Genomic DNA, 72,089 nt, shown 5'->3' with positions numbered 1-72,089 from the left:
TTGTATATCTCTGAATCTCGTATTGATATATGCATTTGTATGGTTAATATACATCTAATCCTATATTTTTGATGGTGATAGATCTCTATTCTTTGATGGTATTATGCTGCTTTGACTCTACAGGTGCTCTTTGAAGCGGGACAAGTAAGGAAGGAGTGGTGAGATTCTGTAAAGGGAAAAGGAAACAAGCAAGGAGCTAAGTGAAAGACTGAGGGTGGTACTCTCTACTTCTTTCTCATCTATCTCTCGTAAAGGAAAACACAAGTGACTTTAGTTTGTTTGTTTCTAAGATAGCTACCTGCCTTAGTGGGACTAGCAGCTCCGAATAGGCACTAGTTTTCATGATAACAAAATGGCGACTCCGCTGAGGAGAGAATAGTTTGATTGCTTGTCTCTATTTGTTTCCTTTATAAACTACAGGTGGATCCTGAAGTTAATTCAGCTAGCCTTCGAACTGCATTTGCTATGCAAGTGCAAAGTAGATCAACATTGCTTCAGTCAATCTCCGGGTTTGTTTATGAACTGAACAACTAACTTGCAAACATCCTAAGTTCCTAGAGGTAGCTCAAGTAACCTCATTAGATTAGCCCCTAACTTTGTATTTACTGACTATCATTAGCTCAGCCTAAATCCCTGAACTAAGCTGCAAACTGTGACCAAAAACCAAGTTAAAGTCTCGTCCCTGGACCATCGCACTGTCTCCTTTTGGAAGACTGGATGCATCGCACCTCCCATGTGTAGTAGGTGGGATGCATCCCTGTTTCCCTGTGTTACATGTGCGATGATCAGATAAGATTGTTTCTGCCTCCAAATTTTGGTTTTTTCTTCACTGCCTTCAGCTTTATTCAGGAGTTTTTCTGTTTGTGATTAGTATACCACTGTTGAAACTCACTTCCTTTGCATTATTCAGCCTCCATTGTACAAAGAATTGTGAATGTTTTTATGTATTTTTCACCATTTACAATTCTCCTTTACAAAATAGTAGCTTAATCGAACTGTCGTCTTTTGATTTGAAAGTGTCGAAAGTGTCATTTTTAGTCAAAGAAAAGAATCCTCCTCTTTTTGATAGTCGATTACACTGTTACTCTTGTATTTGATCTAAATTAATAGTATTTCAAGTGTCGAAAGTAGTTTTCAATTCAAAATAGCAAAGTGTCGTCTTGTCTTCCTTTCGTTTTTTGAAAAGAAAATCGTTAGTACTATCGCTTTGAGAAAAGAGATAATTCAGATTTATATTTAGCATTCTTTTTGTCATTCACAAATTAAGAAAGCGGAAAACAAATACATGCATGTGCATTTGCATTTAGACTGCTTGTTGATTTTGATTTAGGATAGTGCATCTAGTGTGTGCTCTCTGCCCTATGTTGAAAGGATTTCGCTTCTCTTTCCTTAGTAGCCAGGATTTTCATTGCAAAAGGAAGAGTAAACGATTGTTTATCATCTTAGATGGCATATTTAGGAGTTGTATATCTACATCACGTGGTGAACCTTAAAGGAAAACTTCTTAAGAAAGATCAACTATAAAATAAATTCAATGAACATAAAAATTCTTTGGAACTTAACGCACAACATCTAGAAGTCTAGGCTAGAGACGTATTCTGGCGTCGTAAAGCTTGGTAACTATTGCTTTCATCATAGGTTGGGTGATTCCTCCTCTTTGAGATGACAAGTGCCAGTACGGACTTGTGCTCCCACGTACTGTCGAGTATATATTAGGAGACCACAATAGGCTATATCCTTTATCCTTAGGAATCTGTGTCTGCTGCCCTATCAATCACAATGCACTAAACATAGCATTCAGGAAGATTGATTGTCGTACCATAAAAATTATTCTATAGTTTTGTGATTGGTTTGGTAATCCCTCTGTCTAGATTTCCATATTATTCTCTTTTGTTCCTTTTCATACTCCTTAAAGGAAAAGGTCCATCTGAGCACTTGTCACTTTAGGCTCATTAAAAATCGAAGGTGACTAGAGTCACCTTTAGCTTTTTCTCAACTCTTAAAAATTGAAAAAGCAAGTTGTTTCAAAGTGTCTAAAATTCATTTAATTCGGAATAACATTTTCCCCTCTTATTTTAAGTTGATCAAATAATCTGCAATAGTGGAAGAAAGTCAATGAAAACCCCACTGTTCGTGGAGACTGACGAGTCAGCCATCTTTGACTCTGGAAACGAAACCATTCCAGGCCAAGCGGACTCGTTTAACTGGGTCAAAGTCTCCTGGTTTGTTTGAAACTTGTGTTTCAACATCCTCTGAGATTCCAGTTACTTCAACCATTTCTGGTATCCCTACCTCTACAGAATAAGTTCCGCAATTACAAGAGGACATTATAACTGATCCTAGTGTAACAGTAAACACTTCTATTCCTATACCAGCTCCATCTAGGGTTGATTCGGAAGGTGTTACCCCTCCAGCATCTGTCACTGCAAAATCTATACCTTCTTCGGCACCATAAATATTTTACAGACCTGACGATCTACCTCTTCCACCTAGATTGATTGCTATAGAAGAGATTACAGAGGATCTTCCATCCAGTACTCCGTCGCATTTTGGAACTGAGATCCACCTATATCCTTCTACTTAAAAAGTTAGTACACCTTCATCGCAAGTGTCACACGGAATAAGTCGATCTTGCGGACAAGATAGACCTTCCTAGAATCTCAAGAAGACCTAATGACAAGCAAACCAACCACACACTATCTTTCTCTAAATATGATTTAATAAACAAAGGAAAACAAGTGTTTTTAGGGCCTACCTTAAGTCCAACGCAAGTTTGTGGATGCCCTCACTCCTTCGATCCAAATGAGCTCCTTTGTTGTGAATCTGCAAACACAAACAAGCAAACAAATTAAATAGCACCTGAAAAGCCAACATCATAAAACATATTTAACATGAAAGTCAAGGATTCCATGAAACAAATAACATGAGATACTTGTTGAGAAAAATGAGTTTGATTGTATTAAATCAAAAGAAGAAGAACTTTACAACTTGTGCCTTGACGCTGTACAAGCTCCTCCCAGGGTCCAGCAAGAAGTCTCCTCTACTTTGACAAGTTTCACTCACTTCCCAATGAAGCCAAAAGGGTATGTGATCTCTCCTCTTAAGCTCAACTAGGAAGTCTTAATTTCACCAGCATTTACCCTCAAAAATATTCAGCTTCTAACCTCCCCAGCAACCAGCCCAATGCCTGAATTTATAGTGCAATGGAGGCATGTTACTACGTCCTCCTTCAAAGTGATAAGGCCCTCCTTCAAAGGGATAGCTCCTCTCATCAAGGGATTAGCTCCTTCTCTTTTGGGATGCATGAACCACCTAAGAGCGGAAAATCCACGTCAAAATTCCTTCTAGAATCATCTAGAATTAACCCAAAGTGAGTTTTTTAGAATAAACTTGCGCCTTTTTTACTTTCATAGGGGTCCTCACCCACACCTATAGGGACAGAGCGGGCAGGTCCGCAGTTTTTGTAAACAGAAGGTGCGGGACCGCAAGTAATCGTGAGAGAAAGTGCGGAACCAGAGTTTCATTGATTTTTAATGTCTTTCTCTTATTTTCAAAGCTTGACTTGAAGAGCTGAGGTCTGAGACTTGCTTAGGAGGACAATATAAGTGATGATAGACCCATACTAACTACAAATAATCATGGTGACAATATTTTTGTGTAACAGATTGCCCCCTAAAGTGCGAAGTCTGTAGTAGATGAGGATTTCATTTATCATTTAGGAAGAGTGAAGTACTTTATCATTTCGAGGATCATCTTGTGGAGAGCCCGGTTGGAACCTGTAAAAACATTCAATGCAAGATATATATATGAGATCATATCATCACTGAGGTAGGCATTCCCATACTCAGATAAAAACTGACTTAGAAAACTAACTACTACTCTGATACAGGAATGATCTTGTAAAACATCACAAATATAGACTCATGTGGACACAGTATGGACGCAGCCATATGTTTATGAATAGTCCATTATATAATGAATATAAAATTCCTTGCAACCTGGATTGTAAAAACTAGATCTAGGGTCTTCATTTCTACTTCCTGAAACAGTACGATTCTATCCATGCGAATGAATGTGTTGATGTCGAACATGGTAGAAACCACTTGATTACCAGTCAATGATGTAAACTGTTAACAAGTGTGAGAGAAAACACCAGTGATGTCAATGGCTCTCAAAGTACCCAGTACAATCCATGAGATGCGAATAAATGTGGTGATGTCGAACATGTCACGGAATCCTTTGATCAAAGGTCAATGATGCAACTTGTCGTCAAAGGCGAGAAACCTGCCATTGAGGCATGCAGATCTCAAGGTACTGACGATTTCTAGATCATCTTTCTAGATAATGAGCTGAAGTGGATAGAAAGCGATCCGTCACAGGCAAGCCCACAACACGAAATCATAGATCAAGTTGAAGAAATTTAGTTGCAAGGAATGACTCAGGGATGGTCAAGATGGATGACAAATATTTTGTAGATGAATGGCTTATTGGTAGTGACCTCTTGAACACATAATGACACGACAGATGGCTTGGTGACAATTGACCCAAAGTTAATACCCAGAAACCAGCTGAAAACTTTCAATGTGGTTTGATCAACTGTTAGGCAAAGAATTCCCAACCCAGGTGAATAAAAGTGTCATGTTCAAGAGTGGTTACAAAGTATGACAAACAGGCTCATTTTTCTCTCTTTTCCCCCACCATTTCTGGCAAGTACCTCTTTATTTTTGACAAGCTTGAGGAGGATAACATTTGCTTGATTATAAGCTCATCCTTCGGATGAGTCCAACTTAGTTTAAATTCGAACCCTAAGAAGGATTGGTTCATTCCTGTTTGTAATTGAACAGGTCCTTTACTGTGAAATTTTAACGAGTCCAGTATAGGAGAAACTCGACGTTTTTCAATTTTAGAGAGTCTAAAAAAACTTAAGAAAACTCCAGGGTTACCCTTTTTCGTAAATTTGTGTCTCCCAAGCCCGAAAAATAATAAAATAATACTTGATAGAACCGCTTGATCTTTTACAACCAAGGAGTACTTTTCGTCATTAGTGCCCTCGATCCGAAAAAGTAAAAAAGTGATCAATGACACGTTGTTTTATAACCAATATCGAATTTGAAACGACAAAAATCCGGCAATCATTTCATGTTTTTATGGTCAGAAAAGAGTTGTAAGTGGACCGTCTTTTAATTCCGTTAAAAACGAGTTTAAAATAAAAACTCGACAACCTTTTCATGTTTCATGAGTCAAAAAAGAGCTTAAAGGTGACTCTAAATGTTTTTTTTTTCGTCGAAAATGATAGATTTCGCCTGAATAATCCATTATCCTGAACAAAACGCAAACGTTACTCATACCTGTTTGAAATGGATAAAAATGTCGCAAAAATACCTTTTCAAAGTGAAACATAAACAAATTTGTAATTTATTTACTCAAAAAACTTATAAAAAGGGCCTTTGTCAATTCATTTTTACCGTTTGAGTTTTGGGTGAGAAAATAGTGCTTTTGTTCAGAAAACTTCCCATGAAGATTGCAGAAAATCCAACCGTCAGAATCAAACGCCGTCTTCTCCAGGTAATCCACATCATCTTACTCTTCATTTTTAACCATTTCATTTTTTTTTTAGTCATTCATTTCATTTTTTGGGAGGGTTTTTAGGCTTAAAACCCGCGCGCGGGGGCCCGCAGGTTTACCACTGCTGGCCTGCGGACCCCGACTTTTTCTCCATTGGGAAAAAGTCAGGGGTCCGCACCTTCCATGTAGACAAGGTGCGGTCCCACACACTGTGTCTAACCCGGAGGGTGCGGTCCCCGCCGCAAGGGTTTTAACCCAAAAATTCTCAAAATTGGACCAAACAAAATAATTTCTAGCATTTTAATTTATCTTTATACTTGATGCAGAGAGTACATCATGCTAGATTGGTGTGAACGAGAGCATGAGGACGTGGACGCTGCCGCATGGAACCATCAACCTTCACTTGATGCTTTTAGGGCATGTGGCTTGTACAAATTCTGGGCCATTCCTAGCATGAGGGTTCAGGTGGATTTCTTACAGTGTCTGGTTGACAGATGGAGCATACAGGACCAGTGCTTCTTCATTGTTGGCCACCAGCTCGAAATCGAGCTGGCGGACATATATTTCTTGACTGTTTTTCCTAAGAGAGGCGAAGACTTGACTCTGTTTGGGGCTAGGCCAGGTGGCCAGTCTGTCGATAGCCTCCGGCTAGAGTTCTGAAACAGCCAAGCTAGAGACAAAGGGATAGACATAAAGACCATATCCCGTCCTGAACTCATGGTGATTGCGTTTACTGTCACCAGACTTTGCGGGCCTTCCGCATTACATATTGCCAACGGATCCTAGATGCGTATGACAGTTGATTGCTTTCGAGGCACCATCTTCAACTGGTGCGATGCTGTGTTGGCCAATCTAAAAGGCCAACTGACCAGGGCCAAAAACGGACAACTAAAGACCTTTGGTTATGGGGCTTTGGTTGTGAGTTTTGGCCTGGAGATGGTCCCCATGTTGATCCCGCAGCACCTTACTGTTGGAGTTGGGCTTCCTTGAGAGCCCAAACTGATGCGATGGGTTGGAGTTATGGCCCATCACCCGGACGAGAGGACAGAGGTTGCTCGATTCAAACCTGAGTATTTTCAATGGTTGGAAAACCAGGTCTTTTCTATTCAGGACTTCCCTTACGCTGGGGTAGATTTTCGTGGTGACCCAGCCATGGCTCTTCCACCAGGAGAGTAGTGGGATGACTCAGGTAAAATCATTTTCAACATTTTTCATATTTTAATTTTTTTATTATTTTTCCATCGTCTCAAAACTGATAGCAAAAGTTTCAAATGCAGATGTGGGTCCACAGCAACTAGCCGCTCTCCGGCCTTATCAGAGGAAACAACCAGTTGCAGCCACGCCAGCCCCACAGGATGAATCAACAAAGGTTTTGGCCGAGTTGGAGGGTCATCTGGAGCGCTTGACAAGAGATATTCTGGAGACCACTATAGATGACATTCCTCGTCGACTTCAGTGCTATGTGATTGCGGTCCTAGGACCTTTTAGGAGGTTCCTTTGCAAGGCGGCTCGTGTAGTGGTTTCTTATCGAGATCATCACCAGTGATAGGATGATCGCCTATTGTGGGCACATATGACATTTTTGTTTTTTGTACTTATCATTTTTTCCGATCATAAGGTGTTTTTCAAACCTATGATTGAGGACGATGTATTTTTTGACACACTCCTATATATATATATATATATATATATATATATATATATATATATATATATATATATATATATATATATATATATATATATATATATATATATATCACTATTACCGGCTTATCTTGTAAATCATGTTATGGAATGGTTTTAAATTTACATGTACGATTATTGCAAATGTCTATTTAACATTCGAGAAGCAATTGCATCTGCTAATGTATTTAAAGATCTTGGAATATGCTGATATTCAATATAATCAAATTCACGTTCCAAGAGACGCACTCTCAAAAATAATCTTAATAACACTAGATTTCTAATGGCATTCACTCTATTAAGCTGTAATACAACGAGTTCAAAATATAACCTCACTATCAAATTCTGAATCCCAAATGAAATAGATTCAGATAATAACTCAATCACTGCACTATACTCGAAAATGTTGTTCGTTGTTTGACCAAGGCTTACCCCATGCATAGATACTAACTCATCAGAGGGCGAATAGATAACCCAAGTTACAGAAGAAATGTCATGTGTCTTACGACAAGCACCATCAGCGAAACCAATGTATGTTTGGAGAGGCATCGACATCTGCAATATCAAGAGTAAAACCAAGATAAGCAGGAATAATGACGAAAAAACACTCTCTAAGCTAAGCACACTGTTTAAACTAAAACACACCAACTAGAAAGAGAAACTATCCTAACTAAAAATCTCCATACCCATTCTTTAAGCATAATACCTCTTCAAGTAAAGACCATTTCTGGGTTTACCCAAAGAGTCGCCGTCAAAGTCTACTAATTCATAGGCCCCTTTTGCTAGCTTTCGCTTGACAACATAGGGACCATGCCACATAGGAACGAATTTTCCAGCACCTAATTTATCATTAGCTTGATCGTAAACTAAGACTAGATCTCCTTCCGAAAAATTTTGAGGGGTCACATTTCGATCATACTGAGCTTTCATGCGTTTTGCATGAGTCTCGATCGCCAATGCAGCATAACGTCGATTCTCATCTAATTGAGCCAAGTATAACAAACGATTTTCCTCTTCAGAAGTGGCTGGAAGTAACTCGATGGCCATTTGCAGTGACGGGAGTTCGCATTCAATGGGTAACACAGATTCCAGACCATAGACTACTTGGAAAGGAGTGAACCCTGTTGATGTTTTTACTGAAGTTCGGTACACCCAAAGCGCTGAAAATAGCATGTTATTCCAATTCGACCGATGAATTCCAATGATTCGTTGGATCATGATGACTAAAACTTTGTTGATGGATTCAACCAGACCATTATCTTGTGGATAATAAGGAGTTGAACTATCGTGACGCAAACCAAGCTGGCCTATAAGTTCGGTCATCATAACGTTTCTAAAATGATGCCCATGACCAGTGATTATCGCTTTCGGGACACCAAACCTAGCAATTGTATGATTGAACACGAAAATTGCAGCTATCTTGACGTCTGCCTCAAATGTAGGCATCGCCTCAGCCCACTTGGTAAAATAATCTTCCGCAAGGATGATATACGCATGCCCCCCGACCGAGTGAGGGTTACATGTAATAAAATCGATACCCCATTTGGCAAAAGGACCAACGACAATTATAGGGTGGAGAGGAGCAGGTGGAGTGCGCGTCTTTCGATCAAAAAACTGGTAGTTGTGGCATTTTCGGACCACCGTAATACAATCTTTAAATAAAGATGGCCAGAAGTAGCCAACGCGCAATATCTTTTGGGCTATGGCATACCCAGATATATGACCGCCACATGCTCCAGAGTGACAGTCATTTAGAACCCTTTCAGATTCTTCGTGAGTTAAGCAACATCGAAAAACAGAGTCCGCCCCACGGCGATAAAGGGTATCTCCAATAATCCTGTATTGTTGGGACTGGAATCGTATTTTCCGACGTTCTGACCTTGAAATTTCTAGCTGAAAGGATTGGGTCTGGAGATAAAAAATGATATCCCCATACCACGGATCTAAAGTACTGATTAGAAACAAGGATTCATCCGCAATGGGCTCCTCTGCCACAATTTCCGTGTCAGCACGCGGGAAATCACACATTAACTCCGCAAAGACTAAAGATTTCTTAGACTTAGATTTCTCAAATTCCAACTCGAACTCCTGCAGGATAACAATCCATTTAGAGTACTTGCCCCCTAGCAATTGCTTGGTCAAAATGTAGATCATAAGGCTGCAATCCGAAATTACTATAGTTTTACGTAGTAAAATGTAGTGACGAAAACGTTGGACAACTTGAACAGCTGCCAATGCCAATTTCTCCACATGTGGGTATTTTAGCTCAGTTGGATTTAAAGTTCGACTAAGGTAATATATCACATGCTCAGTTCCAAATTCATCTTCCTAAACTAAGACCATTCCAATGGTGGAATGAGAGGTGGCGAGATATAAGAAGTAATCTTGGTTGTAGTTGGGAGGATGCAATAACGGTGCATGGGTCAACGTGTGTTTGAGTGCATCAAAAGATTTCTGAGTTATCTCATCCCAATAGAATGGAGTATTATGTTTCAACAACCAGGTAAAACCCTTTGTAACCTCGACGTAGTTAGGAATGAATCGTCGTAAAATGTTTGCTTTCCCTTGCAAAATTTGGAGTTGGTGAAGACTCGAAGGAGGAGGTAATTTTATGATAGCTTCGACCTTCGAGGGATCGACATGAATGCTGGCTTTCGAAACTACAAACCCCAGCAATCGACCCGTTTCTATACAGAAGACACATTTGTGTGGATTCAACCGAATCCGATAATGCCTACACCTCATAAAGATTGCTCATAAATGGATGAGGTGATCAGCTCGATGTAATGAATGAGCAGGCAAGTCATCGAGATAAGGTTGCACAATGTGCTTGATGTCATGAAATGCATAAGACATGGCCCTTTGAAAAGTTGCTCCGGCATTCTTGAGCCAAAAAGGTAACTTGCAATAAGCAAATGTCCCCCATGGAGAAATGAAAGCCTTTTTTTGTTGATCGGCAGGTAGAATATTGATTTGATTGTATCCGGAAAAACCATCCATGAAGGAGAATATTTCGCTGCCGGCACAATCATCAATGATTTGATCGATATAGGGAGTTGGGTAATTGTCCTTTGGACAGGCTCGATTAATGTCCCTATAATCGATGCATATTCTTATTGTTCCCTGCTTTTTATTAATCGGAACAATATTCGATACCCAATCCGTTAATGGGATCGGATAAATGAAACCTGCTTTGAGTAATTTTTCAACTTCTGCTTTAATTGTAGCAGCTTTTCTTGGGTGAATCTGACGCAAACGTTGCCGGACGGGTTTAGCGTCCGGGTAAGTCTTGATCTCATGAACAACAATCACAGGATCAATTTCTGGCATTTCCTCATAGGATCAGGCAAACATGTCGCAGAATTCTTGAAATAGGGCCTTATATATTTGAATTTCGTCATCTGTACACGAGGCACCTATATGAATGTTCTCAACAATTCCGAGCTTAACCGAAATGTCAATAGGAATAGTTCGAGAGATGTTTCCCAAATTTAACTCTGAATTGGGATGTTTCATTGGATTATGAGGTTCCTTGACATATTCAGTCGTAAAAATTGATGAGAAATCGTTTTTAAAATGATCATTCTAGGGTAAAAACGAAGATCTGTGATGGAGATCTTCCTAGGGTAAATCATCTACGCATAGGATTTCACGAATTTGCTCATCAGAGTGAACAAGTTCAAAAAACGTGATTAAATCCGAGCTTGATGTGAAAAGTGATTCCTCACGGACCACATTCATGAAGTCATTTTCGGTTGAAAATGGGTCGGTAAACGATTGCACGGCCTCATACCGAATTTCATATGGACTCAAAGGCATGACATTACCAAATGAGTCTATCTCATATTCAAAAGGAATGATCCAAGGATCATCATAAACAATGGTGTCTGATGTAATCATATGAATGGTTGAAAATGAAGACGATGCGTTGATCGAAGGAAAAGGAAAAGATCCCAGTAAACCAGCATCTTTAACTAGTCCTACTCCAACATCCTTATACGGGATAGTCGTTTTACCGACATGCTGAATACTTTCCGAAGAGGCTGGGTCGGATGAAAAGTAAGCCAGCTGGTCTATTGTTACGATCTTTCTATTATGAGGAAACTTTATAACCCGAAAGACCGATGAAACGACCACTGTCATAGCGTAAGACCAACTTCAACCCAAGAGAAGGTTGTAATCTAGAGGGGCATCAACCACCTCCACATCTAGATTAACGGTTTTTCCTTCAACCCCTATAGGCAAATCCTATAGAATTCCAAAAGGATGAAACCCACAGCCATCAAAGGCCTTTAGAATCGTCGGGGATTGATTTAGCGAAGGAGAACCAAGCGATCTCCAACACTTTATCGACATAATACACGTTGAGGCTCCCTCATCAATCACAGTCCGATGAATAGCTCTGTTTTTTACTATCACTGGGATCTGGAAAGCCATTTGATGAGGCAAACGTGGTGTACTATTTTCTAGATCGAAAATTATTAGGTTCAAGTCCTGAACATCAACAGCTCCTATAGCTGACAAAAGTAATTTGCATTGTGCTGGACATCATTGCAGCACTTCCAAAGCTGACATTGTTGAGGGTGAAACAGCTAAATCCTCAACAATGTTATAGTTATGAGCAACTCTCGCATGTGGATTGAAAGCTGACTTTCGAAGTATACACTTGGCGGGCGGTTTGATTACCAAGTATGGATTAGGTTTCTCAATCTGTAGTGGATCGAAACCGGGAGCTGAGGTTGATGGATTAGAATGAGAAGATTCTGCTTCTTTACCATCAACAAGATTTTTACTACCATAATCTTGTGATCGAGTTGTAATCCTAACATGGGACATCATCAGTATGGGTTCTTCATTGGCACTCGAGGAAGAACCTATCATCTTACTGTCTTGAGCTGGAAAAGGATCCTTCAAAACAGTAGGAGTTTGGGAACCTTTGACAATCTTCGCAACCTTTGCACGATGAGGGCAGTCTCTTGTAAAATGTTCATCATCACAAATGAGACAAGGATAACGAGGTTTGCGCTTTTCATCATTGTATTCCGATTTTTCATGTTTCTCCTTTGAATTTTTGTCCGTTTTATTCTTCTTCTTTCCTTTCTTCTTCCCACCGGATTTTGATTTGGCTGTAGATGACTCTACAACGTGAATATCGGTGGAAATCTCTGCAGAAGAATCTCCTATTGGGGAATGAGGCAAGGTTATGATAGGAGAAGAATTCTTGGAAGGTTTCTTCTTACTTTTAGTGTTAACCGTACCAATCATACCATCGGTGGCATGAGATCCCAAAGGAGCTGCAGCGATTTGATTTTGCTTGGGAAGATCGGGGATTTTCTCGTGTAACGTATCTGATTGAGTATAGACCAAGTCAAGGAACTGTGCTTGAGCAATTACTTACTCCTCAGTAACAACTCCAGCTTTAACTACATCTTCAGTGATCTTTGGCAACAAAGATTTTACAAACCACTCAGCCAAGATCTGATCCGGAATAAAAACCTTCAGTAAACACCATCGACATCTCCACTCATGAATATGATCTGAAATGTAAGTGGATGTCAATTGTTTTAACGAAGTTAACAATTCCGTGCCATTGTCATATCAGACTAGCAACTGAAAATGAGTTAAAAACGAGGTAGCTAACTGACTAAAATTATAAAAAGTGCCTCGCGGTAACTCAATGTACCACTTGGTCGCGAGACCAATTAGAGTGCGCTGGAAAAGTCTAAGACGGATACAATCATCTGAAATGGAGTTAGATGCACACCAGAGGTGGTAAGTCATCACATGGTTCGACGGGTCCTCCCCTGATTTACCTTCGAACTTAGGAATGTCACTAGGCAACTTATTCGGCATTGGCGGCCAAAACAGAAGATAATTAATGGGATCGTTTGTTAGGCGCGACAAGTCAGGTAAGTCCAAAGTTGCGATAAACGGTAACTGACGATTAGGGTCCCTAAAACTCTGGGTCATGAGACCAGCCCCAGGAGGAGGATATCCAGGATAACTAGGAATAGGAATTTCATTTGGGATATTGTATCCTCCCGGAAAACCAGGATTAACCGGACTGTACTGGGGTTGTTGAGGTTGTTGATAAGTGTACCCAGCGTACGGTTGATACTGATAGACTGGCTGTTGCACAGCAGGACCGAATTGGTACTGTCCCTGGTAAGGTTGATAAGTAAATTGTGGTTGACTTGTAACAACCGTACTTGAACCAGGTTGTCCTACAGCTATCTGAACCGAAGTTTGAATCGTGGATCCAGATGGTGGTAAAGATGTCTGAGGAGTAGATACAGGAACAGTAGAAACCGGAGCTGTCGATACTCCAGATGTAGGTGGGGTAGATTGAACAGATGTTGCGGCAATTGTAGCAGTCGTTTGAGGTGGAGTACAAGGCATACTAGGCCTAGGCTGAGAAACTACTGAAGGTACAGAAGTTTTAATGTTAGACTGGACTGGTTGCTGGGGTGTACCAGAAACTAAGGGTTGTCCAGTTTGAGATGACAACTGTACATTTGGCTACAACACCAGTTGAGTTTGCGATGGATCCCACACTATATTCATTCCGGGATACTGACCCATAACAGGTTGAGAATATTGAGGACCATAACCGGGTTGAGGGTAGGATTGATAATTTAAAGGTACATTTCCCATTCCTTGAACATATGTTTGACCGGAGGGTAGTTGGAAACCTTGGTTCGAGTACTGACCTTGGGATTGATACCCTTGAGGCATGTACTGATACTGGGGTTGACCTTGAGGTATAAATTGATACTGGGGTTGACCTTGGGGTACATATTGAGTCTGGGGTTGACCTTGAGGAACGTACTGTCCCGTAGGTATGTACTGTCCTTGAGGTTACCCCCCAGATGCAAATTGGGTACCTTGAGGTTGCCCCCCAGGTGATAATTGAGGCTGCCCCCCAGGCGGTAACTGGCCACCTTGAGGTTGAGGATTGGGAATAGAACTTGACATCATGAGAATGTCTTCTACGCTCAACGGCTTAGTACCATTGCTTCCAGTTAATAACCCTTGCTCAATGGGTTGAGGAGATGCTCCCGAAAAAGTACTAAAAAGTGACTGATACCCAGAGGGAACAGAAGGACCGTCGTACAATAAAAATTCGGGCGATTGAGTAAACATGGATGACTGCCTTGACATATTTAACGGTGGATAATAACCTCTAGGTGTTGGGTGATAAGGAACGCGAGGTGGTGAAAAACTTAACCCTGGGTTTTCTAAGAAATTAGTCAAAGAAAGATACCAAGTACTGCTCCTATGTGGACTGTAAAAAATTGATTCACGCTCCCTTAGTTCAATAACAGGTTGATTTTCAGGGATAGGGATGCCTACTTCTTCTTCCGGAGTAGCAAGTTCTTCAATAGCTATAAGTCCAGAAGGAAGATCTTGGGTGATTACTCTTTCTACCCTAGGTGAACCAGGACCACTAGAAGCTGGAGAAGCAAACCTCGATGTCAGAGTAGCAGCAAATTCACTTTCAGGCTCAGATATTTCAGGTTCCTCACCTATATCACTAGTAGATGAAAAGCTACCAGTAACTTCGGAAACAGACACTGACTGTGGATTATAATCTGCTACTAATGCTTGAAAATCAGGATGTACTATCAAAGAAGATTCTCCTTCTTCAGGTGACCCAACTCTACTATCTCTAGGAGTTACGAGGAATTTCAAGCTGGCTCGGTGAATACTCAGGAGGTTGGCCCCGAAGTCTATGGGACTTCCTCGGTAACTCAGCCACGGTTAAAAACTTTTAACTACTTCACACGAAAATAAAGTAAAATCTCAATGAAAACCACCTAAAGCCTTTAAAGAACCAAACAAATTTGAATCACACGCCTAAAGAATCTAGGAGATCAAACACACACAAACAGTAAATTTCTGTACTGAAAACACTAGTTGGTGATGAAATCCAACGTCACAGAGTTAAATACAGAAATGGCGGTTGGAACAGTTACCCTGGCAACCTGCTTAATGAATATACTGGCACAAGTTCTTCCACTTAACCGTCTCAAGTGAAGAGAACCCCCCAGAAAATCCAAGTGAGTCTAGCCGACGTCTGCTCCAGGTACAGTGGGATCTTCCCACCACTGTCACCTTAGGAAGAATCCTAAAGAATATGGCCACTAAGGTTACCAACTGAAACAAATATACCTGGGGGAACAGTCTACGATCTGATACGCACGCAAGGGCAGAGTAGCAAGCTCAATCCCCTTGAAGGCTCCTTGACATAATCCAAGGTTTACCAACAAGTGACCCCAGGTTCCTCGACAATGGTTAATCTGAGGTTTACCATTTTTTATACGTGAATATCTGGCGTTGTTCCCAATGAGGAAGGATTGATTCCCACACTGGTTTGGACATGATCTCGTGCTTCTCCTTTAAGAGGAGATTTCCCAGAGCATAAATGCAACAATTGGATTTCTTCCCTACCACAAGATACAACTACTTGTTTGTTTTCACTGTCTTGGAGAGTTAATTACTGTTATGAAACTAGCTCAAGAAAAGATAGAAAAGAGAGATCAACGCCTTAGAATTCAGCCTCTTCGAGGGGGCAACCTCCTTTACATTACATAAATGAACAATTCTTGGATGATACAAATGACAAAACCTCCTTTCTATATATAGGAGTCTAAGGAGTCACAATATAATCCAGCCGACCTAACAATAATAATATAAAGCCACAAAAATAACAATAGAGGGATTCTATGGGGCACAGAAATAACAATATGGGGGTAATAGGAGCACAACAATATAAATAAGGGGTATAACTACAATAGTAATGGGGTAATCACTAGTATTATAGGGACCCAACATGCCCCTCTCCTTCAAAAAAGTGTTGTCCTCAACGCTTGAGCAGTTCTGGATACTTCTGCATAAAATTCTCATCCTCCCATGTGGAATCTTCAACGGATAAGTTCTTCCACTTGATAAGATACTCTGAAATTGATCGATTTCGTAGCTGTCGAGTTCTTGTTTCTGTGACTGCTTCCGGTTCCAATATAATTTTTCCTTCCTCGTCAAGTTCTGGCAATATTGTTTGAACTGGGAGCTTGTTGCCTATAACCTTCTTTAAACATGAAACATGGAAAACTGGGTGCAATCGAGAAGCTGCAGGAAGCTCCAATTTGTATGCCATAGTACCAATCTTTTCCAACACCTTGTACGGACCATAATACTTTGGTGATAATTTATTATCCTTCTTAGCTTGCTTTAGGGACATTTGCTTATATGGTTGTAGCCGTAGGAATACCCAATCACCTACATCAAAACTTCTTTCACTGCGATGTTGATCTGCCTGTTGTTTCATTCTATTTTGTGCCAAAACGAGGTTATCCTTTAAGAGTTGGAGGACTTGTTGTTGATGTTCGATGTGATGTTCCACTGCCTGAACCTTAGAATTTTCTCTTAAATATGATGTGATTGATGGTGGTTGGTACCCATAAAGTGCCATAAATGGGGTCATTTTTGTTGCTGTATGGAAGGAAGTGTTATACCACCATTCAGCCAGAGGCAACCATTTGATCCATTGTGTCTGTTTATCAGATACAAAGCAACGAAGATATCCTTCCAAACATTTGTTTACTATCTCAGTTTGCCCATCAGATTGAGGATGATAAGATGAGCTATGAGCTAACTGAGTACCAAGACAAGAAAATAATTCTGTCCAAAAATTTCCAGTGAAAATGGGATCTCTGTCACTTACAATAATCTTTGGGTTTCCATGTAGCTTTTGAACTGTTTCCATAAATGCAGTAGAAACTGTACTGGCTTTAAATGGATGTGATAATGCACAAAAGTGTGCATACTTGGTAAGTCTGTCAACTACCACCATGATGACACTCTTTCCCTCAGACTTGGGTAAACCTGTGATAAAATCCATTGAAACCTCCTCCCAACGTTGGCTTGGAATGGATAAAGGTTGTAATAGACCCGGTGTCTTAATTGTTTCAACTTTATTTTGTTGGCAAACCAAACATTCCACCACAAAATTTTGAATATCTGATTTAAGGCCATCCCAAAAAAATTCCTTCTTAACCCTGTGGTAAGTTTCTAAAAATCCTGAGTGCCCTCCTAAGGGAGAAGTGTGCAATTCCATAAGAATCTTTTGTTTTAGCTGGGAATTCTTACAGAGGTATAAGCGATCTTTGTACCATAACGAATCATTTTTCCAGCTAAATGTATCAGAAGTACTGGAATCTTGTTGTAGCTTTCGAATAAGTGCCCACACTTCTTCGTCATTCTTCCATTCCTCCTTTGCTTCGTTTATCCAATCTGGTTGGATAATAGAAATGGCACACAACAATGCTTCCATATCCTCATCCTTTCTTGAGAGTGCATCTGCCACCACATTTTGCTTCCCTTTTTTGTAGATGATTTCAAAGTCATAACCCAACATCTTTGTGACCCACTTTTGTTGCTCTTCAGAGGATAATCTTTGTTCTAAAAAGTATTTAAGGCTATCATGATCCGTTTTTACCTTGAAGTGTCTTCCCATTAGGTAGGGTCGCCATTTCTTAAGTGCATGGAGTATTGCCAACATTTCCTTCTCATAAATAGCTTTGCTTAAAAACTTTCCTTTGATTGGACGACTTTCAAAAGCAATGGGTCTTTCATCTTGCATTAGAACAGCACCAATTCCATTTCCTGAAGCATCACATTCCACAATAAAGGTTTTTGTGAAGTCCGGTGTAGCTAAGACCGGTGCTTGGCACATTTCCTCTTTAAGATGTTTAAAGGCCTTTGTTGCTTCCGGAGTCCATGAAAATGAATCTTTCTTCAATAATGTTGTTAGAGGTGCTGCTATTCTCCCATAATTCTTAACGAACTTGCGATAATACCCTGTCAACCCAAGAAATCCACGCAGATGCTTTATGGATGTGGGGATTTTCCATTCCTTAATGGCTTTAATTTTGCTAGGGTCTACCTTAACTCCTTCATGAGATACAATATGACCCAAATATTCCACCTCTTGGACTCCAAAGAAACATTTGGATCTTTTTGCATATAATTGTTTCTCCTCCAATAGTTGTAGCACCTTTCAACATGTTCAACATGATCCTTCCAAGACTTGCTGTAGATTAGTATATCATCAAAAAATACCAACACAAATTTTCTAAGGAATGGTTTGAAAATTGAATTCATCAAACCTTGAAATGTTGAAGGTGCATTGGTAAGGCCAAAAGGCATGACCAAAAATTCATAATGACCCTCATGAGTTCTAAATGCCATTTTCGGAATGTCTTCAATCTTCATTCTGATTTGATGATATCCCGAACGAAGATCCAACTTGGTGAAGTAAATTGATCCATGCAATTCATCCAGTAATTCATCAATGACAGGAATGGGGAACTTATCTTTAATAGTGAGCTTGTTGAGCTCCCTATAATCTGGACACATGCGCCATGATCCATCCTTCTTGTGCACCAATACTACTGGAGCTGAGAAAGAACTTTGACTCGGTTGAATTATACCAGCCTCTAGCATTTCTGCAACCATATGTTCAATTTCACTTTTTTGGACATATGGATATCTGTACGGCCTGATGTTTGGAGGAACACTTCCTGGAATCAGATGAATAGCATGATCATGATCACGCATAGGTGGGAGAACTTTGGGAGTCTCAAATACCTTGGAATGATTGTCCAGGACTTTTTGGAGATCTGGAGAAATAGATGATTCCAATGTGGAAACATCTAGCGAACATAATTGTGCAATTACACCTCTTTGCTCCTTTTTTAGAAGCTTTGTCATGCCATTAGAGCTGATTATCTTTCCTGGTTTCCCTGCAATACCCCTTAATTCAACTTTCTTTCCTTCCATAGAAAATTTCATGAAAAGTTCTTGAAAATTAAAAGCTATTGTACCCAAGGATTGTAGCCATTGGACTCCTAGTACAACATCAGCACCTCCCATTGGAATGGAAAGCATTGGGCTAGTCAATACATATTCTCCCATGGATAGCTTGATATTATGGCACCTTCCAGAACAATTTATTGTTCCTCCATTTGCAATCATCACTTGACACTCTGGTGCTGGATATAGGAAGCAATTCAATTCTTTTGCTACCCTACAATGAATAAAATTGTGGGTGCTTCCTGAATCAATCAACATTATTACCTTTTTCTTCTTGATTTGTCCTTCTATCTTGATGGTTTGAGGAGTGGTAATTCCTGCCAATGCATTACAAGATATGGTCGGATTTATTTTTTCTTCATCTAGGCTTTGTTCCTGGAATATATCCTCTTCTTTTGACCTTTCTTGCTCCTTTTCTTCTTCCTCTTCACAATCTATGTAGAATAATTTCTTCTCAGCACACTTATGACCTTTTGTGTATTTGCTATCACAATTGTAACAAAGCCCTTTTGCTCTTTTTTCTTCCAATTGTTGTGGTGTCAACCTTGTAGGTTGTGGAAGACTATGGGCAACAACACTTCCTTCTTTATAGTTGTGAATGGTATGCTTCCTAGTTGCCATAATTTTGCTTTCCATTTTTCTTGCTAACCTGAATGCCTTCTCTAATGAATCAGGTTCCCAAAGGCGCACATCATGTTGGATATTATCCTTTAAAGACCCTATGAACACATCAATCCTATGCTCCTCTGGAATATCTTTTACCCTTATGTTCAATTTTTGGAACTCCTCAATGTGCTCCATTATTGAACCCTTTTGTTTGAGACTTATCAATTGGCTAAAAAAAGTGTTGCTTTTTGTATCCTCATAATGTGCTATCAATTCTTCCGTAAAAATTGCCCAAGTGATAAATTGTTTACGAGAAAAAAGCCATTGATACCATACAAACTGATTTGGTTCCAAATATAAAGTTTCCATACGTACCTTTTGTGTGTTTTGCACATTATTGAGATCGAAGAATTGCTCCATCTGTAATATCCATGTGGCGGGATCCTTGCCATCAAACTTCCTCATATCGATTTTTGGAATGTGGTGATTCTTTGATCCAACATTAGTGTCTATGGAATCATGATTAACATTTCTTTTGTTCTCATCATGAGTTTCCTTTACTACCTTTTCACCATTAATAAGTATTTCTTGTAGAAAATTAGTCAAATCTGTCTTCAAATCAGCCATGCCTGTCTTCAAATTTGTGTTCAAATCTATCTTCAAATTGTCCATCTTAGCTTCCATGTCATTCATCTTTGCTTCCACGCCATTTATCTTAGATTCCACGCCATTTATCTTAGATTCCACGCCACTTATCTTAGCTTCTGTTAGCTTTTGTGAGCGTGACATTTATTGCACTTGTTCTTGTAATTTTGATATATCATGCAACATTTCTTCCTCTTCTTCATGGTTCATGCTAGAGCTTTCAGGTTCCTTACTAGGTGTTTGCATTTTCTTTCCTCGGGGCATCAGTTACCGATAATAATGATTTACTATGCCCTTTGAATTTCGTTAAACCAAGCTTACACAAAAATTAAAAAAAACACTACACACATTTTTTCAGTTTATAGAAGCCTGATATTGAATCTGATGTATCTCTGTAATTTTGAATCATCCAATTCTGAAATTGCTACCTGTAGTAGCCTTCTGCGTCCTCTTTCCAATGCCACAAGTCTGAGCCAAATTGGATTCTCCAAGGAAGAGTTATGTGAAATCTCCCACAGTGACCTGTGTTTAGACTGGTTCAGTAGAGCGAACTTGTACGACGTGCCACGAGTCACTGTTTCAACCTTTGAATCTGAAACACACACACAAGAAACTGCAGTCTGTCCTCTTTCTGTAACTTCTTAAAAAATTTCAATCCGATCCCCAGAGAGAAAGTTATGACAATTTTCCCCAGGTCACCTGTTTTGAATGTAATTTAGGAGTCTGCAAAAAGACCAACTTCCTCAGATCATATCTCCGCAAATATCGTGCGAAAAGCTCTGAAATTCGGACCCATGGTTCAGGGAAAATTTCTTCGCAAATGGGTTTTTTTGCGACTTCTGAAACGTCACAGAAAAAAAGTTATAGCGAAAATTCCACGATGACCTGATTGGAGCAGCGAAACCCTAGAATCCAAAGCTCTGATACCAAATGTTATGAAACCAGCTCAAGAAAAGATAGAAAAGAGAGATCAACGCCTTAGAATTCAGCCTCTTCGAGGGGGCAACCTCCTTTACATTACATAAATGAACAATTTGTTGGAAATAACACTGAGAGGGGGGGGGGGGGGGTGAATCAGTATTATCATATCAGATAAAACTTTTCAATTTCATACTCAGATTCATACACGCAGCTTCAGTTAAGGATATCAGCGTATATACGCGACTTCGTTAAGAGCAACTAGCGTACATGCAGTAATCTTATGGTTCAGTTAGCTTATCTTCAGTAAATGCATCAGAACATTATTAACCATATTAACAGTAAACAGGTGCAGTATAACAGAATAGATCATCACACATAAGGCACACACATGAACACCATGATATAAGGTGGAAACCCAATGTGGGTGAAAACCACCTGCTGCAATTTGTTTCTATCTTCCTTTAATAAGAAACTTCTTTTACAATGTACTGGTCCAGTCCTTTACCAGCACGCAGGCTACAACCTGCAGAGGGCTACAACCCTCTTAGCTCTTGTACTAGCTGATCCATTTACTAGTACGTAGGTGCCTGCCTACAGAATGCTCCAACCTTTACTTGTTCTCCAGCTGCTCCTGGAAGGGAGCTACAACCCCTTGGCTCTTGTACTGACTGATATGTTTACCAGTACGTAGGCGCCAGCCTACTGAACTCTACGATCTTTCCGGTACCACGTTTCATACATTTTCATACTGGATCCATAAAACAACCTGCATCATCAATCTCTGAATCACACAATACTGAATCACTGAAACCCTGTCAACAACATAGACAACATAACAATAACCAGATCCAACTTCATCTTCAAATATCATACTTCACATTGTATACGCTACTTGGACAAACCCAACCTGTGTGTATACGCTCTTTTGCTAAAGACAACCTGCGTACAGATCTGCAAATCCTAACTTATAATTCCGCAGCTATATCAGACATCAAAACATACCCAGATCATAACAATAAACATGCATCAATAGATCTAGTCTGTCCACAGTCAAACCATATGAAGATAATCATTCCAAGCCTTGAGATCTCGTTCCATAGTTCATCATCCTCCACATGAGTGAAACCATGGTTCAGATCACCAACCCATAACCAGCATTTGGGTCTCACACTTCATCAGATATTCATTACTCACTCACCCCTTTGGCCTAATGATCTTCTCCTTATATAGGTTTAGGCCTTTCATAATACCACGGTCCAAAACCATAGTAAAACAATACCATCAACTCAATACTAGGGATCAACACGTCTGTCGAGATACTTTGGTCCAAAAACATAGGCTCAAGTACCGAGGACTAACTACCACGGACCAAAAGTAAGCTTTCTGACACGTACGCTCTTTTCCATTCATGAACTTGCGTGTATACGCTACTTGGTATATAGCGAACCTGCGTATACGCGACTTGGTATATAGCGAACCAGTGTGTATACGCGACTTGAGCTTAATGAACCTGCGTATATGAATTTTCTCTTCTTCTTATAGTCTGATCATCAATTCCTTGCTGCTGACCTTCTGCACTATGATTTGTCATCAGTATGGTTTGCCATCAAGGACAACACTTGTCTCATAATGCCAACAATCTCTCCCTTTGGACTTGATGGCAAAGCTAACTTGTCACACTTAGAACTTGATCTTCTTGTTCCTTTGAGTTGTCCTACATCCCATGCATTTAGTCACATCTGTAGATTGATCTAGTTATATGTAATTGAGATTTTCTTCTAATGAGAGGGTTGCCATCAAGTACAACACATGCATCGTAATGCCAACAATCTCCCCCTTTGGACTTGATGGCAACAACACCAAATCACTCTCCCCCTTTGAAATCAACGGCAAAGGGTGGACCAAGATGTTCTCTTCCTTTGCTGAACATTTCGCTGTCCATACTCCTCCTGAGTATCTGTTAAAATCTCTGAATGCTCTCCCCCTTTGTATATGCCAAAGTGTACCAATCTGTCAATGCTCCCCCTGAGTACATGCCGAGTCTCTGTACTGCTGAAGTGTGTTGTTCATGCTCTTCCTGACTGTAGGCAAGATCTGCAAAAGATGTTCTTCAAGAAGAACATGACTCTATACATCATAAAAGACCTTCCTATCACCAAAGACTCATACATACATCCATCTCTCAACTAAGTGAGGATATACAAAAATTGACTCATCCACCCAACCAAGTGGGGATACATCAAAAGTTTACATATGACAACCAATCACATTGCATCAATCATCCCAGGCATAGTGGGGAAACCAAAATAGGCCGTTACATGACCTTGACACCATGAAATAGGTACCACCAAAAGAGATATATGACATAGAGACGAAATATCTAGAGTAAGACTTATGAATGTCACCAATAACTGATATTGGCAGCATCTGTCAATCATCATTCAGATCAGCAACCAAGAGATCCTTTTGTTCTCCTTTCGCCTTTGTTCCACCTGAAACCAACAACGAATTTGAACTAGAACCAAAAGCTTCTAAGATAATGCCAACAATGCATCATTGGAAGATTATCTTCTCCCCCTGAACCTGTGCCAGATGGTCTCTGTCAGACCCATATCAGACTCTCTGCAACCAACATCTGTCCCTGCTGATTTCCTTCAAAACTCCATATACGCGTCTGCATCCACATAAACAAGCGTATATACGCGGATAGGCCTTATGAAGCTCGCGTACAACCATTTCCATATTAGAAACCTGTAAATGTCCTGCAACAAGGTATGTCTGGACATAGATGTCAACTCCTCCTTCTTTTAAACATCATCCTGAAATCATTCACATTATGTGTGAAACCACCATAGCCATTACATCAACGTCAAGATCTACATGATCCAAGTATCATTACTTGGGAACATCTGCATCAATCAACATATGTAAGTATCAACCTATCATCATATAGATAAGAACTCATCACCATGTCTCCAACAAAGCAACTTTGAGTAGTCATCCATGTATCATCATTATGTATCTTGAGCTCAAGCTCATTTGACAAAACTTCTTGATATCATCAACAGCAACAATCCTTATCCACAAGAGTGCCTGCATCATAACTGTATGATCTTTATGCATATGACGACAGCAGCATATGAGTGACTCATCATCAAGTGAGGAAGATGTGTATTCAAGCTTTGTACTTCTCCTTATCCGTATGAAGATCACCATGTAAGCACCATATATGCATCATCAAAGAATCAACCATAAATCTGATATGAACATCAACTAAGAATCATACGAGATTTTATCATGGACAACTCATAACCACATCATAGCAAGATATATCATTTAGCCATATAAGCATCATCACCAAGGACTAATAACCATAATGCCAACAATGAATTATTAAAGGCATATGCTCCCCCTCAACTTGTGCCATCTATTAGATCTGATCATGCATATATCAACAATTAGCATCAAGACATCATCAAGTCAGGATGAAAACGCTTCTAGACATCTTACAAGTATCAAAACATTTCCACACATCCTCAGCAGACTGTAACTATTAATCAATAGAGCAGATAATAGACTGAATCATATCAGGTCCTTTTTCTGAACCTGTCCCCACTGCTTTTCCTCAGAATGACATATACGCGACTTTGCAGTGTCTAACCCGCGTATATACGTGACTTTCCTTTATGGAACTTGTGTATGAGATTCAGGATACTGAATTTTTACACTTTCAGCTCCCTCTGAGTCTGTTATGTCTGTGCATTGTGCTGTGCCACTTTTTTCTGACTATACTTCCTTTTTCATCCATATCTTCAAGTGTGATGATGACATTTTCTCCTTTTGATATGGTGCCCACACTTTGTTCCTGCATTCCTTAGCTATATGTCCAAGCTTGTTACATGCATAACATCTTACATGTTTCATATTCCTCCTGTAACAATCAGCAGCTTTGTGACCAAACATATTGCAAGCAAAGCAATATCCATTGAAGTACCTTGAATGTGATGATCTTTCTGCATGATGGTCTTGAACTCTTCTTCTTCCACATCTGGCTGCAACATGTCCAAGATTATGACATACATAACATTCAACATTATTCATAGGAGGAGTAAAAGATTTTCTTTGAAGAATTTCTTTCCTTGGTTGATGATGAGATTGACCTTTCATCTCCTTGTTGATCATTTTGGATTTCTCTTTATAGTTCCTTGCCTCACCTTGTGAACTAGATTCACCTTCAACAGATTCATGAAAACCAAGACCAGTCTTGATAGCAGGAGACCTTTGACTACTAAGAATATCATCCAGGGCTTTAGCACTATCTTGAAATCTCAACAGTTTATCCTTTTCTTCTAGTTTACCTTTCAAGATATTTACCTCAACTTGAAGTTGTTCCTCCTTTTCTAGACATTTCTTCTTCAGCTTTCCTTCCTTCTTCCAACTGATGCCTTAGTTTGAGAATCTCCTTTTCTTGTTCTTCATTCATATCCTGTTGCATTTGACGAATTCTGAAGGCACATTCCAGTTGAGATTTTAAGCTGATATCTTCGTTTACCTGTTTTTCAATAGCTTGGAGTAGATCTTTATTCTGCTTCTTTGATTATTCAAGATCTTCCTTTAGCGAGCGGATCGTGGCTTCAAGACTTTCATAGTAACTAGATCTATCTCTGAGTTTCTTGATGGTTGTGCTTCTTTCATTGACTTCATCTCTTAATGATGTCACTTCACCCTGCAACTTTTGACATTGATTTTCCTTGTCCTTGAGTAACTTTCTTACCTTGTTTCCTTCCTCTGATTGAGCTTTTAGTTTGGTAACTTCTTCTTTGAAAGCAAATTCCCTTTTGTTCAATAGATCTTGTTGATCTTTAATTTTGTCTGTAAGCCTTCTAAATACTGCCTCTATTTGATATATTTCTTGTTCTCCCATAAGAGCAAGTTCAGTAGTTTCACTATCACTTCCATCTCTTTCACACGGAAAAATAGTTGGAACATCAGAGGATAACACATTCATACCTGATAATGATTCTGAATCTGAAGAGCTTCTTATACCTAATCCCCAATCGATTCTCCCACTGTCATATTCCTTCTGAGATGTCTTCTTCTTCTTATGAGCTTTCTTCTTAAGCTTCTTTCCCATTGTTCCACGGATCTCCTTCAAGCGATCAAGCTTCTATCAAAGGACCTGCTCTGATACCACTTTTTGGAAATAATACTGAGAGGGGGGTGAATCAGTATTATCAGATCAGATAAAACTTTTCAATTTCATACTCAGATTCATACACGCAGCTTCAGTTAAGGATATCAGCGTATATACGCAACTTCGTTAAGAGCAACTAGCGTACATGCAGTAATCTTATGGTTCAGTTAGCTTATCTTCAGTAAATGCATCAGAACATTATTAACCATATTAACAGTAAACAGGTGCAGTATAACAGAACAGATCATCACACATAAGGCACACACATGAACACCATGATATAAGGTGGAAACCCAATGTGGGTGAAAACCACCTGCTGCAAATTGTTTCTATCTTCCTTTAATAAGAAAATTCTTTTACAATGTACTGGTGCAGTCCTTTACCAGCACGCAGGCTACAACCTGCAGAGGGATAAAACCCTCTTAGCTCTTGTACTAGCCGATCCATTTACTAGTACGTAGGTGCCTGCCTACAAAATGCTCCAACCTTTACTTGTTCTCCAGCTGCTCCTGGAAGGGAGCTACAACCCCTTGGCTCTTGTACTGGCTGATATGTTTACCAGTACGTAGGCGCCAGCCTACTGAACTCTACAATCTTCCCGTTACCAGGTTTCATACATTTTCATACTGGATCCATAAAACAACCTGCATCATCAATCTCTGAATCACCCAATACTGAATCACTGAAACCCTGTCAACAACATAGACAACATAACAATAACTAGATCCAACTTCATCTTCAAATATCATACTTCACATTGTATACGCTACTTGGACAAACCCAACCTGCGTGTATACGCTCTTTTGCCAAAGACAACCTGCGTACAGATCTGCAAATCCTAACTTATAATTCCGCAGCTATATCAGACATCAAAACATACCCAGATCATAACAATAAACATGCATCAATAGATCTAGTCTGTCCACAGTCAAACCATATGAAGATAATCATTCCAAGCCTTGAGATCCCGTTCCATAGTTCATCATCCTCCACATGAATGAAACCATGGTTCAGGTCACCAACCCATAACCAGCATTTGGGTCTCACACTTCATCAGATATTCATTACTCACTCACCCCTTTGGCCTAATGATCTTCTCCTTATATAGGTTTAGGCCTTTCATAATACCACAGTCCAAAACCATAGTAAAACAATACCATCAACTCAATACTAGGGATCAACACGTCTGTCGAGATACTTTGGTCCAAAAACATAGGCTCAAGTACCGAGGACTAACTACCACAGACCAAAAGTAAGCTTTCCGACACGTACGCTCTTTTCCGTTCATGAACCTGCGTGTATACGCTACTTGGTTTATAGCGAACCTGCGTATACGTGACTTGGTATATAGCGAACCAGTGTGTAGAAGCAACTTGAGCTTAATGAACCTATGTATATGAATTTTCTCTTCTTCTTATAGTCTGATCATCAATTCCTTGTTGCTGACCTTCTGCACTATGATTTATCATCAGTGTGGTTTGCCATCAAGGACAACACTTGTCTCATAATGCCAACAATCTCCCCCTTTGGACTTGATGGCAAAGCTAACTTGTCACACTTAGAACTTGATCTTCTTGTTCCTTTGAGCTGTCCTACATCCCATACATTTAGTCACATCTGTAGATTGATCTAGTTATATGTAATTGAGATGTTCTTCTAATGAGAGGGTTGCCATCAAGTACAACACATGCATCATAATGCCAACACAATTCTTGTATGATACAAATGACAAAACCTCCTTTCTATATATAGGAGTCTAAGGAGTCACAATATAATCCAGCCGACCTAACAATAATAATATAAAGCCACAAAAATAACAATAGAGGGATTCTATGGGGCACAGAAATAACAATATGGGGGTAATAGGAGCACAACAATATAAATAAGGGGTATAACTACAATAGTAATGGGGTAATCACTAGTATTATAGGGACCCAACAATTACTCTCCTACTCCAAGACACTAGCCTAAACTAAGTTGGTGTATCAGAGCCCTAGAAATAAAAATGTTACTAGATGAATTTTACTTTAAGCGTTATTTTTTATTGGTTTTTGTTTAAGTCAAAAGGTGCGGAGATGAAACTCGTGGTATGAAGACTTGACTCAAAATCACTAAAAATGCACCTAAGATGATTTAAACAATCTTTTTCTCTTAAATGAACTTCTAAACTAAGAAAGAGTTTGAGAATGCAAATACTTTTGTAAACACAAATCTTTCTTAATCAAACAACTTAAAAGAAGAGCTTTTGTCCTTTCTAATGCACTCAAAACGAGACAACTAGTTATTTCATAAAAATTTCCCTTTTCCATTTCAAAGCACTCAATCACTACAAAAAACAAACTTTTTTCCAAAAGAGATTTTTTATTTTTTATAAAACACTCAAAACTATGGAAATGACTAACTTTGAGATCTATAAACTATAAAAACCTATTTGAAGTCAAAGCCTACAAGATGTCTTTTTTAAGGATGTTTTACTTAGCTAAATGTAAGCTAAGGACCAATTTATGCAGAATCACAAATCTGTCAAGAACAACCAATTTTGTTTTCTTTTTGAAAATGAAAATCCAAACTTTTAAACACAAGCTTTTCGAAGTTTTGTAAAGAGAAAACTCAAAGCGGATTCCTCAACGAGGGGAGATTTCATAAATGGTCAGACTCATAAGAAGGCTAGTAGACACCAAGGTGATCTGAAGTCCCTATAGCTTCTAAGCTCAGAGCCACTACACAACCAAAATGAAAAACAAGCCCAACAAGCAAAACTCCTAGGAATTTCACCTAAAACCCTAACACTAATGAAATCAACCTAAGGAAAGCTTCTGACAAGTTATATGCAGGTCTGGGTAGTGGATAACAATTTCTAAACAAAAACTAAGCTGACTAACAGAGGAAATATTAGGTTTTTCAAAATTTTGACAGGGTCCGCAGGCCCACAGTTAACACAGGTGCGGTCCTACTCTGTGCTAAAATCAAAGGTGCGGATAGGTACGCACTGTGTCAAAAGGTTAGGGTGCGGTCCTCTCCCAAAGCTATGAAAAACGAAAAATAACCCTGGATCTACAAACTTTACCCAATTTTACACACAATAAGCCAAAAACAGAAACAAAAACACTGTTTCTCAGGTCAAAGTAAAAACAAGGAAAACAATCAAGTCCCCAGTGGAGTCGCCATTTTGTAACACGGAATAAGTCGATCTTGCGGACAAGATAGACCTTCCTAGAATCTCAAGAAGACCTAATGACAAGCAAACCAACCAGACACTATCTTTCTCTAAATATGCTTTAATAAACGAAGGCAAACAAGTGTTTTTAGGGCCTACCTTAGGTCCAACGCAAGTTTGTGGATTCCCTCACTCCTTCGATCCAAATGAGCTCCTTTGTCGCGAATCTGCAAACACAAACAAGCAAACAAATTAAATAGCACCTGAAAAGCCAACATCATAAAACATATTTAACATGAAAGTCAAGGAGTCCATGAAACAAATAACATGAGATACTTGTTGAGAAAAATGAGTTTGATTGTATTAATTCAAAAGAAGAAGAACTTTACAACCTGTGCCTTGACACTGTACAAGCTCCTCCCAGGGTCCAGCAAGAAGTCTCCTCTACTTTGACAAGTTTCACTCACTTCCCATTGAAGCCAAAAAGGTATGTGATCTCTCCTCTTAAGCTCAACTAGGAAGTCTTAATTTCACCAGCATTTACCCTCAAAAATATCCAGCTTCTAACCTCCCCAGCAACCAGCCCAATGCCTGAATTTATAGTGCAATGGAGGGAGGTTACTAGGTCCTCCTTCAAAGGGATAAGGCCCTCCTTCAAAGGGATAGCTCCTCTCATCAAGGGATTAGCTCCTTCTCTTTTGGGATGCATGAACCACCTAAGAGCGGCAAATCCACGTCAAAATTCCTTCTAGAATCATCTAGAATTAACCCAAAGTGAGTTTTTTAGAATAATCTTGCGCTTTTTTGACTTTCATAGGGGTCCGCACCCACACCTTTAGGGACAGAGCAGGCAGGTCCACAGGTTTTGTAAACAGAAGGTGCGGGACCTCAGGTAACTGTGAGAGAAAGTGCGGAACCAGAGTTTCATTGATTTTTAATGTCTTTCTCTTATTTTCAAAGCTTGACTTGAAGAGCTGAGGTCTGAGACTTGCTTAGGAGGACAGTACAAGTGATGATAGACCCATACTGACTGCAAATAATCATGGTGACGATATTTTTGTGTAACAGCAAGTTCCTATAGAATCGCTAGGAAGTCTTTTGGATAGACTTGATATGTCTGGACAACCATCGACATCTAGGACTGTGTCATCCGATACAGCGGTAGCAGAACCTCCTGTCGTCACTCCGACGATGTTCGCTAGTATACCATCTATCCCAACTAGCTCTCAACAATTAGAGGGAATCCACCCAGGGACTGTTTCGACAGTATGGTATGTTCCCGTTTGTTCGTCTGGAATAGTATCTGGAATTTCTTATGTTGAATCTCAGCAAATTGATCCTTCACAACAGTATCAATTTGGGCAGTCTGGTCTCCAAAGGCCAATCTTTCCTTTGAGCACTGGATTGCCACCATATGGGGGGCAGTATGCCCTTTCATTGTTCCCTCCGGGAGAACAACCATATGAGAGTTCACAACCATATGAGAGTTCAAACCAAATTCGGGTCAAATTGGAATCACATCTAGTGGTTGGGTGCCAATACTACCTCAACAACCAAGAGTTGTATACCCAATGCAACCGAGTCTACCTATGTTGAATATCCCCACTACATTAGTTATTGTGACAGTGTCGCAAGTACAAGTGTTGCCTTTTGTATGCCAGCCTCGAGTTTCTCAGGTCGTAATACAAAAACCTCTTGTCTCCATACGCAACCACAATCGTCGATTGGTGGCTCCTTAACTCAAGCGAATCAGGTTCAAACGGGTACTATTACCCCTCATCTTGGTCAAACATCTAGTATTGGGCAACAGTAAGTGGTTTCACAACCGTGGCTAGTGCAACATCAACAACCGCAATTCCAGCAAGCTTACCAAGGACCTGAGCAGCAAAACTTTGTCAGTAATGGGCAGCCGTATATTCAAAACGGTTATCATCAATCATCTCAAAATGGTTATGCCCAGCAACCTTATCAAAGTTATCAGCATCAAATACATTATGCTGGTATGCAAAGACCCACTGCTCAGGTGATCCCATCTTATCCTGGGTATGCTTTGCCGAACCTGAATCAACAGTTGCCCTTCATGGCAACTTTAGAGTTACTAGATCTAAATCAGCTAACAAACGATCCAATTGCTTATGCCCCTTGGTGGCTGGCGATTCCTCATAAAATTCTGTCAGATATTCCTAAATTCAATGGAAATCCGGGTGAAGATCCATCGAATCATGTGATGACCTTTCATCAATGGTGTTCCTCCAACACTCTACATGATGATTTGATTAGGCTTCACCTTTTTCAGTGAATGTTAATTGGTCCGGCAGCAAAATGGTACATCGAATTGCCTAGAGCTTCATTTGATAACTTTGGCACCCTTGCCACCACCTTTTTAACCCATTTTCAGTTACCAATAAGGTGCGAAACATGAATAGAGCTTCTTTCCAATTTCAAGCAGACGACAGCCACTCACATATCGGATCATATTCATGAGTGACAACATCATCGTAGAATGGTAAAAACATATGTTCCTGATCAACTACTAGTTGAATGGTTTATTAAGTCATTGTTACCTTCTATTACAGAAGATGTGGCAAAGGGAGGAGTCATCACTGAAGAGCAATTCATTGCTCGTGTGCAATATCTAGACTTGATCTATACTCAATCTGGCACGCTCTATGACGAAATCCCTAATGCTCCCAGACCAGAGTTTTCCATTCCTCCTCCTAAATCAAGCAAATATTGTCATGCTGGCAATGGCGTGATAGGTACGACCAACATGAAATCCACAAAGGCTACATCTAAGAAAGCCCGTAAGGTTTCTGTTCAAAATGCAAATGAAGAACTTCTAGCCTCAGAGGTTAATGTTGTGTCGATCTACAAAGGCAAAGAACCGAAGCAACCAAGGGGCAAGAAGAAAGGGAAGAGAAAAAAGAAGAAATAGGATGATTCATCTCCTGAAAAATCTTCTGCAAACCCTTCTGGGCAAAAGAAACCTAGTCAGCCATGCCTCATATGTGATGAGGATCATTGGACGAGAGATTGTCCATATAAAGCTAAAGTTAAGAAAATCTTTAAGAATTCAAGAACTTCAGTAGTATTGACTGACCCATTTCCGAACCCAGGAATCAATCTGGTTGCTAGCGACAATGCTTCCCCATCCCAAGTGCTTATGTTGTCCATTTCGAAACAGAAAAATGATGCTTTGATATTGACAAGGAATAGATATTACGGGAATCCACAGCTGTCGAACAATAAGGCTACTGATCAACCTAGTAGTTCGACAACAACTTCGACCAAAGTTGTGCCACCCATCATTCATGAGCTAACGATAAATCCGCCAAAGGGAGTAGTACACAAATCGACATTTAATCCTCATGCCAGAGTGGCACAGAATTATAATATAGTAGAGGACCTGGCCCAATCGTCGTCTGCTATGTTGACACTTGAAGTACTACAAAATTGCCCCTCCCAAACGTAGGCTCTATTATCAACAATAGGTGGGATTGACCCAGCGGATTCCAATCTTGTGGCCTTTAATCATAAAGGATATGAACCTCAGTTACCATCTCAACTCGCTTTCCTCATTCAAGTGAAAGCCCTCAAAAAAAATGTTCATTGAACAATTATTGATGAGGGGGAATCTACATGTATTATGTCAATGAGTTGTTGGAAAAATTTAGGATCACCACCCTTGTCATGATCATCAACAATGTTAAAAGCATTCGATGGACGAACATACACTCCATACAGGATTTTGGGTAACTTACAAGTTGAACAGGGGGGAAAATCAGTAGAAATTGATGTTGAAGTTATCGATGGAAATCTCGATTATAACATCCTACTGGGAAGGCCTTGGATTTATGCTATGGCCGTTGTTGTGTCAACGTACTTTAGAAAGATTGCATTTCCCTTTCAAGGAGGAATTACAATCGTTGACCAACAAACCTTTCTCCCCAACATTTCACAAGTTACGGGAAGCATCCCGATGATCCACAGAAGCTCTCAGTTGTTTCAAAATATCGGAGTAGGCCTGCTAAAAGACCCTACATTGATGGGTACTTTTTCCCTACCGCCTCCAAACAACCTGGCGGAAGTGGCCACGGTGGGAACTTGCAATATGGTATCTTCCATTCAGAAGATGTTCGAACACGATGTTAGCATGGATCATCACCACGTATTGCCTCCAAGCCCAATAGAAATATTGTAGCAATCAATATTCTCGGCATGGGAGGCAAACCCAAATGAACGTTCATCGAGCATTTGGGTAGATAGGTCTAAGGAGTATGGTACATCTTCAGATCCTTGGTTGCATGTACATTCTACAGATGAAGGAATTGTTCAGTCAATGATCATAGAGGGGGCACCATGGGAATATCACCACCATCACTCCCATATTTTAGATTACAACGAAGATTGCTCCAGCGGCCTTAATCATCCTTCAGTTTTTTATTTTCTATCAAATACTATAAATACGGTGGATTCCAAGCGAAATCTGTCCAATATTGAAGAAACTATCACCATAAATATCTCGACCAAACTAGATGTTGTAGAGAATATTCATGTCGGAAAATCTTGTTCTTCTTCAGAACTGGAAGTATATTACACTCTCTTTCGCGAGTTCATGTCTTTGCATGGTCATATGAAGAAATGCCAAACATTGACTCGAGCATAGTTGAACATGAAATTAAGATGTATCCAAATGTCAAACCAGTAAGACAATGGCTTCGGCAGGTGCACCCAAAGAAAGTCACTGCCATCAAGGCAGAAGTTGAAAAACTTCTCCATTCTGGTTTCATTTACCCGGTTCCTCTAACTAATTGGGTATCAAACATTGTTCTTGTGATGAAAAAGCAAGGAACGATTAGAGTGTGCGTCAATTACAGGGATGTAAATCAAGCGTGTCCAAAGGACAACTACCCTACACCCTTCATCGACCAGATAATTGATGAATGCGTCGGATGTGAAATCTTTTCGTTTATGGATGGATTTTCCGGGTATAATCAAATAAATATCCGCCCATAGGACCAGTCAAAGACTGCATTTATTTATCCGTGGGGCACATTCGTGTACTGTAAGCTACCTTTTGGTTTAAAGAATGCAGGGGCAAATTTTCAGAGGGCAATGAATTATGCCTTCCATGACATCAATAAAATCGTTCAACCATACCTCAACGATCTTCTGGCTCATTCAAGAAAGCGGACCGATCATCCGTAGCATTTGAGAGCAATATTTCTACATTGCCGACACTACAAAATAATACTCAATCCATACAAGTGTGTGTTTTGTGTCGGTTTTGGTCATTTACTTGGCTTGTAGTTTCAAAGGACATAATTCGCCTCGACCTGTTCAAGGTTTAGGCAATCATCAATTTTCCTCCACCTTCAAATTTGCTTCAGATTCAGAAACTCCAAGGGAAAGAATACTTTTTGAGGAGGTCCATTCCAAATTACGCCAAACTTGCTAAAGGTTATACACATCTGTTGAAAAAAGAAGTACCCTTTAATTGGGATAAGGTTGCACAAGCTTCCTTTGATGCTCTAAAGGAATCCCTAATAAAAGCATCATTAATGTATGCTCCTGATTATCAAAAGGACTTTAACCTGTATCTGGCTGCAGTAGATACGACCATCGCAATGGTTTTAGTTCAAGAAGACCATGGAATTGAACATCCTTTTATTATTTAAGTCGAAACTTAAATGGTACAGAAAGCAAGTACTCCTATGTTGAAAAGCTGGCTCTCGCAACTGTTTAAGCAATACAGAGATTTTGACACTATGTTCTCTTTCAAAAAACTACCGTTTATCATATTGCAACCCCATGACTTACATCTTGTCGCGACGGTTGCTTGGGGGAAAATATTCGAAGTGGATAGAAATTTTGCAAGAGTTTGATCTGGAATTCGTAAAATCCAAATCAAATAAAGCTCTGGTTTTCGCGGAGTTACTATGTGATTTCCCATCGTCGTCCAACAATTCAACATCCAAAGCAACAATCGTGGATGGATCTTTGTTTCTGATATCTTCAAGCGATCTCTGGTATGGAGATATAATCATTTATCTCCAAACCCAAATGTATAGGTATAATACCTCTCACTCATAACAGTGATGTACTCGATACCAAGAAAAAGACTACATAATCATCGGTCATACACTTTACCGTCGTGGTGTCGATATAGTTCCATGAAGGTGCCTCACCAATGAGGAGGCCGAAAAAGTATTGAATGATTGTCATTCAGGTGCATGTGGGGGGAACTAATCTAGTTATGCTACGGCACAAAAGATTTTACAAGCAGGATACTTCTGGCCAACAATGTTCAAAGATTGCATAACCACAGTCAGAAGTTGCCAGGCTTGTCAAATCTTTGACTACAAAACCAGAATACCACCTCCACCTCTGCAGCCAGTAGTTGCTATTGGGCCATTCGCCAAATGGGGCATAAATTTCATGACATGTAACCCCACCTCGGTCGGGGGGCATGGGTATATCATAGTTGCAGTTGACTATTTTACAAAATTGGCCGAGGCGATGCCTACATTAAACAACAGTGGCGAAACAGGCGCTATTTTCTTTTTCAATCATGTAGTCTTCAGATTCGGTGTTCCACAAGCTATAGTAACATATCATGGATCGCATTTCCGCAATCACATGATGGTTGAATTGGCTGCCAAATTAGGACTATCCCACGATAGCTCTACTCTGTATTATCTGCAAGCTAATGGGCAAGTTGAGGAAATCAACAAAGTCCCGAAGCACATGTTGCAAAGGATGATTGGAGTCCATAAACGGAGTTGGCACCTAATCCTATACTCGGCTTTGTGGGCATATCGGACATCGGTGAGAAATGCGAGCGGGTTTACGCCCTTTTAGCTGGTGTATGGCCTGGAAGCAATCTTACCAGTTCAGTGCGAAATTTCGTCTCTCAAGCTCGTAGTTGACCTCCCCCCTAGAAATTCAGAGGAAGAGGCTCGTTTCTTAGAATTAATCCAACTGGATGAAACCCGTCGTGATGCCGCCTTGGCTAACGAAACACATAAGAAACGAATCAAAACATAATTTGACAAGAATGTCAAACCCCGCATTTTCTCAAAAGGTGACATGGTCTTGCTTTACGATTAGGAATCCGATAAATTTGGAGTAGGTAAGTTCCAGTCTTTTTGGATGGGTCCCTACATTGTTAAGCATGTATTAGCAAAAGGAGCCTACAAGCTAGTAGATTACGACAGGATTCCACTATCGCAACCCCAAAACGAGTTGTACCTTAAGCGTTACTATGCTTGACTCAATGTAGTAACCTCTTCATATGCTTTTGTTAAATTTTTGTTTTCGTTAAGAGTGATCATTTTGGTTAGGTAATCCACTTTTGCATTTTGTTGCAGATGTCGAACCTATTGGAATCATTTGTTGGATACGCCGACGGAGCAAGTCATAGTACGCGGAACCTATCTTTTGCAGCTTGGGCCATCTTTGATCCAAGCGGCGAGTTAGTGAGTTTCAGAGGGGTGTGTATTGGTCGATCAACAAACAACATCGCTGAATACAGCACGTTGATAGAGCTCCTCTCTGATGCCATCGCGCATGGCATACGTTGACTTATCGTTAGGCTAGACTCACAACTCATCATTCTACAGCTTACCAGCATCTATTCCATTCAGAATCCAACTATCTATTGTATGTTCCTAAGGGTCAAGATTTTAGAAAGGTTGGTTGATTCTATTCAATATCAACATATTCCCAGAAACTTAAACACATTAACTGATTCATTAGAAAATTATGTGTTAGATAGACATTTGAAACATTCGTAAAAGAAAAGCATTTCATCAATATCTGCATTTGGATCATATAACTTAACCAAAATAAAGCTCCGAAAATCAAAAGTATATATAACTATTTATAATTTGTACATAGTGTTCTATGTCCAAGACAAAATCGGTCATATGACCCAAAAACTCAAAATGCAAGGGGGCACCCTAGTCTAATGGTGCTAGTGATAACAAGTCACTACCTGTGCAATCATGCGTAAGAGCCTAGTCCATCGGCTCAGCGCACCAGTGGTATGCGTTGTAATCTCAGAGGCAGCTCATTGGTCCTCACATCTAGAATATTGAGGGTGAGACCCTCGATATAATCCTGCAACACTGCAAGGGTCTCCGCTACATCCAAATCACGAAGTACGGCCCTCCCTACAGCCTCTCCTGCTGGAACGATCGCTGCTGCTCTCAGGCGCACTACTGGTCGTACTGGCCTGATATCTGCATGAGCACATGGGTTTTGATTATTCTTGATAAACATTTGAAAAACACAACATTATAAAAACAATAAACAGAGATATGTCAGATATTTTTACCTATGACACCCCACTACTCGCCAGCTCACAGCACCAAATCTAGGTCACCCCCGAAGTCCATCCCAGCATACGGACACTCGGCATAAACCATCTGCTAATGGTTGAACCACTCGAAGAAAGAATCATAGAATGAAACCTGCGATTGACCAACATGTTTGGCCATAAGGTAAACCCATCTCTACATCCGTGGCTCAGTCAGTGGTGGTAGGCCAAGTGAAATGTATTGTGGTTGCATCAGTGGAATCTTCTCCAACGCGAAAGTGGTCAGAATAGAACCACTGCCAAAGTTCTTCGATCTTCCATTTTTCACCTTGGTAAGTTGTTCTTTTATCACTGGAAGTACTGCATCACACCAGTTGAATACCTTTGGTTCGAGGCATCCCAAGGCATACTGCATATAGGACCTGTTGGCCAATTGAAGGGCCACGCTACCAGCCAATCTAGCGTAGGTGAATAAAATAGTCCTCAAGGACCGGTAGGTGACATCTTGGATACTGATCTTGCTGTCCCTGCTCGGCTGAGATCCTTCTCTACAATATCGGCGAATATAATCCCTCACGGATTCGTCCCCACAGGCAGAACTTGATAGTGAGAGAGGGGCACCACACCTGGATAAACCGGTCAAGAAGTAGATGTCCTTAACAGTCAAGGGCATGGATTTGCCTCTAATATGGAACACTTGGTTGGTAGGATCCCATGCATCGAGGAAATATTGCAACAAGTTGATTTGTTGCCTCATGCTAGATATGCGGAAGAACTTGAGCAAGCCACAGTTCCGCAATGCAGTTACCGTACACAGATCATGTAAGGCAACCATTTCCTCTTCTTCATGCTGGCGTTCACACCATGTAATGACCATTTTGCTCTGATGAATCTCTGAAAAATAGACAAGAGAAGAATTAGGATCCTGATTTGGCAAAAAATAGGCAAAATTTCCATGAAAAATCAGTGCAAAAGTTTTCCTCCTTGCGCCCATCGCACCCTAGATGTGTACTGGGTGGGATGCATACTGACTGGCCAATGGCCAGCCTAGGATGCATTGCACCTTTCGATGTATACTAGGTGCGATGGGGGCAGAACGAAATGTTCAAACCCCAGAGGCCCAGAAAAACAGGAAAACATGCTCAGAGTTCATAAAGGAAAGAATGCAATTGAAGAGCTCATGTTTAGCTCTTACCTGGTCCAGACGACATCAAAAATCGTCCATAGAATCTCCCAGAATCAGCTGATGAAAATCAAGGGGAAAAACACCTCCAGAGCTCCAACAATCACAAATCCAAATGAAATGGTAAAATGAGGAGTAAAAACTACATTTAAATTACTTTTCACGTAATTTAAGCAGGGTATTAGTTTTTAACTCATTTTTCAAGCATGTATTCTCATTTCTAATCAGTGTGATGGAGAAATTGAACAGGTAGTACGACCGTCAAAATAACATAGTGTTAACAGTGAGTCGAATATCAATGGCCATTATCACGAGCAGTTTTACGCGAAGTTCAAGCTCGTTAAAAAATAAACCTAGCAATGAGCATATGTTCCACCAGAGTTCAAGCTCGTTAAAAAATGAACCCACCTCCGGTAAATAACCATTGCAATCGCATTATTATTAGCTTTTGAGCCTTGGTCATGTTCTTACCATCGCCTCCACTCTTTTTTAGCCGATCATATGCCTCCATTTGATTGTTTACCCCTTTTGAGGAACAACTGCAACGAGTGATCCTATTAGCCACCTTCTTTACACTATCATGATTGAAAAGTTCCAAACATTACCTGGAACCAGCTGTTATCCGAAAACATCACTCATTCCTCGAAAAACGAGTCTCCTTTAATCTCCTTTCATATGACTCGTAAAATATAAAAAGATTGTCAAGCAATTGGCCTCTCTAGCTCGTTAAAGTGATTGGAAGTGCCATCCCTCCTCTAGATTTCAATCTTTTTGGAACTGAGGGATTATTACACAAAAAGATCGAGTGTTTGTCTTGTTTGGCTCATTAAAACTATCGAAAATTCATCCCTTTCGCATTGTTTTATACTTTTTCAGACATAAGGGACTATATTACGAAAAAGGAATATTGGAGTTTCCTTTCCGTCTCTTTTCAGACTCTCTAAAATTGAAAAGAACCGAGTTATCCTTGTCGTTAAACTCGTTAAAACAATAGCGACAAACTTGTCCATTCAGACAAGAGCGATTCTCACAGTCGCTAGGCTCATTAAAACATAGCGATGGGTTTGCCTGAAGGGAAAATTATAGAACAAGCATATGTTATCCTCCTCAATCTTGAAAAAAATAAAGAGGTACTGGTCAGAAATGACTGGGGAAAATTGGGAAGAAAACTTGAAGAAACTTTATTGGTAGCAGGTCGCTCTTGAACATGACACTTTAACTCCATCACCATGATTGAGTCAGGTTGGATTATTCCGTTCACCGGTCATATCACCATTGGTCCACCATACCATCGACTTTTGGGATTAACACTACCAATCCATTTCATTGTCGCCGATATGTTCAAGAGAAGTCACTCAGAGAATTCACCTACCCAGCTTGTGTCTCATCCGCTACAATACCTTCACGCTTCATTATTTCATGATGCCACCCTGAACCTTGTATCATCAGATAATTTTCACCTCCACAAAATCATTTTCTCCATTCTGTGTCATAGATGTGGGATTCATTAATTCCCTCCTACGACGGGTCACTTCTTGTCAACATCAACTCATTATCCAAGAATTCAACCTAGGAACAACCCTTTCAGTACTTTGAAGCTTGCATGCCTCAATGGTAAGTTTCTCACTTCTGGCAACAGGTTTACATTAATGGCCTTCGACCGAAAGATTTTGTGTGGTGTTGGACATCGACTCATGTATTCACACCACATGAATTGTACTGCATTACCTTGAGGGTCATCATCATCATCAATGATTCCTCTCGCGCCTGTTAACAACTTTCATCATTGGCTGGTAATCAGGTGATGTATTTCCATGTTCGACATCAGAACATCTTTTCACGTGGACCTACTTGTACTTCGGGCGAAGATTGAACGAGCTTTGAAGACCTTGGATCTAGTTTCATCCATCCAAGCTGTGATATATTCAGGAAAATAAAGACATCAAATGTACATCATTGCTGCACAGATAATCATCCAAACCAAAGGATGATGGCTCTACCAGAATCATCTGTCTGCTACACAGATGGTTGTCTGTCCTATGTACATGAAAATGAATTTATAAAGTTGATCATGGGAATGCCCACCTCAGCTAGATCATGAAAATATTATGAAGTTAATGTATTGTGTTGTATCTTATTACAGGTCACCTTCCAGTTCGAAAAACCTCGGATCCTCATGATAAAGCATCTCACCCGGCATAAAAAATATTTACAACCTCATGCTTTAGGGGGCAACTGTTGTAGACATATTTGGGCACTACAACCCCAATCACATATGTCCATAAACCAAGGGCTTCTAAGTCCCTAAAAGTGTTGTTTCATACCCTAAAAGAGCAAGGTCAGCTAATTACATCATCTCCCAGAAGTTCTCCATGAAAAACTACTCAAAACTGGTCAAATCAGGACCATACAGACTGCCCAGTGCTAAGGGTGCGATGCATCTCACCTACCACATGAAAAATGTGCGATGCGTACTAGAAAACCCTTCTGTAGGGTGCGATGAGTGAGAGCAAACAAATGGCACAAGCAGTTTGCTAGGTGGAGACCCTAAGAATCTTCTAGAAGCTGCTCATTTGACACTTGCCTCTCTGAATTTACCCAAGGATGAGTAAGATATCATGAAATCTCCAAGTGGAACCAAGATCTATCAGAGATATGACACTAATCAAAATCCCAGAAGCTGACTCACCCCCCTGCAAACATCTATATATGGATCCCTCATCCCAGAGATCCAAAGGCTGGAATTTTGTAATTTGCAAGGAAGTGTTGTTGGTTTCTCTTTGAATACATTGTTGGGTGATCTTGCTTTGTATGAGGTGAAGAGGGATTTCATGCTGGGAGGATGGTGCTGGGTCAGGCCAATGGGTTGTAATCCTCTCTTCTATTACTTCTATCAATAAAGCTATTAGGGTTTTCCTCCATATTCTTGTATATCTCTTAATCTCATATTGATATATGCATTTGTATGGTAATATACATCTAATCCTATATTGTTTATGGTGATAGATCTCTATGCTTTGATGGTATTATGCTGCTTTGACTCTACAGGTGCTCTTTGAAGCGGGACAAGTAAGGAAGGAGTGGTGAGATTCTATCAAAGGGGAAAGGAACAAGCAAGGAGCCAATCGAAAGACTGAGGTTGGTACTCTCTGCTTCTTTCTCATTTATCTCTCATAAAGGAAAACACAAGTGACTTTATTTTGTTTGTTTCTAAGATAGCTACCCATCTCAGTGGGACTAGAAGCTCTGAATAGACACTAGTTTTCTCGATAACACTCCGCGACATCCTTTGTATTGTGCGCTCCACAAAATTCAGAATCCTTGCCCAAAATCTAGCCAAGTTAGGCTTCTTGGAATAGGGATTTATCGATTCTATGGTGCCTATATTACTTCTACCATATCATCTTCTTTTGACCATATATGGCAATGCATGTAATTCCTTCTTCTTGTCTCTATGCACTTGTATGTACAATTTATGAAAATATTCCTTGAACCTCGCCAAAGGGTTTCACTATTTGTTCAAACTTGACAAAATGCACAGATGCTAGTTTACTAACATGTGTAGATCCATTTGATATAATATGAAAAATATCCTATTCTCCTTCGCTCACAATGCTTTAGTGGCATGTCACAATGAAGTATACCTCACAGCCTCACATGCATCTCCTTCTATTGAAAGAAACTACATATTCCTCATCTCCTTCCATGCCAACATAGAAATGATCAAGATTAACCAGGCATAATCAAAGATGTACCTTTCTCTTGGAACTCACAATAGTCATCCAGGAATTCCTTGCATAAATATCTAGCCAAGTTATACTAGACTCCATTTACACACTGTGTGGCTAAAGACACCACCGATGCAGGAACTTCGTTTGCGCAACACTTCCTCGTGATTTTTCTGGCCAAAATATGTGTGGATAAGTGGAATTCTTGGTCAATATTTGAGTTTATGTCCTAGCCCTATTGCCTTTTACCATCCCATACTTCTTCTTCATATTCTCTGCCACAACACAATCTTGATTCTTTCCCACAAAATCCTTCGCGGGGTTCTACCCTTGGTAAGGTAATCTAGTGATCCTCCAGATCACCATTTGGTCTATGGGGATCTTATTCCCCATCCACAAGTGTCCATCATTTATCAATACCAACAATTGGCACACACACATTGTGTTTATTGAACTTCTGCCGAAATGCGACACTTTCAAAATATTGAGCAGTATTGACTGTGCAAGCCCATTCTCGCACTATTGTGGTTCCAATATTGTCACTTCATTATCTAGGTAGTGAACCTACTTCAAGTACCTATCTGATGCAAACTAAGGGTACTTCTTCCAGTCATGAAAACCATAGTTTGTAAAATTTAGCTGTGGAATTTTCCCTAAAATATCTCCTAAAAATGGCACGACTTTCGGCAATAGTGGTGTGAATGTCCCATACTTCGCGTCTATGGAATCCTTTACTAGTTTGGCATTTGGATTCCTCAAAGGGATGTATGAGGGCAGAGGTGAGATGAATGTTGTGCCACCTTCCTCTACCTATATTTCCTCCACTTCTTCTTCAATATTTACCTGCTCAGGTTTCTTCTGAGGTTTCACAGGTTTGGAAGGCTTCTTGTCCTGATTTTTCTTGGTTCTTTCTTCCTTGGTTTGTTTCTGCCTTGGTGATGTTTGTTATTTTTTTGGTGGCAATGTTGCTGTTGTGGGTGTTTCAACTACTATCGCAGAAATATTTGTGGCTTCCATAACTCTAGACAATCCCTGCTCACGAAAATTTCACACAATCTCCTCCCAAGCTCACTCAGACGACATACACAGTGAAGTCTCCTGTAAATTCTTTTCACTATTAATCGCTCAAGCTCTCGATTCAAAAAAATTCTTAATATGAGCAGGAGTCATCTATATAGAAAAATTCCATCCTTAAAACCTCATCATTAGATTTTATTTTTTCTTGATTTTGTTCATATTTCGTCATTAAATGCATATTTATCCTTAAATTTTTCTAGTCTATCATCCTAAAAGAAACTGTGTGCAATTATTTCCCATTTTAATGGTCATATTTCTACTTTTCTGATGAACTTAAACATGTTCCATATTGTAGTGTACCTCTGTCTTGTGTCGCGACTTCTTATGAGCTTTGACATATTCCCGACAGTAGCAAAGTACTTTTTTCATCGAAGCTCTTTCTACAGTGTAGTTTATAGTCCAGTGCCCACTTTCTGCTACATATGACACTAAGACTTTCCTCCTTTCTTCTTTAGGGTGAAGATGTACGAGAATCATTTTCTCTGTACAACTTCAACCTACTACCATTTACTTTCCCCTAAATTAATTCTCCTTTTAACTTCACTAAGTGCACTGCACCTCCATTAGTAATATACTTAATAACATATGGGCCTAACCAATGTGTTTTGAGCTTCCCTAGAGATTTCACAACCTTACTGTCATAGAGGAGAATAAGGTCTCCTACCTGAAACTTCTTTTGCTTAATGTGTCTATCATGCCAAGCCTTGTCTCTCACATTTTGTACTTTTTGATGAAATCCTGCTATAAACATGTCTTCTTTCAGAGAAAGTAACTATGAAATCCTTTCTTCCATTATGTTGGGGTCTTCTATATTTGTAAAAGTTACAATTCTTAGGCTAGGGATAAGGTATTCCATAGCAAATAGAACTTCCTGCCCATAAACCAATCTAAAGGGTGTCTGACCTGTCAACTTTTTGCATGTAGTCTTATAAGCCAATAATACTGCTGGAATTCTAAGATCCTAGTCATCCCTGTTTGCATTGCATACCTTGGTCAATGCATTCTCCAAAATTCTATTGAATGCTTCCACAGTTCTGTTTTCCCGAGGATGATAAGGAGTGGTGTTTTGATGGTAAACTTGAAATTCCTTGGTTAATTCTTCAATGGTATTATTCAAGAAATGTGATCCTTGATCACTCATCAATATCTTTGGACACCCAAATCTGGACAGTATGTATTAAAAGATGAATTTCATAGCAGTTTCTACACTGCAATCCTTCACTGGTTGTGCTTCAACCCACCTTGTCAAATAATCAATCATAGTGATTATATACCTTGCAACAATCCTTTTTCCTGGTGGATTGATAGGTGCAACAAAATCAATATAACATTTATAAAAATCCTGTAATGTTACTTGTGGCACTAGTGGAATTTCCTCTCCTCTTGAAGGTTTTCCTATTCTTTGGCAGATATCACAAGCTCGACAATATTCCTTTGCATCTTTGTGTAGTGTAGGCCACTGTTGGTACCAATTTATGACTGATTATTTTATGTAAAAACCCTCTTTTATTCATCATTTTCATTTATTTATTCTTTAAATTTCCTCCATATTCCTTAGAAACTGATTGATATAATGTTTTTTCCATTATTTTTATCTTGGAATTAATCTTAGGAATTTTTGTGTTGAAATTGGAAATTTCTAGAAAATTGCAAGTTGTTGTAACTTCTTGTAATGGCTCCATGGTTTGACATGTTGCAGGATAGGTTGGCAAATTCGAAGGCCTAGGGTTTGATCCTAAATGTATAAGGATGGTGGAATAACTATCCACTCTCAGATTTGAACATTATAGGTTGTCAGTCAACGCTGGTCAAACCCAACCATTTTAGCAGAAATTCCAAATTTTGTGAACTAATTTTGTTGTTTTTGGGATTTTGCTCAAATTGAGGATCTGAACTAATTTGAACTCCTTTGATTTAATTGTTATGAATTCATTAGGATTATGAGGAGTATGAATATATTCCTCTTGTTGTGAAGATTTATGATAAATAACTCAAAAGGAGAATTATGTAGTTTAATAGTTGTTGATACATGAAAAACTTGGGAACACAGTTTATGTATTTTTTATTTCCAGACTTGAATACAAAGATACAGTGTTGGAGTGCATATTTATGTTTTAGATCCAGTAGTTTTCTTCATTTGAATTAGTCTAAGGTGTGCTTGTAAAGTGCGGAGGGCCCCCACTACAGAGCCGGTACATGTCCTTGAGTTCTCTTTTACAATTGCATAGATAGATCCGATACTTATAATTGTCATTCAGTTCATATGCTACAAGTTTACAAAATTGGAAATTATTAATTGAAGAGATCCACATTTGTTGTGAAAGAGTTTGTAAGAAAACCTCAATTGACATTCATCTCGAAACTGACAATTTTGCTTGCTATTTCATGGTTTTTATCTCATAGCTTGATCTATAATTTGTTGTTAATTGGTTATGATTTGTAGTTGCAGAGCTCAATTGGTAGTTTGTTGACTGAACCTTGTAAGAGGTTCCACTATTGTTGATCTCCAAAGCTACATATTTCATTTACTGTTTTGTGTGATAAGTAATTAGGACTCTATTTTCCATATAGACAATTAGATTTGTTTCATTTAAGTAAATGCTTAAGTGTTAAAAAGACAAAGAGAAACCTCTTGTAAAAGAGCAATTGAAGCCTGATTTACATCAGTAAGCAAGGCCCAACATTTTGGCGCCATTGCCGGGGAGGTGAAACTAGGAAGATTTTAAAAAAATCTTAAAAAAATTAAAGAAACAAAACAACAAAAACATAGATTTAGTTTTAATTCTTTAAGCCATGATTCTTTATGTCTAGATCTAGCAATGAAAAAGAAGATTCACAAACCACCCCCCCCCCCCCCCCACAAACAACTAACCCTCCATTGGGAGAAGAAACTTTAGAGAGGATTGAGTACACAACACCAACTAGAAACGTTACTGTGGAAAAACTTGAGGAAAAACAAAGATCAGGCCAGAGACTTACTCTCGTTGAAATACAAATCCTACTAGCTCACAAGGCAAAGAAAAGATATATACCTGAGACTTCTACAGTAGGGAAACAGAAAGAGAGTAGTACAAGAATCCAACAACCTATCCTTGAACAGATTGTTCCTCAAGAATCAAAATAGGAAGAAGAGATAGAAATCTTAGACAAGCCACATATCACAATGGTTGAAGAATGAGGATCGGCTAGAGGACCTAATATAGAACAACTCATAGAATATGAGAGACAAATAGAAGAAAGGAGAAGAAAAAGAGAGCTTGAATAAAAACAAGGAAATGATACTCTATTTGGAGGGAATCAAAATCCACCAGAAGAAGAGGAATCAACATTTAAATTCCCAATTTAAGATAGAGGAGAATACATGGATGAGGAAATTAAAATGAAAAATATCCCATATTTTATATTACCAAACTTTTATGGTATGGCATCTGAATACCCTGATTCATTTTTGTTTGAATTTGATATAGTATGCTGAACCTATGGTCATACCGATGATGCACACAGACTTCAACTTTTTCCTGCCACATTAAAAGTAGCAACACTTAGGTGGTTCATGGGATTAGGTGAACACACAGTCACTGATTGGGATAACATGAGAAAAATATTTTTGAAAAAGTATCAACCTTACTGTCGATCAAAAGACTCTAAAGATGACATCTTTAGAATGAATCAACAAGAAGATGAGACCTTAGAAGAATACTTGGAAAGATTTTCATACAATCTGCAAAAATCAAAACATAGAGCCATGTCTGCTGATCTTATTCGAACAATATTTCTTAAGGGAATCCAGGACGAATATCTAGATGACCTCAATCTCATGGGTAAAGGGGACATTTCTAATTTACCTTTTGATGAGATTTTTGACTTGTGTCAGAAGTACTCCAGAAGTAGAGCAAGAAATGGAAGAAGAACTACGACATCTAGAATCACTAAATCTGCCACAAGAAATATTACCAGAGCTGAACTAGGCAATCTATTTGAAGATTTTAAAACAGACCTCTTAAATCAAATAGACACTCTGAAAGCAAAGAAAAGACAAGATGAACAAGAACAATTGTTTTCTATATTTTGTCCTAAATGCCGAAAAAAACATGCTTTGAAAGAATGTCCTTTAGATAATGTTCAGATCTGTGGGTTTTGTACAGAAAATCATGACACTAATGATTTCTCTAAGATGAAAGTTTTGCAGAGTTATAATTTGGAAGCTAATGCAGAGATGGAGAACTTATATTTTGTGGGAGCTCAGAGACCATGGCAGCCAAGACCTCCAGGTATGTTTCAAAATCCAAATCCAACAAATTATCAAATGCCTGTTCAGAATTCTTGGAATGTACCTATGCCATGGAAAATTTGGTTTAATCAACAGCAGCAATCTTATCCACAACAGGGATGGAGAGGATATTCACATCCTCAGCAATTTCCTCAACAACCACCTCAACAATATCAGCAGTCATTTCCAAACCCATATCCTCAACAATATCAGCAACAATACTCTTAGCCATATCCACCATAGTACACACAACAATACCCTCAGCAACAAATTGCTTATCATCAACAAACCTTACCTGCTCCTTCACCAATGAATCATCCACAGCTACAATTACCATCTAACCAACCTCCTAAACCTACGTAGCTACCTGTTCAACCAATAGCTAATCCAAATAATCGACTGGACAGACCAGCGTATAGTGTGGATGAGGGGCCATCGTACCCAATTCTACCTCTACAAAACATAGAACTTAGATCCAGCTGAACTCTTCACACAGAACCTTCATCTCCACCTATTTCAACGAAAGAGAGTTCGAATAAAACTGATGAACACAAATTTCCAACACATAGTAAACAAGATGATTTATAACAAGGCAAACAAATTAGGATAATGCAATCACCTCCTTATCTTGAGCGGTTACTTCAACCAAAATTACCCACACCTCTGCCAGAATTCGATGTTCTGGATGAGCTGAGAAAGGTGTATGTAAAAATGCCATCGCTCCAGTAAATTAAGGGTATTCTAATCTATACCAAAGCCATCAAAGAACTCTGCCTTAAAAAGCCTGCAAAGAAAATATTTAATCCACAGACCATTCACGTTATTGGCAATTTAGTTGGCCTTATGTCAAATGTCATTTCTATGGAGAAATATGTTGACCCTGGTATACCTAGAGTTACAACAATCATCAACAAAATCTCCATTCCAAATAATCTCATTGATTTGGGAGCTGCAATAAATGTCATGACATTGGATACAATGAAAACCTTACAGCTGACAAATTTACAGTCAACACCAATTGTTTTGGAATTAGCAGATCGCTCTAAAGTCATTCATGAATCGATATTGGAAGATATAACTATTTCACTAGACTCTTGGGAGTATCCAGTTGATTTTCTAGTTCTCCAACCAAAGTCAAATTTAGGAGGACACCCTATCATACTTGGAAGACCATGGTTGGCATCTGCTGATGCATTTATTGGGTGTAGATCGGTTAATATGATCATTTCCAGAGGAACAAAGAGAAAACAAATTACCTTATACCCATCAACCCAAGCTCTAGCAATAGCACATAACCTATGGCTTGATGATAAATACAATGATAGGGAAGAAATATAATCTGTTTTAAGCATCAATCAAATTTATGATTTGAGGGAAGACAATAATGAAGATTTGGTGGAAATGTTTATCTCTCAACCTGATGTTTCAAAGGAATTAAGAAATGAACAATACACAGCTGCAGATTAAATATTGTCACGGAGCTTTCAGGAAACTTGTACCATATATTCTCTGAAAACATTATTTGAAGATATCTTTCCAATCAACTCCATTACAAACACACAAAGCAAGATTGTAGAAATCAGCCCAAGAAAAACATTGAACATGGAGCATTTTTAGATTCATCTCAGGAACAGAAATTGCTTGATTTGTTGACCAAATACCAAAAGGCATTTGCTTGGGACTACACTGACATGCAGGGAATTCACCCGGAAACTTGCACTCACCATATCTATACAGACACTAGTATTCGACCAGTGAGGCAGCCACAGAGAAGGATGAACCCCATGCTTAAAGAGATTGTAAGAGATGAATTGCAGAAGCTACTGAAAGTAAATTTCATTTACCCCATCTCTGACAGCCAATGGGTATCTCCACTAGTGATAGTCCCCAAGAAAAATGGTAAGTGGCGAGTTTGTGTTGACTATAGAGAACTGAATAAAGCCACCCTTAAAGACTATTTTCCATTTCCATTTATTGACCAAGTTTTGGATACATTAGCTGGAAAAATGTCATTTTCCTTCTTGGATGGTTTTAGCAGTTACAATCAGATCAGCATATCCTTATAAGACCAAGACAAAACAACATTTACCTATCCCTAGTGCATATATGCCTACAAAGTTTTACAATTTGGCTTGTGAAATGCTCTAGCAACATTTCAGAGAGAAATATTAGCAATATTTGTTGATCTGGTTCATGAATGTGTTTTGAGGCATATATGGATAATTTTTCAGTATATGGTGATCTATTTGACCATTCTTTGCAAAATCTTGAGAAAGTTTTAAAACGATGTATGGAAACCAACTTGTCTTTAAGAAATGAAAAATGTTATATGTTTTTGAATGAGGCAATAGTCTTAGGACATCATGTTTCTTCTGAGGGAATCAAGGTAGATCAAACCAAAATTCAAATTATTGTCAAATTTCCAATTCCAACAAATCAAAAACATCTAAGAAGCTTTCTTAGTTATGCAAGCTATTATAGGATATTTATTGAAAACTTTAGTAAGATAGTTTTGCCTTTGTTTAATATTCTTGTAAAAGATGTATCTTTCAATTGGAATGATGCTTGTCAAAATGCTTTTGAGAAACTTAAAGAGAAATTGTCCACAGCTATAGTTTTGAGGGGACCCAATTGGACTTCACCTTTTCACATATCCTTTGATGCATCCAATACATCAATAGCAGCTCCATTAGGGCAGAAAGAACATGCTTTAACTTATGCAATTTACTTCGCCAGTAAAAATTTGACTCCTGCTGAACTCAACTACACAGTAACTGAGAAGGAAATGCTTGCAATCATACATGTTGTGAACAAATTTCGTCACTACATAACTGGTTATGAAGTCTTTGTTCACACTGACAACTCTGCCATTAGATACTTAATGAACAAACCTATAACTAACGGTAGGATCACAAGATGGTTATTATTACTACAGGAATTTAATCTCACAATGTTGGATAGACCAGGGAAAGAGAACCAGGTAACGAATTACTTTTCTAGACTACAAACTCCAGGTGAAGCTATTCCAGTTGAAGATTCATTTCCCAATGAACATTTATTTTCAATTTCAATATTAACACCATGGTATGCTGATTTATCTAACTACTTGTCCACAAGGAAGATACCTCCATCATTCAGCTCAAAGAAGAAGAAAAGATTGATCAAGCAAAGTGCAAGATATTCATGGGTTAATGGAGATTTGTTTTATACTGGTTATGATTTAATTATTAGAAGATGTATCAGACAGGATGAAATTATTAACATACTAAAATCATGCCATGATGAACCTTGTGGTGGCCATTTTGCAGCCAAGAGGATTGCACACAAAACCCTTAGCCTTGGCTACTATTGGCCATCAATTTTCAAAGATTCAAAGAAGTATGTGAGAAGTTGTGATAGCTGCAAATGCATGGGTAGACCAACTAGCTCAGATGAGATGCCATTATAGCCACAGGTACATCTAGAGCCATTTGAAAAATGGGATTTGGACTTTGTTGGACCCATTAATCCACCTTCTAAGGGTAAAAAGTACATCTTGGTATGTACAGATTATGTGACTAAATGGGCAGAAGCAAAGGAACTTGTAAGGGCACCTAAGAAAACAGTAGTTAATTTCCTTTTTGAAGAAATATTTATTAGATATGGAGTGCCCAGAGAGATAGTAATAGTCCAAGGGACTCATTCACTTCTATATTGATTCAAGGCATCACTAACAAGTACAAAATCAAACACAGAAACAGTACACCCTACCATCCATAGGCCAATGGCTATGTGGAATCTACAAACAAGACACTGGAAGGGATCATGACTAAAACAGTGGCAACAAACAGAAAATATTGGGCAGATAGGCTCAATGAGGCACTCTGGGCATATAGAATCACCTAGAAAAACACAACTAGGTTTACACCTTATCAGCTGGTGTATGGCAAAGAAGTCATGCTACCAATAGAATTTTAAATACATACTTACAAATTGGCAGCATACTTAGGTATTGAATTCTCTGAAGCACAACAAGAAAGAATTATCCAATTGAATCATTTGGATGAGATGAGACAACAAGCAATGGAAAGGACAACACTGATCCAACAACAAAGACGATAGTGGCACAATAAACAAATAAAAAAGAAGGAGTTTTGGTGACTGGGCTCTATTATTTGACTCCAAATTTAAATATTATAAAGCCAAATTTACAACACATTGGATGGGCCCTTATGAAATGCTTGAAGTTTTCCATAACGGATCAGTTAAACTCATAACCATTGACCAAGAAGGCCGAACATTATAGTAAATGGACACAGGCTGAAGATCTACCACAAGCTTATCAGCAAAGAAGATTTCATGAAAATAGTGACACAACAAAATGAGGTTTAAATAGTACAACAATCTTCTGTGACATCTATGACTTAGATATTTTTCTACTTTAAAGAATTTAAAAAAAAAAATAGTTTAGATGTGAAAACCAGACTCTGGCACACTCTAAACTCGAATTATTACAGGAAAACAAAGGAATTGGCCAGTAAGATTTCAGTCTTTTTCATTTGTATTTTAAAATAAAAACCTTTGCCTATTTGAATTTCAAATTTATGACTTGAGGACAAGTCATATGATCAATGGGAGAGGAGAAAAGTTTGAACCTTTTCATGCTTTTTCATCTCCTTATTTTCAGAATTTCATTACAGCAGAGGAAGGAATTTGTTTTATTTTCATTCTTCAATGGACTTTTCAACAGAGGATTGGTGTTCATTATTTCTCAAGAAGGATTTGTTCAATCTAAATTTAGAACACATCAACAAAGGGACCTGTTTCTTGATAATCTTTCAGAAGGGACTTGTTAAGAAGAAGAAGACTGCATCATCAGATTATGTCATGTCCTGTACACATCAAATAAGTCAAGCAAGGTTAAATTTCAACAAGGAAACATCTAAAGGCTATAAGAAATTTTCATTTTAATGCTTGAATTTATTTTATTAATTTCAATTTTTAAATAGTGGTTAATGATATTTATTGATTATGGTTTCTCAATCATTCAGCCTATCCTACATCATATTCACTTAGCCTATCCTCCACTCAGTCGAATAGCCTGATCCTAAGCCTATACTCATTATTGTATTCCTGTAGGATTTATGCCTACTCTTAAAAACTATCCATCCTAAGCTATATATCTTATTTCTTTATCCTGTACATAACACTTCGATCCATAAGTCTATACTCCAATATATCAGTTAAATGTGCCAATAGATTCACTAAAGCAAATCGATCCAGATCTAGTCAAACAAAGTCACAAATCAGACATTTCTGAGGTACACGGTATAGGTTCAAAGATTTAAATAGCAATGCAATTTTTTTATGGTCTTTAATCGAATTTGCTTTTACGAAATGCATATGTTATTATGAAACGTTTTAATTGAAAAGGGTATTAAGGGATGATATGAAAAAGTGTCATCATAACAAGGATCAACAGATAGTTTCATAACAGGGATATTATGACAAAGTGTCATCATAACAGGGATTCTATAGTTATTCATGATCTCAGCTAGGGTTCATACCATGCCATTATGCCAAAGCTCATCATTTTGAATTTTGTTGTTCCACATAACCATCGGGCTTATCATTATTGAGTATTGTGTTGTAGGAGAGGTTCATTACCATTGAACATTGTAGTAAAGGTTCATTAGTGTTGAACATTGTTTTCATTAATGTTTGATAAAGCTCGAATGTGTTGAAAAGCATTGCTCTGTTTCTAGAAACCTTGAATGCCTGAGAAATCCTCCTTGAGTCATGCATGAATTGTAATAAGGAGAGCAAATCAAGTGCTTAGACAAGCATTTTCTCTATTTCTGGAACCCCAAACGCCTGAGAAACCCTCCTTGGGGTATGTGTGAAGCATACTAATGAGAGAGACAAGTATATTGACAATGGAAATGTCAACGTACGAGTCTTACGAGCAAAATTACACAGGACCAGCCGAGAATAAGAAGGAGATTCCATTTGAGGATAGCAGCTGTTTTCACTCCATCAGAGACGAGAAATTTAAGGCAAAAGAACGACATTCAGGTCAGCGTAGGACCATGTGGTTTTTTTTTCAAAAACCTTGGTCAATTTTCCTTACAGAGCAGGGTAAAAGTAAAATAATTCTCATGGCAAATAGAATTGAATTGGAACAAATTGATATTTCTGAATTGAATAAATACTATGTAGACATCCGTAGAGCAAAACAATGGTTAGTTTTTTCTGGAAAAATTTAATGGCCACAATGAGTTAACAACCAGGTAATTTGCTTATTCTTTCACCGAAGAGAAAGCCACGGTAGGGAACCTATCCTTTAGATTTTCAGAGGATACAATTGCCCAAGCTATAGGCATAAGTCCAAAGGGAGAGAAATATTTCAAAACCAAACAGTTTAAGGAGAAATCCTGGACACATTTTGTATCTAAATCAAGAGTATCAGCAGTTAATTGGAAGACAAGAGTTCCTAGGAGTTGGCTTATTCATCCTTGGGATGAAATAGTCTATGTGATTCAAAAATTCATAACATGTGAGGGTAGATACAGTATAGTGTATCTTTATCATATTAAACTACTGATGCATCTGAGGGGAGACTGTGTTATAAGTTTACCATATTTTCTTCTGCAAAGTTTAACTAAGATGTCCAAAACTATACAAAAACAGAGAAGTAACATGGATAGGATCTTATATCATTTGGCTTGGTGGAAATTTTAATTGAGTTTGAATCATAGAAGATAGGATTATCTTGGAAAGGATTTCTGGTTGCTAATGAATTTATAGCAGATGAAGAGGAACAAGAAAGGCAGCAAGATCCAAAATTATTGGTTGATGTGGATGATGTAGAAGAGGAATTTTTAGAGCACAGACCTAATACCTTTGCTCCATCTAGTAGCAATGTAAAAACCCGAAAAATGGTAAGAGAAGAAATTGAGGAAGCTGGGAAGGATAAGATTTTTACCACCTATAAAAGGAGGTCTAGAAAGACTAAATTTGGTCAAAAATGGAAAACAGTGGAAGAATATGACATCTTACAGCAGCCTTAGTATGATTATATACATGAATTGGAAACAAAGGGCAAGGAGGAAGAACCACAGGAACAAAAATTTTCAAGCAAAAAGAAAAGGAAATTGGAAAGGAAAATTGAAAAATTGCAGCAACAACTTATGGAGTTTGAAATTATGGAAAGAGTTGTGAAGAAAGAAAATGAAACCCTTAGAACACAAAGTAAAAAGTTTCGGGATGAAAATGAGAAGTTGAAGAAGAAGGTCAGGAGACTCCAAGCCTATAAGGTTCAGATCAATAAGAGGGCCTATAAATTATACAAACATAAGAAGGCCATCAAAACTAAATACCAAATTTTGGAAACTGAATACAAGGCCCAGATGAACATCGATGCTTTACTCTAGGTAATAGAGGCAGAGGTAGAAGCAGAAGCAAAGGGAAGAGTTTGACAGATTAGAATTCATTTGTATGAGGACATGCAAAGTCTTGTGTTTGAGGGAGATGTTGGTACCAATTTGTGACTAATTATTTTATGTAAAAACCCTCTTTTATTCATCATTTTCCTTTGTTTAGAATTTAAATTTCCTCCATATTCCTTAGACACTGATTGATATAATGTTATTTCCATTATTTTTATCTTGGAATTAATCTTAGGAATTTTTGTGTTGAAATTGGAAATTTCCAGAAAATTACAAGTTGTTGTAACTTCCTGTAATGGCTCCATGGTTTGACATGTTGCAGGACAGGTTGGAAAATTCAAAGACCTAGGGTTTGATCCTAAATGTACAAGGATGGTGGAATACCTATCCACTCTCGGATTTGAATATTATAGGTGGTCGGTCAACGTTGGTCAAACCCAGCCATTTTAGCAGAAATTCTAGATTTTGTGAACAAATTTTTCTATTTTTGGGATTTTTCTCAAATTGAGGATCTGAACTAATTCAACCTCCTTTGATGTAATTGTTAGGATTTCATTAGGATTATGAGGAGTACGAATAGCTTCCTCTTGTTGTGAAGATTTATGATAAATAACTCAAAAGGAGAATTATGTAGTTTAGTAGTTGTTGATACATGAAAAACTTGGGAACACAGTTTATGTATTTTTGATTTCCAGACTTGAATACATAGATACAGTGTTGGAGTCCATATTTATGTTTCAGATCCAGTATTTGTCTTCATTTGAATTAGTCTAAGGTGTGCTTGCAAAGTGTGGAGGGCCCCCACTACAGAGCTGGTACACTTTTCCTTGAATTCTCTTTTACAATTGCATAGATAGATATGATACTTAGAATTGTCATTCGATTCAGATGCTGCAAGTTTACAAAATTGGAAATTGTTAATTAAAGATATCCACATCTATTGTGAAAGAGTTTTGTTAGAAAATCATAATTGGTACTCATATCGAAATTGAGAATTGTGCTTGCTATTTCATGGTTTTTATCTCATAGCTTGATCTATAGTTTGTTGTTCATTATGATTTGTAGTTGCATAGCTCAATTGCTAGGTTTTTTACTGAACCTTGTAAGAAGTTCCACTATTTTTGATCTCCAAAGCTACAAATTTCATTTATTGTCTTGTGTGATAAGTAATTAGAACTTTGTTTTCCATATAGACAATTGATTTGTCTCATTTAACTAAATGTTCGTGTTAAAAATACCAAGAGAAACCTCTTGTAAAAGAGAATTGTTTATTTTTCCACACTAAGCTATCTGATTTAGAAACTAAATCCTTCTAGATCTATATATATTAGATAGTGCCTCTAAGTGTACCTACTCGGGTTGACAGAGAAATTGAAGCCTGATTTACATCAGTAAGTAAGGCCCAACAACCAACATAATCCTTCTCTTAAAAATTTCTAGGCAGTGGATTTTATTGCATAATGTCCACCAGCTACGCCACTATGAGTTGCTATTAAAATTATCTAGCTTTCGTGCTCAGGAACATGCCTTCACAGTGTTTCATCTGGTCCCACCTTATACAAATGTCTTGCTATTATTGAAAAATATGTTTCCTTAACCACCAATTCTTTCTTCTACTACATAGTGTATTCTAAAGGGGCCATCCCTGTGGTTAAGAACTGAATAATATCAGTAAAGTGATCATCTGCAATCCTGATTACAAAAAACTGTGCATCAGGAAGATTATCCTCTTTAGTCATTGGTTCTTATCCTATTTCCAACCTTGACAATTGATCGGGTCCATCTGCAAATATTTCCTCCTAAAAGAGGCTTATTGACCAAATATGCTAGTGCAGAGTAATCTAAGAACATCTTGAAATTTGATCCCAACAAATAATGTCTAAACTTATGTAAAACATATACCATAGCCAATCCTTCCCTTTTTGTAGTTGTATAGTTATTTTCTGCTCTATACAGTTTCCTCCTACTTGCAAAAGCTATAGGGTGATCGATTTCTCCTACACTAGGCTATGTCAATACCACTCCTAAAGCTATTCATGAAGCATCCACATGAACATGAAATTCCTTATTCTAATATGGGAATACTAGTATAGGAGCAATTACCCTCTTTTCTTTTAATGTGTTGAGGCTCTTTTGACATTATTCATTCCATAGTGATGTTAATTTTTTCTTCAACAAATTTTCCATAGGCATAGTGATCTGTGCATATCCTTTGATAAATTTTCTGTAATATCCTATATGTCTTAATGTGGTGCGAAGCTATCTCACTGTATTTGGTGGAGGTAAATTCACAATAATAGAAATCTTCATAGGATCCACCATCAATCCTTGCTTGCAAATAATATATCCTAGTAATATACGAAAAGGTACATAGAATGTGTACTTTCTAATATTCAAAGAAATCTGATACTGCCTGCATGTTTTGAGCATCAATAACAAGCTTGCAACATGTTTCTTCAATAACCCAAATTTTGTCCAATCATCAAAGTATACTTCTAAAAACTCATGAATATATTATTTGAAAGTTGCAACCACCACTCTTGATAATATGGCAAGGTCATTCTTTAGCCCAAAAGGCATCATTTTATACCGATATGAACCCCATTCTGTAGTGAAGGTGGTCTTATGTCAATCCTCTGGTGCAATTCTAATATGATGGTATCCTGAAAATCCATCTGTAAATGAATAAGCTTCCTAGCCTCTTACATTTTCCAATACTTCATCAATGAAAGGAGTAGGGAATGGGTCATGCAAACATGCATCATTTAACTTCCTTAAATCAACACAAATCCTGATTTCTCCTTGTGTTTTATTTTCTCATACCACCATAGGACTTACCCAATATTATTCTTCCACAGGTTCAATGATTCCAGCTATTATCATTTTGTCAAGTTCTTTCTTCACATTTTCTTTGTACTTTAGATTCAATCTATAAGGACTTTTCTTAACAGACTTCACATCAGGCTTTAGAGGAATCTTCATAACTCATAAATATCCTACTATGCCCTTCATATCTAAAAACTTAGTGCAGAATAAATCCTGGTATTCATGTAGAAGATCTGTCACTTTTCTAATTGTTTCTTCATCCCAGTAGTCTCTTATGGTTGCAAACTTTGGCTCCTCTTTTGATCCTATATTTACCTTCTTTGTCTTCAATGGCTTTGTTATATCATGCATTTCTAACTCAAGTTCATTCACTTTGTGGTAGCCTTAAGATTATACTATATTAATATTGTTAGGGTTGTCATCTTCTTCTACAATGATGTTGTAGCATTCCAGTACATTTTGCAGCTGCGCAACCCAATCAGGCAACCAAGTGACTCGAATATCATTATCAAAAATCTTCTTTTTGACTATCTGAAGAGTTGAATCTATATATAGACAATCATATTCAAGGCTAAATGTTACATCTCTATACTACTAGTGTAGCCCCTTATTGTTATTAATGCAACCCACTTATTGTATTACTATGCCCATGTAGTCCCCATGTTGTTATTATTGTGCCCCATAGAATCCCACTATTGTTATTGTTGTACCCCTACAATATTATTGGTATGTAGTCTTTGATTATATTCGGACCACTAGGACTCCTATATATAGAAAGGAGGTATTTTCATTTGTATCATCCAAGAATTTTTCATTTGTGTAATGTAAAGGAGGTTTCCCCCTCGAAGAGGCTGATTTCTAAGTCGTTGATCTATCTTTTCTATCTGTTTGTGAGCTGGTTTCATAACATTTGGTGTTAGGGCTTTGGATTCTAAGGTTTCTCTACTCCAAACAGGTCTTCGTGGAATTTTCGCTATAATTTTTTCTCTATAAAGTTGCAGATGATAAAAAAAAAAACCATTTCAGTTGAAATCATTCTGAACCTCGGGTCCAAATTTTAGATCTTGTCTCGCTATATTTTCGGAGATAAGATCTGAGGAAGTTAGGGTTTTTGCAAGCTCCATAATTCCATCACAAATAGATCATCTTGGCATGTTCGATGTAATTATTTTTCTACGAAGTGTCTAGTCAATTTAACGTCTTAAATTGTTCTACATAAATTATCAATCCGGGTATCGTAAACTGATGAAGTGTGGTGCACTATATGTGCTTAGTTAACCTCTTTCTTACTTCGTTGTTTTATAAAGTTATAATGTTCAACTCTTCCTAACCCTCTGCTTCCAACATATAGTACTATGTTAAGCACGATTAAGAAGTAGTCAGAAATAAGTCCAAAAAGTAATCAAGCTCTAAGGTGACAAGTAAGAAAAACCACTTTAAAGACCAGTTATAATGTTCAACTCTTCCTAACTCTCTGCTTCCAACATATAGTACTATGTGAAACACGATTAAGAAGTAGTTAGAAATAAGTCTAAAAAGTAATCAAACTTTAAACTTGCAAATAAAGAGCTTGAAAGAAATAACTTGAAATGAAACTGAAAGCAAAGCATAAAAACCACTTTCTAATGGCATTAGACACCATTCATGCTGCTGCAAATAAAAAGGTAAGAAAATCACTTTAAAAACCAATGATAATGTTTATCTCTTCCTAACTCTCTGCTTCCAACATATGGTACTATGTAAAACACGATTAGGAAGTAGCTAGAGATGAGTTTAAAAAGTGATCAAAAATGAGAAAAATCCACTTTAAAGACTAGTTATAATATTCAGCTCTTTCTAACTCTCTGCTTCTAACATATGGTACTATGTAAAGCACGATTAGAAAGTAGTTAAAGATTAGTCTAAAAAGTACTCAAAGCCAGCTGTAATTTATTAGTATTCTGATCTCTAAAAGATAAACAATTTATGATAAAGAGACCATCAATATGTTAACATACAACTTTGAGAAACTAAACTAGAAGTAAGCTAGAAAATCAAAGTAAAGGCAGCAACTTTGAATCTGTCAACTGAAAATACCATCAGATATAAAGCAAATACAACAAAGACACACAATCCCGGGAGAAAATAAAATGCAGTAATTCAAACTGTACAAGGCAGGGGCCCCCTACTACCTATGAAATCAAAGCAAAATTAAACACACTTGCATAAATTAAAATTGCATGAATGAAAATCTAATCTACCTTACATTCTACAAAGCAATATTTACAAAATGAAATCTAATCTACTTACATCCTAATATGCTCCATGACATCTACTTCACATCTCCTTCCATGTTGAGAACATCAAAGCTTTATTCAATTTCTTCAAAAGTGCAAAGTACAACAAAGCTCTCCAAAGCTTTCAAAAGCCATGGGACTAACAAACTAAAAGGACTAAGAAAAGACTAAAGGAAAGACTAGCAAATGAAGGAGAGAGATCTCCTATTTATACAAAAAGATGAGAGCCATCTCATTAATGATAGTCCATGAATCTCTCCCTCTACCTCTAGAGTCCTCATCAAAATAGGAACTGATAAGACACATGTCTTTTTAGAGTTACAATACAATTAGGAGATGTGACACATATCCTCATGATCCCATGATTCTTTCCAACCAAATTCGAATTTGGCCTTAGAGTGCCACATAAGGGTCTTCTAGAAGCCTCCTTTCAACCTACACATGTCAACAATCTCAACCCATTTGTTAGGTATAAGCATATGCACATTATTTTCTAATGTTTAACCACAAATTCACTTAAAAGGCTTAGAAATAACAAATATTGGAAAAACATAAAGGTGGCCCAATGATAATGAAAGTGGGATGAATGTGGTGACATAGTAGTGAAATGGAGGTGAAATAGAGGTGATATAATAGACATAATAGTGAAAGTATAATGCAAATGAATGACATTTTCAAGACTCAACACGAAGGTTAAAACTTTGATATTAAAACTCATTTGAGCCGCAATCGTGATGAATCTCAGGTACAAATTTTAGTTTTTGTCTCGCTATATTTTCAAAGATATCATCCAAGGAAGTTAGCATTTTTGCAGGCTCCCGAATTACATCCCAAACATGTGACCTTGGGAAAATCGTCATAAATTTCTCTTGGGAAAATCGTCATAAATTTCTCTCTAAGTATCAGATTGAAATTTCATAAGAAGTTACAGAAAGAGGACGGACTGTAGTTTTCTTTGTACCATCTTCAGGTTCGAAGGTTGAAACAGTGACATGTGGTGCTTCGTACAAGTTAGCTCTACTGAAAAAGTGTATAATCCGGTCATCTTGGGAGATTGGGCATAACTCTTTCTTGGAGAATCCAATTTCGATCAGAATGGTGGCATTGGAAAGAGGACTCAGAGGGCTACCACAGTTTGCAATTTTAAAGCTTGGAAATCCAAAATTTCAGAGATACATCAAATTAAATATCGAGCTCCTACAAAGTGAATAAAGGTGTGTAGCTTTTTTTAAATTTTGCATATGTTTGGTTTGAAAAAATAGTTTGAAGGAATTCAAAGGGAATAGTGAAGCATAATTATCATTAATTGATTCCCCGAAGAAATAAAATTGAAACACCTTCTAAGTAACCTGAAAGCGCTAGCATGACTCATGAAGAAGAGGAAGAAATGCGACATGATATATCAAAATTACGAGACCAAGTGCAACAAATTTTACTCTCACAAAAAGTAACAGAAGCTAAAATGGATGGTTTAAAGAAAGATGTGGAAGATAATATGGATGGTATGAAAGACAACAATGAAGATTGGAAGAAAGAAATGGAAGGTTGGAAGGATGGTTTGAAAATGTTACTACAATAAAGGCTTCCTAATGGTGAAAAGGTAGTAGAGAACACGCATAATGAGAACAAAATAAATGTTAATCATGATTCGAAGAATGACAACATTGAAGATTTGAATAAAGACGTGGAAGGTATGAAGGAAGTTTTGACAAAGTTGCTACAAGAAAGGCTTCCTAATGGTGAAAAGTTAGTAGAGAAAACTCATGGTGAGAATAAAAGAAATCTTAAGCATGATTTCATAGACTCTAACATTGGAATAAAGACCCACCATGTTCCAAAGATCGATATGAGGAAGTTTGATGGCAAGGATCCCGTAACATGGATACTATAGATGGAGCAATATTTCGATCTCCATAATGTGTAAAACACGCAAAAGGTACACAATGCAACTTTATATTTGGAACCCAATCAGTTTGTATGGTATTGATGGCTTTTCTCTCGTAAACAAATTGTCACTTGGGAAATTTTTACAGAAGAAATGATAGCACATTATAAGGATACAAAAAGAAACACTTTTTTTAGCCAATTGATAAATCTCAAACAAAAAGATTCAATGGTGGAGCACATTGAGGACTTCCAAAAATTGAATATAAGGGTAAAATATATTACAGAGGAGCATAAGATTGATGTGTTCATAGGGACATGAAATGATAACATCCAACATGAGGTTTGCATTTGGGAACCTAATTCATTGGAGAAGTCATTCAGGTTGGTAAGAAAAATTGGAAGCAAAAATTATGGAAACAAGGAAGCCTAGCAATCACAACTATAAAGATGGAAGTGTTGTTGCACCTAGCCTTCCACAACCTATAAGGTTGACACCACAAAAATTGGAAGAAAAAAGAGAAAAAGGGCTTTGTTACAGTTGTGATAAAAAACACACTAAAGGTCATAAGTGTGTTGAGAAGAAATTATTTTACATATATTGTGAAGAGGAAGAAGAAAAGGAAAAAGAAACATCAAACCAAGAGGATACACACCAGGAACAAAGCCTATAGAAAGAATACATGAGTCTGACCATATTTTGTAATGCATTGGCCGGAATAACCACTCTTCAAACTATCAATATATAAGTACATGTCAAGAAGAAAAAGGTAACAATTTTGATTGATTCGGGCAGTACTGATAATTTTATTCATTGTAAGATAGCGAAGGAATTGAATTGCTTCATATATCCAGCACCAGAGTGTCAAGTGATGGTTGCAAATGGAAGAACCATAAATTTCTCTGGAAAGTGCCATAATATCAAGCTATCCATGGGATAATATGTTTTGAATAGTCGAATGCTTTCCATTCCAATGGGTGTTGCTAATGTTGTACTAGGAGTCCAATGGCTACAATCTTTGAGTATGATAATTTTTAATTTTCAAGTACGTTTCTTGAAAACATTTTCAGAAGGAAAGGAAGTTGAATTAATGGGTATCACAGGGAAGCCAGGAAAAATAATCAGCTCTAACGGCATGACAAAGCTTCTAAATAAAGAACAATATGGCGTAATTACACAATTATGTTCGCTCGACATTCCCATGCCGAAATCATCTATTTCTCCAAATCTCCAAAAAGTCTTGGACAATCATTCCAAGGTAGTTGAGACTCCCAAAGGCCTCCCACCTATTCGTGAATGATCATGCTATTAATTTTCCAGGAAATGTTCCTCCAAACATCAAGTCTTACAGATATCCCTATGCACAAAAGAGTGAAATTGAACGTATGGTTGCAGAAATGCTAGAGGCTAGTATAATTCAACCTAGTCAAAGTTATTTCTCTGCTCTAGTAGTATTGGTGCACAATAAGGATGGATCATGGCACATGTTTTTGGATTATAGGGAGCTCAACAAGCTCACTATTAAAGATAAATTTCTCATTCCTCTCATTGATGAATTATTGTATGAATTGCATGGAGATATTTACTTCAGTAAGTTGGAACTTCATGCAGGAAATCATCAAATCAGAATGAAGACTGAAGACATTCTGAAAACAACACTTAGAACTCATGAGGGTCATTATGAATTTTTGGTCATGCCTTTTGGCCTTACCAATGCACCTTCTACATTTTAAAGTTTGATGAATTCCATTTTCAAACCCTTCCATAGAAAATTTGTGTTAGTATTTTTTGATGATATACTAATCTACAACAAGTCTTGGAAGGATCTTCAACATGTTGATAAAGTGCTCAGACTATTGGAGGAGAAACAATTATATGCAAAAACCTACAAATGTTTCTTTGGAGTACAAGAGGTGGAATACTTGGGTCATATTGTATCTCATGAAGGTGTTAAGGTAGACCCTCAACAACAACAAGTTCTCCAACTCTTAAAGGATAACCTCACTTTGGCACAAAACAAAATGAAAAAATATCCAAATCAACATCGCAGCGAAATAAGTTTTTATGTAGGCAATTGGGTATTTCTATGGCTACAAACAAATGTCCCTCAAGCAAGATAAGAAGGATAATAAATTATCACCAAAGAACTATGGTCCTTTTGAAAAATATTGGTATGGCATACAGATTGGAGCTTCATGCCTCTTCCCAAGTGCCCCCAGCTCTCCATGTTTCATGCTTAAATAACGTTATAGGTGACAAGATCCTAGTTCAAACAATATTGTCAGAACTTGATGAGGAAGGAAAAATCATATTGGAACCTGAAGTAGTCATGGAAACCAGAATGTGGCAGAATGTATACATAAGCATCTAGAACTACTCAAGCGTTGAGGACAACACTTTTTAAAGGAGAGGGGCATGTTAGGTCCCTATACTAATAGTGTAGCCCCTTATTGTTATTATTTCAACCCCTTATTATATTGTTGTACCCATGTAGTCCCCATGTTGTTATTATTGTGCCCCATAGAAGCCCACTATTGTTATTGTTGCAACCCTACAATAATTTTGTTATGTAGGCTCTGATTATATTGGGAACACTTAGACTCATATATATAGAAAGGAGGTATTTTCATTTGTATCATCCAATAAGTGTTCATTGATGTAATGTAAAGGAGGTTTCCCCCTCGAAGAGGCTGATTTTGAAGGTGTTGATCTGTCGTTTCTTCTATTTTGTGAGCTGGTTTCATAACACTAAATTTCAATATAAATCCATCAAGAATCTCTGCCTAGTTCACAGTACCATGTCAAAGTTATGTTTCTAGGTACAAATTTTGAGGAATTGTCTCTAATGTATGGATGAGTCCATGCACCCATTCTCCTCGTGGAATCTCCTTCCATGTTTTCATGAAAAGTTAGATGTGCTTTCTAGGATCAATTTGACCATCATATTTATCTAGAAGCTTTGTTTGTACCTGACCCAACCTTATCCATATCAACCTTCAACATTCTTGCCAAGTTCCTATATTCTTTTGATGTGTACCCCACCATCTAGTAGGAGTAGCTCTTAGGGCTATATCCAGAGCTAACAATCTTTGACACTCTGGTACCTATTCTTCATATTTTTCAAGAAAAGTATTTATATCACCCAAACCATTATAAAAAGGTAAGTCACATACCTCAGCTGTAATACAATGAACTTCTTTAGTAACTCTTGCACATTCCCTCGTAGATACTTCATGTAACCTTTTTTTCCAATTTCCCAATTCTTCTTATGAATCTGAAGCATAAGAACTGTCATGCTCCCAACTCAACTTTCCTTCAGTAGGGTTAACATAGTCTTGTTCTTTTGTTGTCATCTGATAGATTTTATCTATATCAACTGCATTGTACTCCTCTTTAATTGGTTCAGTATACCTTTCTCTTTCTTATGGATCCAAGGAATGATCACTCTGATATTGTTTTTTCAAATATCATTTTCCTCTTCTTTAAGTTGATTATAGCCATGTTGGAAAATGCTCAATCTAGTCCAAGTAATGTAGGATAGGGGTTATTATCATCCACAATTTCTATTAATCAATAGTAGTGTGCACCCCTTCAATGTCCACTGTAATGTCTGATAATCTTCCTAGAGGAACAATCTTTTGTTGATTCACCATTCTTAGCTGAATAGGTGACCATTTGTTACACAAATTTTTTCACTGTCCCTGTACTCCCCATCCACGATCCTGGAGGACCTCTACAGTGAACCCCATATGCTTTCCTCTCATGAATAAACTCCCATTATGTCCCTCTTCATGAGCAGAACAATTCCCTTTTGCATCATTTCCCAAAAATATCTATTTACCCTAGTTTACAAGATTGGTGCTAATGACCCATGTCCTCCTCGTGTTGATATGCAGGGATTAAAACTATCACCAATGTCGATCAGATCAACTGAGCCCTTTCTTAGTCATGTTGTTCCTCTTTTGGAAAGTTTTAAATATGGGACCAAAGCTTCCAGCTCTAGAAGCTTCGTAACGGAAGTCTGGTAAATGGTTAGACCGGATGGAGCTGAGGAGGTCAGTTTGGGCTCCTTTCCCCTATTAGGATGGAACAAACTCAAGAGATAAGACCTTCTCCCATGAAGAGAGGAACCATCTCCCATCCATCCAAGCTATATAAACCTCTCTTTTTCCCAAGCAAAAGCTAGTTTTTAGTTTGGAGTTAGAATAATCAGCAAGACATCTATAGTTTGAAGTTTTCTAGTGTCTGTTTGAGGGATAACAATGTGCCTTGGTGTGATTTGAGACTAGAGGGAAAGAGACCTTAAAACCTCTATTGTTGGGGTTGTCCATGAAGTGCTAGTAGAAGTGTGGGAACCCAGATATGTCAAAGGAGACCAGCAACGTCAAGGCACTGGTTGTAATCTCTTTTTGATTTATATAAATGCAACTATCAGTTGATTTCCTACATGAAGTGTCATTTTACCTCTTTGTAGCTTAATGTTCCTTGACCTGTTAAGTAGGTTGACTTTAATATTGCATGTTGTTACATTTTTTGTTTGTTGTTGTTTGCTTGTTTCAAGTGTTCAAGGGAAGAAAATGAAAGATAGTTGTAGCGAGGAAGCAGGATCATCACCAAGCGAAATAGTGTTCTAAGAGGTAGGCCCTCTTAATTGATTCTAGCTTAAGGAGATCTTCCATAGATTGTTTTTTCGTGACTAGACCCAATCTCTCAGGCTAGAGGAATTGTTTTTCTACACTTAGAATTTACCTACACCACAAATTGGTGACTCCACTAGGGAGCCAATCCTTTTGTTTCATTGATTGTAATTTCATGGTTTTGTGTGAACTTTTCTAGTATCACCATTTCCCTTTAGTATTCTCTGCTTTTCCTAGTTTACTGCTATGAGTCTGAAATTTATAGTAGCGAGTCTGGTTTTTACCTGAGGAAATTTTTATTTTTTCCTTTGAATCCTCGGGCAGCGCATTTTTTTCTAAAACAGTCACACCGATCGGATTGATTTTCTCACGAACAGTCGACTTGACCCCCTTCTGGTGCTTGTTTTCAATTAGGCATTCATGCTAATGCTTGTATGTGGAGATTAGGGTTTACCCTAGATCTCAACTAGTGTGTCTTGCTCTCCTGGTCTCTACCTCTTAGCTTGTTTTAGACTATTTCTCCCTGACTAGAAATCTTGATTTGGCTTGGTTTATGTGCTTGTTGGTTTTCCTTTTGCTTGATTTCTTGAGTCTTTGGATGGTTAGTGGCTTTAGGAAATCTAGGTTGTCATCCATTCAACTGATTGTGAACTCAGTGATTCAAGTTGTTGGTGAATTTACTCCTTGCATTTTGTTTGTAGTCCTCTTCTTGCTTTTATCTCCCTCATTCAAGTTTGAAAAGTTTCATTTGATCATTTAAACGTCTCTTTTCCAGCATAGATCACGTTTCTTGTATTTTTTTGGTAGAGTCATTGCATCGTTAGTTTGAAAGAAGTTCCTTTTATGTCTTTTCATTTGTTTGAGGATTGATTGTCTCAAAAACTTTTTCATTGAAGTGTTTTACGAAAAAAAATTGTTTGTCATTTCATGAAAAGTACACAATTCTAGTTTGTTGCATCAATATGTTACGTTAGTTAGCATCATTAAAGACTAGAGTTTCATTTGTATTTGAAAATAAAAAGGATTCTATATACTTTTGAAAGGACTACTTGAAGTGCACTTGTTAGGAAAATAGGAATTGGGAAGAGTTTTTCATTATTTTGTTTTCAAAAAGTAAAGTAGTGAAAAAATAATTTTGCTTTCAGTTGCTTGGTTGTTTGCATTTGATTGTGTTTTCTACCCTCTCTAGTGTAAACAATTCATCGAATTGAAATAGTCTTATCTCATTTAGCTGCATATATGATTTTTCGAGTCACATCGCTAAGGCTTGAAAACCGAGACATAATTCAAGATAAACTTTAAAATGAACTCAATTAACCTAAGACACATTTGAAACCTAATGATCACATCTATAAGGTCTAGGCTAAAGACGTGTTCCAGCATCTTTAAACCTAACAGCTGGCATTCGCTTCGGCACTAGAAAATGCTAGTACGGACTTGTGCTCCCCATACCGTCAAGTATATAAAGGGAGACTCCACTAGGCTACAATCCTTTATCCATAGGAAGCCAATTCTACTACCTTATAAATGTGATACACCGAACACAACATTTAGGGAGATCGCCTGCCCGTACTTCTCGGTTCGCTCAGAGGTATTATCAATTTCACGGTTACCTGGAAATCCTTTATACCTAGATCATCCTTAGTAGTCATTTGATCTTTTTGACTCTTTAAACTTAAAATATCATTCGAGCATTTGTCCTTTAAAGCTCGCTTCAAATCGAAAGTGATAGAGTCACCTTTGCTTCTTTCTCGACTCTTAAAACATGAAAGAGCACCAGTTTGTTTATGTGTCTTAAAAAATTGTTTCCCATGATCTCATAACATCCCTGTTAGTCTTTTCTAGACCAAATCATGAGTATTCCTTTTAAATTACATTTAAATCCTTGGAATTTATCTCTCTTTTCCTATTATTTGAGACGAAGCCATCGTGGCTGAACCATCCAATTCACCTAGTTCCTCTTCCTCTCCTCCGTCTGAAAGATTGTCTGAGGAGCCATTTCCTAAATTACCGCAATCACTTGAGGACCAAGGTGTTGAACTTGGAATTGTTCTAAGCATTCAACCTTTTTCATCTCGTCCTCCACCTCCCTCAGATACTGGGTCACTTTTTGATATTGGCCCAGAATCTTTGGATAACCCTATATAAACTCTCGAGAGTTAGATGACTACAGACGGTTAGCTTGGACTGGTTGTTTATCCTCCAAATCCTTTGTTCAACCCTATTGTGGTGTCACTGCAGTGTCCATACAGTCTGTACGATCAGTTGGGTATTCCTTTGGAATTATCCCCTCGAACATCTTCATTCATTCGTCATCGCTTGTTTCCACACATGGAACCCAAAGGCAAATTTCTAGTCTCCTCTTCGGGTCACTCAGAGGTTTCCACTCCACACAATGTCGAAAAGGAAGAAGATTTGTTTCCTTATGAAGGTTCCCCCTACACGGGAAGCATTCCCATCAAGTTTTACTAGGAGTTACCTCCTAATTATGTTACTTTAGCACAATTGGTCTCAAGTACACCTAGTGCCTCTTCTCTTTATCATAATCATGTTTGGGTGTCTGGTGCTATGCCTACCACAAGTCCATTCATTTGGAATCTGACCCCCCAACAGACGGTGATTTCTGCAGTTACTTCAGTCCCAGTGCAACCCACCGTTATGAAACCTCTTGTCTCATCAGTCCAATTCACCCATCTAGTGCAGTTGACGGTCTCGATTTCTACTTCTATCAGTCCTTTGGTCCCTCTAGTAAGTGCACAGGCTGTGCCACCACTTGGGGGGCAGAATCCAAATGTCTCTATGGTGTCGAGCACAACTAATGTGAGTATCTCATAGGCTTAGATGGTTGGGGTGAACCAACCTTCTTCTGGTTCTATTTAAAATCCTACTGGTCCTGTTGGATCAAGTAATGTCCAGTACCAATGGGTCAAAATCTCGTTGGTCCGTTTGGGTCAAGAAATTTCCAGTATCAGTAGCTTTATGAAGATCAAGTTCAGCACCAAACTCCTTATGTTCCATATGGTTCCCAAGGAATGGTATATCCACTTTACATCCTCCAGCATGAGCAGTGCGTTCAAGCTGGTCTAACCACCATTCCTGATGGCTATGGCCATATACAGTTAAGAAATTTTCAAGGTTTCAATCTGGGAACTGTCCAAGTACCCTTGCAACAGCAAGGAAAACCTCTACAACAACAAGGGAAACCTTCGTTGCATCAAGGTCCATCCATGTAGTAGCAGGGGCCAATGATGTAGTAGCAAGGACTACTACAACAACCACAGGGGAAACCCTCGTAGTAGTTGCATCAAACCATGCAGCCGCAAATGCAGTATGTTAAGAAAACATCCCAACCTATGTCTTTGCAAGGCCAACCTCTGTAGCCGTAGGGATAGCTTTTGTAGCCACAAGGTCAGCCCTTGCAGCAGCAAGGCCAACCCAGGTAGCAAGAACCCTTCTATACATATCAACAGGGTCAACCTTTGCAAGGACAAGGTCAAGGTCAAGTCTTGCAGCAGCAGGCCCAAAATACTCATGTCCAAGGGCAATAGGTTCAAAATCCTTTTGTCCAAGGATAGCAGGTCCCAAATGCTTATGTCCAGGGCCAACAGGTTCAAAACCCATATGTCCAAGTTCAACATGCTCAATGACCTTTTAACCCGTATGTTGCTTATCAACAACCTATGGCTAGACAATTTCAAGGCTTTCAAGGTCAGAGTCCTCCATACAGGCAAGGTAACCTATAGTGGGGGGAAAATCAAATTCCATATGGACAAAACCCTCCAATGTGGGGACAAAATCCTTACCAGCAGGGACGGGTTCCTCCATTTGGACCCGCTTATTGACCTCCAATGCCTTTCAATACTCAATTTCCGTTCTTGGCTACATTAGAGTTGCCATATTTGTCTCGACTCACGAATGATCCAATTCTTCATTCGCCATACTGGCCTCCGGTCCCATCCAAGATCCTGAGTGATTGTCTGAAGATTGATGGGAAAGTGAAAGAAGATCCTCAAGCCCATGTGATGACATATCACCTTTTATGCTCTTCGAATTCCTACGTTGATGATTCTATTCGTCTCCATATTTTCCAACAAAATCTCACAGGCCTTGCAGCCAAGTGGTACATCGAGCTCCCTCGAAGTACTTATTATTACTTCAACTCTTTAGCCATGGATTTTCCTCATGAATTTCCAATTATCAATTCACTATGAAATTGACACCTATTAACTTACATCACTCAAGCAAAATACTATGACCCACATATCTGATCACATCCATGAATGGAGATGTAGGCGCCTCGTGATCAAATTCGAGATTTTTGATCAGATACTGACCGATTGGTTCACCAAATCATTCGTCGCTCCAATTTCTCATGATATCGCTATGGGTGGGTGCGTCATGGAGGAGAAAGCCATTGCTCGTGCCCAGTACTTAGATCTTTTTTACTCTCAGTATGGCACTTTGTATGATTTATTACCTGATTCTCCTAGGCCATCGTCCGATCCAACGACATCGAAGTCACAGGATACACCTCTTGTTGATGGAGTAATTGGTTCAGTGTCTGATGCCCCTACAAAATCTTCTTCCAAGCAGAAGCCAACCTCAAGCACTGCTTCCAATAGACCCTCTCATAATCTACCTAGCCCTGGTAAAACCTTAGAGGTCCACACTATTCAATCTACGGTAGCGGAAAAATCCTCGAAAGGTAAGAAGAAAGGAAAATGAAAAGTAAAGTCGATGCCCCAAAACAGGGTCCTCCTAAGTCGTCTATTGGTGATTCTTCCCAACGGAAGCCTAAGTATCCATGCCTCA

Source organism: Pinus tabuliformis, chromosome 8, assembly GCF_031772625.1.
Source record: "Pinus tabuliformis cultivar Carrire ecotype Pingquan chromosome 8, CPIR1, whole genome shotgun sequence".
NCBI classification, from domain to species: domain Eukaryota; kingdom Viridiplantae; phylum Streptophyta; class Pinopsida; order Pinales; family Pinaceae; genus Pinus; species Pinus tabuliformis.
This window is presented reverse-complemented; position numbering follows the sequence as displayed.